The sequence below is a fragment of the Anabrus simplex genome, chromosome 5 (assembly GCF_040414725.1).
Source record: "Anabrus simplex isolate iqAnaSimp1 chromosome 5, ASM4041472v1, whole genome shotgun sequence".
NCBI classification, from domain to species: domain Eukaryota; kingdom Metazoa; phylum Arthropoda; class Insecta; order Orthoptera; family Tettigoniidae; genus Anabrus; species Anabrus simplex.
Window position 1 is genome coordinate 334,710,024 of NC_090269.1, and position 70,438 is coordinate 334,780,461.

General features: G+C 40.1%; 1 protein-coding gene across 1 annotated transcript; it reads left to right on the forward strand.

Annotated features, from left to right (window-relative positions):
• Positions 1-6,304: 6,304 nt before the first annotated feature.
• On the forward strand, positions 6,305-51,531 carry LOC137501001 (uncharacterized). Its single transcript, XM_068227825.1, has 4 exons — positions 6,305-6,437; positions 49,272-49,382; positions 51,087-51,134; positions 51,212-51,531. Exons 1-4 carry the CDS (start codon positions 6,305-6,307, stop codon positions 51,508-51,510), a joined length of 591 nt encoding a protein of 196 aa, XP_068083926.1. The 3' UTR covers positions 51,511-51,531.
• The last annotated feature ends 18,907 nt before the right edge of the window (positions 51,532-70,438 follow it).

Sequence of the window (70,438 nt, forward strand, 5' to 3'; positions counted from 1 at the left end):
ATGTTTACGAAACTAACACACCTGACTACACCCAGCTCTTACTGCTACCCTTTTTAACGGGCTTGGATAAATATGCGTAAACGATATGATATTAAGGGAAGGAAAGTAAAATCATTCCCATCTTTCATTGCTTTCCTGTTTTTATGAGAATGAGGTTGTTCTCTAATTTTTTCTTACGAGGATGAGTAGCTCAGACGGTTGAGGCGCTGACTTACTGAGCCCAACTTGGCAGATTAGATTCTTGCTCAGTCCGGTGGTATTTGAAGGTTTTTAATTAAGGTACAGCTTGATGTGAAAGTGAGAAGCAGCGGAAAACTATCTTCAGAGCTGTCGACTGTAGGGCTCGAACCCACTATCTCCCGAATGCAAGCCTCTGTTGGGTACAATCCCGGCGGCCTCACCTGCTATGTTGGATAGGGACCTTGTGGGGAGATTGGAAGATCGGAAGAGATAGAAAAGGAAGAGGGACGGAAGCAGTTGTGGCTTAAGGTTGAGTACCATCCCGGCATTTGCCTGGAGGGAAACCACGGAAAACCTGAGGTGAAAATCGAATGAGTAGTTCAGACGGTTGAGGCGTTGGCTTTCTGAGCCCAACTTGGCAGATTAAATCCTGGCTCAGTCCGGTGGTATTTGGAGGTGCTCATTTAAGGTGAATGTGGGAAACAGCAGAAAATTATCTTCAGGGCTGTCGACAGTAGGGCTCGAACCTACTACCTCCCTAATGCATGCCTCTCTTCTATGGGGCTGTTAGACATCCCATTGTCAACCATATCATCGTTCCTATATGGACTATACTTTACCAGCATGAGTACATTCCTGGTCACGAAAACGAGTTCAATTCGACTGAAGAGTATTTCCAATGTCTTTAGGCAACCTGGCTGGCCATTGGTCTTACTAGCAGGCTGACGATCCACTATTCACTGTATGGGTCTTCTTTTAAGTTTGCATGGCAGAGCTGTTACGTAAATGCTCGTTTTGTTGTAAATATTTCAACTATTACAATAGAAAACATGTCTGGATTTCCATGAACCACAGAAATGAAGATTAATGTCTTCAACCGTATAAGGTACACAAACCATAGTACATCTTCTTTGGACATTGGGGTTATGAAGCTTGGACAACATGAAAAGGAGACGTCGCAAAATCCGGCAGCAGAAATGAAATAAAATTTATGAGAACTCAGTTGACTACACGCGACTGCACCACAATACAAATGAACGAGTGAAAGCCGCAGTCTGACACTGAATAAATTCACGTTTGTGGATCCAAATGGAAAGAGAACCCTTGCACGGCCGGCGGCTTCTGCACAGGTTGTTCCTTACACTCCACAGCCACGAGGATAATCAGATTCCCGTGTGAGATGATTGCATCAACTGGTACAATTATTGTTATTATTATTATTATTATTATTATTATTATTATTATTATTATTGTTAAATTTCTTTCTTTCTTTCTTTCTTTCTTTCTCTTTCTTTCTTTCTTTCTTTCTTTCTTTCTTTCCTCTTAATCTTTTTACCCTCCAGGGTTGGTTTTCCCTCGGACTTAGTGAGGGATTCCACCTCTATCGCCTCAAGGGCAGTGTCCTGGAGCATGAGACTGACACGGTGGATAAAACTGGGGAAGAGTATCAGTACCTCCCCCAGACGGCCTCACCTGCTATGTTGAACAGGGACCTTGTGGGGAGATGGGAAGATAGTAAGGGATAGAAAAGGAAGAGGGAAGGAAGCGGCCGTAGTCTTAAGTTGGGTACCATCCCGGCCTTTACCTGGGGGAGAAATGGGAAACCACAGAAAACCACTTCGAGGATGGATGAGGTGGATATCGAACGAACCTCTACTCAGTTGACGACTCGAGGCTGAGTGGACCCCGTTTTAGTCCTGTATCAGGTTTCAAATTTCGTGGCAGGGCCGGGAATCAAACCCAGGGCTCCGGGGTTGGCAGGTAATCACACTGAGCACTACACCACAGAGGCGAACGATTATACTACCTAGGTATTTTTACCTGAACTTTTAACTTGTTTCTTTCAACCCCAAAACTTTGTGTTAATGTAATATTCACAAACTTTGGAACTGCGATTATTTATGACTCAACAAGTACTGTGTGTCTGTTTTATCAGCATGGTGGTAGTGATACAGCGAAATATATGTGGCTGAATGGGATGATAAATGCAACCATTGATGGTGTGTATGCGACCAAAATGGAACAAGTATGCATAATGTTCAAACTGAGAGGAATTGACTGCGCAGCTGTGAGCTTCATACCCCACCATCGGCACACCCCCGAAGACGATTTTCTATGGTTTACCATTTTATTTTCCGGGCAAATTCTGAGTCTGAATTCTCAATTAAGGTGATGGCTGCTTTATTTACAGTCGTAACCCTTTCCTGTCCTACTGCTACAAAGCTTCTCTCTGATTTAGTGCGACGTTTAGCTACTAGCAAAGAAGAAAGCTGTTTGAATTCCAGAACTTGTGATCGAGAGGGGTTAGCAGGTCAGTAGCATTGTTCTGCGTGGTTTATTCCGAGGTTGAGGTTTCAGTCGCTCATGTATAAGTTCAGAAATTTAGTAACGAAACTGTCTATTCTAATGAGGTACCGGTACATGGTTCTAGTGTTCATTCAGTCTGCAACATGCGGATATTAGGCTATCCCTGGGGAAAGTGTGGCTGTAATTTTCGTACGTAATGTTGAGACTACTTTATATTATACTCTACTGTGTATTTTACGACCTTCTACACTCGTTGGCGCTTCCCTGATGAGTAGGGATTTGAAAAGAAACCTGTTACAAATACCACTTCATTTTCTACACAGTTGCTACCAACACAGAAGTATCTGGTAAGTTAATTCATCTTGAAGGAAAACTCATAGTAGATAGCATCTCGTACTCCTTCGAAATGTTATTCCAGTTTGGGTAATTTTATGACCTAAATTCTGCTTTGTATTTCCTCGCTCTTCCTGGTGTCTGTTTACCTCATACGTCATAAACGCACTGTTAAGTCTCCTCCTTCCTATGAGCCACTTATCATACAATTTGCTGATGGGATGCGGGGACTCGGAAACATCAATGTTGCTATGGTGATCCACCAACGCTAAACCATCCCTCGTTCGCAGATTGTCACGGAGATCTCTAAGATTTTCTCTACACTCAAAATGTTAAAGTGTTCATTTTATTGTTTCTATTCTAGTAATATTTATGAGAGAGACATTTTATATCGCTTCCGATGCAATAAAAGCTATCTTTTCATTTGTAGGAAGTCATTCCTTGAATGAACTGTAGCCGTATCTTTAAGAATAGAAGTTTTTATAGCATTTATTACACGACTGAGACGATTGGGGGATGGAGCACTCCATTAGTAGATTGGTTGCTCCAGTAACGTTTTTGAAATACAATTGCCTGTTGATAAATTAAACTGCATATAAGGGAAGTATATATTACATACATCATTTAAAATTTCGTCTGTAATATGAACTTTTTCAATATAATTACCTTCGTAATAATATCTATCAACTAGGATACTTTAGTAACTTCAAGCTCTCCGATTTGTTGCAATATTCATGAACTGAGAGCCATGGGGGTTCCAATTACACTGTCATATCTCTCACATCAGCTTGCTGAAATTAATTTCCTTGATTATCCGTACTCGTGACTTCTCATTAATCTCAGTTGCTTTTCTATTTTCAACTTCGTTACTGGGAACAATAACAGGAGGGTGCTTAAGGTAAGGAGATAACGGATGAGCTACAAATAAACTCGATGGATGAAGATGTAGGCACAAACCGGCTTGGGTTTTGCGGTGATGCGAGGCGAATGGAGGAGCATAGGTCGCCTAGGAGAATGATGGACTTGGTCGTGGAGGGTAGGAGACGAAGGCGATGATGGTTCGTGTTTTTTATGATTTAATGGTAAGAGGAGTGCTGGCTTCGCGGTGTAGGGGTAGCGTGCCTACCTCTTACTCGGAGGTCACGGGTTTTATTCCCGGCCATATCAGGGACTTTTACCTGGAACTGAGGGCTGGTTCAAGGAGTACTCACCCTACGCGATTGCAATTGAGGAGCTATCTGACGGTGAGATGGCGGTCCTGGTCTAGACAGCCAAGAATGACGAACGAGAGAATTCGTCGTGCTGACCACACAACACCTCGTAACCTGAAGGCCTTCGGGCTGAGCAGCGGTCGCTTTGTACGGCTCACACGAACTCCGCAACATGCCCAAAATGCCCTTACCGTCAGTAGGCCTATACGAACCCTGCAATTAGCCACTTCGCCCAACACATCAGTAAGCCATATAATAACGAGCTTGAATTGCAAGTACTATTATTTGGAATAAGCTATATTTTTACGCTGATTATAATATTAGGATCACGAAAAAGTTTTTAAAAGAAAAACGAGCTTTAATCGCAAATACTTTTATTCAGAATATGTTTTTTAAACGAACGATGACATTTAAGATTTGTACGAAACTCGCAAACACTTTCATTCAAAATATATTTTTAAGCTAATGATAACATTTAAACTTTGTACGAAAGCTAGTTCAAAATGTGCCATCGGTCTATTTCACTATTTTCTTCTGGATGTCGTTCTCTGGTTTTATTGTCAGTTTTTGGTATGAAACCAGAGCCGAATGTCTGTTTGTATTTTTTCTCAAGATGGAACATGAGTCTCATTTCCCATGCACCTAGACAAAACATGATCACTCCCCAGTGTTAAAAAATTGGCATTGAAATTCTCCTTCTTTGATCATCACCCTGATCACTATTCGATTTCAATTTCCTATAAAGTGTGAACGTAACTTAAAAAAAGTAGGAGTATCTCATCCCTTTCACTACGAACTTCTTTTACACTGTTCTCATCTCTAGTATCACTATTCTAAACGTCTTACAGGACTGTAGTTTCTTTGAGCTAGGTCACCACAACTATGGTCTTCTGCGCCGCCGCCACCTGTTTCGGAATTCAGCTAGGGGGATTACCGGACACTTCCTCGACCTTTCCTGAATTGCGGAGTTCGTATTCGTCCCTTCGGGGCTGCTGCGCCGTGGTGATTGTTTAGTGCTAAGAGGAGTGAAATTAAACGATGCCAGAGAGCTAATTGCAAGTGGATTGTTGCCGAGACACTTAGTATATTCGCAGAGACTTTCAGACCGAAAGCTGTAAGGCATCATTGACTTTCCAACATGGAGTCTTGTACTCGAATTCAGAGAAAAACCTACGAAATAATGAAGTAAATATCACGTTCCTGTAGTTTAGAATCACATAAACGTGGAGATCCGACGGTTATGATCATGGTGTCAATAATCACATAAATATAAAAATCGTAGAACATTTCTTATTTTTACTTATTTTCGATGTTTGGACTATTCCACTATAATCTTCACTATTATCAAATTTCTACTCCATTGTAATGGCAGATAAAGTATACAGTAGGCTTTTTATATATATCATTAAAGTGAACCTGCACATGCATTTTTCTTTTAAGAATTTAATTTACGCACACCGGCACCTATAGGTCTTATGGCGACGATGGGATTGAGCAGGAAAGCAACATTCAAAACATTGAGAAAAACGAACGCAAAAACATAAACATTCTAGGCAGACAAGGAATCAAACAATACACAAGTATTCACAGTGACATTAGAAAATGCAGGCTAAGATTCTATGCACACATTAAAATAATGCTCCCAGACAGACTTACAAAACAGTGTAATTCTACGAAAACAGAAACTATGAAATGGATTGCTGAAAATCAAAACCGATTTGACACAGGTAGAAATTGCACCAGCAGATGTCAAGAACAGGGTAGTATTCAGATGGAAAGTGCACAAATGACTAGTTGACCAAGAGGAAAGACAAATGAGGAAGACTGGAACAACCTGGTCTGAAGACAGAAAGGAATCTCATAGTAAAAGTATGAAAGACGTATGGGCACGAAATAAGGCAAGTGAATGCCTCTAAATACTTTGTGAACTACTAATGGGATTATCGCATATACACGCATGTTCATAAATCCAGAACACTTGAAAGTAGAGATAGGAAGTGCATATTCACAGGACATATGCATTAGTAAGTTATGAAGAAATAATTACCATTTGAACTATGTCAGCCCTCGGGTTCAAGGTCTACATCGATATCTCGGCGCACAACTACCGACTGGTAAAATGTGCCTGCGGCTCCCGTTGTCGCTAGAAACCGAAGGTAATTGATCAGTGTGACTTGATCAGATGTGCAGGATGCCTCGCAGACGTATGTGAGACCCGTACCGTCAAATGAGTGAGTCTGAAAGAGGGCGCAGTATTGGCATGAGAGAACGTGATGCATGCATCCGGCAAATTGCTGTTCGTGTGGGACGTAGGTTGTCGGCAGTACAACGGGAGTGTACAGAATGGTTCACAGAAGGCCATAGAATACGACGAGATGGGTCTGGTCGCACCAACCAGACCACCTCGTGAGTAGATCGACACCTCATTCGAATGGCATTGCAGGACGGATCTGCGTCCTCCTCGGTTCTGGCGCAACAGTGGAACAGTGTAACACATCGTCGCCGTTTATTACGGTCTGGGTTACCGCCACGTCGTTCACTTCTCCTCCTACCTTTGACTAACGTGCATAAACATGTTAGACTGCAATGGTGTATGGAACGTCGTCACTGGGCGCAGGAATGGCAGCCAATAGTGTTCTCGGACGAATCCATGCTCTGTTTGTTTGAAAATGGTGGCCGCATTTTGGTTCGCTGCACACAGGGGCAGAGGCATCACATTGACTGCATTCACACAAGACATACAGCGCCAACTCAAGGCCTTATGGTGTACGGTGCTATTGGGTACAACCACAAATTACGGTTGGTGCGTGTCCAGGGTGCTGTGACCAGTTCGACCTACGTGAATGACATCCTGCGACCGGTAGCCATACCCTTTCTGCACGACACCCCAGACACCACATTTCAGCAGGACAATGCGCGACCACATGTTACTGCTCAAACACGTGCTTTCTCTTATCACAGGATGTCAGACTGTTGCCGTGGCCCGCCCGATCACCGGACCTGTCGCCAATCGAAAATGTGTGGGATATGGTGAAACGACGGGTGCGGTGCTGTGACCCAGTGCCAACCACTAAAGACGAACTGTGGAACCTGGTGAATGCAGCATGGATGGCTAAACCCCAGGACGATATTAGCGCCTTACACGCGTCGATGCCATCACGCATGGAACAAGTTATCAGTGCCCGTGGAGGACCCAGTGCCTACCAGGCAATAGAACACATGCTGAACCTAGGTGACTGAAATGCTAATCTTTTCTGCAGAACATACAAATGGACATGTCCTGAGAATATGAACTTCCTATCTCTAGTCTTTGATTATGTCCTGTATTTATGAACATGAGTGTATATAATGATAACGCCATGTAACTATAATGATGATGTTAATCGCTAATCGCAGTTGGCGTGTAGATGACTCAATAACCCGCGACCAACCTGTGATGTCTGTTTCTCATCTGGCGTCTGCCGCACAGCAAACAGGCCCCAACGCTTCACTAATTTTCTCTCAGTGATAGGACATTTTAACTTAATCACTCACAACAGCCAAATTCGTTACCCCTATTACTGTTCACTTTATCTGGAACATGTAGAGGACAAAGGCACTGCATTTTCTCCACTAGTTCGTACTAAAACTAGTATCCCTTAAGTGCCTGCACATGATTTTCATTAGCAATTATTATGAAATCAGTTTTGAATTTGTACATATGAGTGATTATCTTTTTCTATTGCTATTTCTTTTACGTGGCACTGACACAGATAGGTCTTATGGCGACGATGGGATAGGAAAGGCCTAGGAATGGGAAGGAAGCGGCCGTGGCCATATGAGTGATTTTCGAAACGAACAACTCTTGTAAATTGTTTATGTGAAAATGAGATTTAGTTGCCATTTTGTGAAGGGCGGGGGCTACTGATAATACTGTCGGAGTGAAAAATACCACTAGTCAGGCATGGATGGTTTCTAAGAAAGCACAAGTTCTGCAAGAACGAATTTTGTAATTTCACATTTTCTGCAAAAAATTGACCGAATGCAGAATGTGGCTAAATTTAGTATAAAGATGGTGTGTAAAACGAAGGAGTATAGAAAACAATACCAAAATTCCTTGCTTTTCAAGGATGTAAGACACCTGGGAAATACAATGTAACGTCTATAACACTAGTATTGTGTTAAAAAGATCATGATGGATTCATCAAGCACTTTTAAATAACTGTTAGCCTTGCTGTGTGGCTCAGAGGGTTGAGATGCTGGCCTTCTGACGCCAACTTGGCAGGTTCGATCCTGGCTCAGTTCGGTGGTATTTGAAGGTATTCAAATACGTCAGTTTCGTGTCGGTAGATTTACTGGCACATGAACGGACTCCTGCGGGACTAAATTCCCGCACTTCGGCGTCTCCAAAAACCGGAAAAACGCAGTTAGTGTGACGTAAAGCTAATAACATTATGTTAAGTATGTGTCGGCATACATTGTAAATTTGTAATATATTCTGATTCTCAAGATGGACTGTATCAAGCAGAAAAAGAAACAACAATCTGAGTCATGTTAAACCTGAATTATTTGATACTTTTGCTATATTTAAAGTATTTATCTTGTTTATGTTATGTTCTTCAGTCTTCCGGAACTAATTTTGAGTAACATTTATGAAATATCTGAGAAAGAAACATATGGAAAGAGAATTACACTGGTCAGCCAGAACATTATTACCACCTCCTTAATAGCAGGTATGTCCACATTTGGCTGGGTTAACTGCTGAGACGCGTCTTGGCTTGGAAGCAATCAGGCCTTGGTAGGTCGCTGGAGTGAGTTAGCACCACATCTGCACACACAAGTCAGCTAATTCCCGCAAATTCTCGGGAGGGGGCGATAAACTCTGACGCCACGTTCAAACACATCCCAGATGGGTTAAGATCTGGTGAGTTTGGGGGCCAGCACATCAATTTCAACTCGCCGCTGTGTTTAACGAACGACTCCATCACACTCCTGGCCATGTGTCATGGCGCATTATCTTGTTGAAAAATGCCACTGCCGTTGGGAAACATGATCGTCGCGAAAGGGGTGTTCGTGGTCTGCAATCAGTGTACGATACTTCCCGGCTATCATAGTGCCTTGGACGAGCTCTACTGGACCCATGGATGCCCTCGTGAACGTTCCCCAAAGCATAATTGAGCCGCCGCATTGGACGTAGAAAGATTATTTTGAAAAATAGAGTATTGTTGTAAAAGGATTGGGGAATAACATAGTGTATTGAATCCTCAATAAAACCAACTTGCTTTTAGAAAAAATGTGTTTCATTATACATTGAACTCCCTTCGTATATTTACGGTACTTCCGAAGAGCAGCCGAACCAAAATAATCCTTTTCTACGTTGTTCACATCAGCACACAGGTTCTGTCTTTCCACACCTCTCCCTCTACCTTGTCTGGACTGCTTTTTATTATCACTCCAAGTATAAATTCGAAAGAGTCTTCATTGAGGTTTTGCTGTCTGTTTCGCAGATCTATTCTAGATTATCCAGAGGCCAGACTGAGTAGCTCAAGTTGGTAGGTCTATCCTGGCTCAGTTCAGTGGTATTTGAAGGTACTCAAATACGTCATTCTCGTATCGCAGGATTTATCAGTACGTAGAAGAACTTCCGCGGGACCGAATTTCGGCATCACATTGTCTTCTAAAACCCGTAAATGTAGTCAGTGTGACATAAAGCCATTATTATTATTATTATTATTATTATTATTATTATTATTATTATTATTATTATTATTATTATTATTGTACCAGGGGTACACCTTCTCTGGCTATTTAAACTGCGCACCTTCTCTAAGGCTGTCTATGTCAACAGGCTTGAACTTGTGAACTCCCAGAAACTTCGGTCTTCTACAATTAGATGTCTCTACCATCCATTAGTTTGCGCACCCACTTGGAGTGGAAACTAGCTACTTGACAGAGTAATAATTATTTTTAGAGTTGGTAAATCTGTCTATGTGGTTTTTTTCAATGTAACAAAGTTGTTAACACCTCAGCTGGTTCCTCCTCGATTGTAACTAACCTATCAGATGCTGGTAAATATGTTCTCTAGCCAATTAAATCCACATGGGGTGTGTACAGGAATCCAACCAATCAGCACAGTGTTCTGGAAGCTTCCTTACGGCACTCTAAAAGTACGGCACTTTAGGGCCGTCTTGTCTGAATTGCTCCAGTGCTTGGGAGTGCGACTTGATATGAGCGCAGGAGGCAGGGGCGAGGCCTGCTTAAGGAAGATCCAGCTACCCATAGTAATGGCAGAATTTACCTAGACATGTGATAGCACCTACAGGTAGATTGAGGGGAAGGTTTTAGCCATTTTTCTTTTAATGTAACTTTATAAACTGGTTGTTTAAATGTAGGCTTTTCGGCGAAGTCTAAGGACTCATTTTCTATTCACTAATGGGATATATGTAATGTAAGGGGAAGAAGAGCGCTGACCCTTTTTCGTTTCCCATTCAACCTTGCGTTGGGTGACTAAAGCTGTCAACCTCCAAATTTCTTAAACCTTGTCTTGACATTAATTTTTCTCCTTTAGTCACCCCAGTGTAGTATAGGATTAGCCACTGTATCCTCGGACAGTAAGCCCACTTAGGGTTTTAGAGATTTATTTAAGGAGTACTGGCGTTTCGCCTCCTTGCCCTTTGTTTATGGCGGATTGTGCGCAACCTTTTCTTTTTACCATTAAGGCCACATAGTATGGCCGATTATGCCCCTGTTTATTCTTTCCAGAGTGTAAATATTTCCTTGTGTTAATCGCTTTTGGGAATAGTGACCAATATAACTGTTAGGCAATGGATAAGCCCACGTCGGGGCTACTGTGCATGAACACTTTAATGTGAGGTGGAATTTTTATTGCATCAAAGAAGCAGTTTGCCACTGCGAGGCTAGATCATGGCTTTTTAGAGTTCTGATACCTGTGTAATGTAACTGCTACGAGAAAACCTTGCTCATGTAAAATATTTGTAACTGCCCGGAGCAATAATGCTCCTCTATATGTAAATTAACAACTTGTTAACTATATCAAGTTTTGCACCTGATTCTGGACTTCTAAGTCCCAGACATTGTTAGATCTGACGAGCTCATTAATAACTTCTTATATTGTTTTTATTTTTTCACATTTTCTATCTCTCAATGTTAAACTAGGAAAAGGGAAATAAATAAAATCTCCCAATTAGTTATATTAATAGTTGCTCTCAGTAATTCCGTGTCCAGCCATTCAACCCAGGCGCTTTCTAATCTTCTGTTAGCCACGGAAACCCCATACCAATTATTATTATTATTAATTATCCACTTATACACGTACAAGTACAGACACACAGACACGGATGTTATCCAGTTCATTATGTCTGTAGCGAGATGATGAGTTAAAAGGTTGAGAACCGATAGACATTCATTTCTACTTAGTTTTTTATCCCACAGAAAACAGCTTTTATTGCATCTTTCCCTATATTTTAGTCATCCCCGTACAGGCTACGAAGGCCCTTGGAGGGGTGGAAAGTAATGGCTTCCACTATCAGTAACCTTGGCACTTGGTTTGGTAGAGTGGTTAGCTCTACGTCCGGTCGACTTTGCTCCTGGGAATTAGTCTGATATTCATTTTGGTGTAGTCTGGGTGGAACTCAGGGCCCTGAGCACCTCCGGAAGTGGATACCTCGTTTCTAAAACTTTTAGAATTTCTGACAGGAAATTGAACCCACGTTCTTCCGAGTGACCTGCGCACGCATTTACCGCCTTGACCAGGCAGTCCCTTCCACCTATGTTTTAGTCCTATTTTGTTTGCATTAATAATAGGTCTCAGATTTCTCTGCGTGCCATATTTTCATCTTCGTCTCGGTTTACAATCTTGAGTTAAATTAAACGACTTCCTGGATTCCGCGTGCATGATGCCAGGATTATTATTCGTCAATAAATATTGTAATTGAATGATTGAGCGATGGATGACAAATGAGCCTGCCGTGACGAGGACCCGCAATGCACACGTGTGCTGTTGTTTGCCTCTATGTACCGGCTACTTTGCTTATCTATCTCGCCTTGTTACTCCAGCCACCAGTCTCGGCATCCTCCGCTATGCATAATACATTTTATTTCCCTGTGTCGCTGTAATCGCCCATGTCTTTGCACTGTACAACATTGTCGGGTTAATAACTGCTGTATACTCGTATACCGGGTCTCTCATATAAACTAATGGGGCCGATGACCTCGATGTTAGGCCGCTTTAAACAACAAGCATCATCATGTAAACTAAGACCGAACGCACGGTGTTAGTACTCTGCGCTACGGCAGTTGCCTAAGCCGAACTCAGGCCGCGCGAGAGCGCCCTGCTTTAAGCGTGTACACAATCTTACATGAAATCTTACCTTATAAAAAGATGCTGGAACTGTCGTCGTTCCTGAGTTGTACAGGCATTGTATCTGATAACCAAATTCTGGCTGAAGCGAGTGAGTTCTGACACTGTAATGTTTCTGAGGCGCGCGGCTGTGAGCTTGCATCCGGGAGATAGTAGGTTCGAATCCCACTATCGGCAGCCCTGAAAATGGTTTTCCGTGGTTTCCCATTTTCACACCAGGCAAATGCTGGGGCTGTACCTTAATTAAGGCCACGGCCGCTTCCTTCCAACTCCTAGGCCTTTCCTATCCCATCGTCGCCATAAGACCTATCTGTGTCGGTGCGACGTAAAGCCCCTAGCAAAAAAAAATATATGTTTCTGATTTCATTCGTAATGTTTACTTTCAGTTCCTGTAATATGTGAGGATTTATTCTATACACTTTTTTCTTTCGGCTTAGTCCACAAGTAAAATCCACACACTGTTAGATTTGGAAAACGAGGGGGAAATAGACCAGCACTGATCACTCTGTCTACAAACACTTTGGAGATCGTAAGAAGGGAATCTTGTGCTGTATGAGCAGGGGCAGAATCTCACTGAAATCATCCACGCGATTTTTCTTTTTCTATTAAATGATGGAAGAATGGCGTCAAAATTCATCTTGGTACCTCTCTGCATTTACTGTCGTCTCGAGGAAAAAAGGCCCAATTATTCGTCTTGCACACCAAACACCAATATCTTTCTATAATAATGAGGTACTTCATAAACACCATTAGGATTTTCTGCACACCAATAGCTAGAGTTATGACTGTTCACTCGACCACTGAGATGAAACTAGAACTTTTACATACGAAAATACGGAGTTGCACTGATAACTGTCTCACCATGTTAACAGCTGAGATTCAAAATGGCGACTGATGCTTCCCAGGTCGAACACATGCATGCCTGGAGCTTACGTATCGGAGAGTAAAAGCGCCGCTTCGACGGTCGTAGTATGCATGAGAAACCCTGTATATTACTCTTCATTCTACATCTCACACTCTTGTCACATAAGTCTACCGTAATGGTACCGTTTATTTACTTTCAGAGGTTGCCATCGCAACTCTCAACCTCACCTATTACAGACGCACAGAATCATTCGAATTGCATAATAAGGGCATGCACCGACCTGCACGGAATGGTAAGGAGTGGTATAGTTCGCGCACCCTCAAGCCATATATTTAGCCATCAGTTTCCCTTACTGACGAGCCCGATAAGGTATTTCGCGCATTACAGTGTGATTCGTCTCTTTCTGTTTTTGTCATAAGCTAATTGCAAATAGAAGTGTTCTGAATTAACTATCCAACGTGTTTCATTTCATCCAACATGAGACTACCTTCGAGCGACGTACTCACGAGCTCTCAGCGGGACAGTCCTTCGCCTGTCTCCGCCGTATATCCAGAGTTCTTAGGTCATAGAAAACTTAGCCCTACTCATCAGAATAAATCACCATTTCGGAAAGCTTGCCTGGGGGCCATGATCATTACGAAGACAGTTCGTTGATGTTTGACACCGAGGTTAGTTGATTTGGAGTCCTTTAGTGAAAAAAAAAAGTTCTCCATCAGAATGTTGGCTGCCAGGTAGTGTGCCAAAAGCCTGGGTTCAATTACAAACTTCTCCGCAATTTTAATATGGAGTGAGGGCAGGGAGTGAGGGAGTGATTCGTCAGTCGGATGGAACGTTAAAGCCTTCAGCGGACTCTTTGGTATTATTCGACAGGAGTAAGCTATGTGCCGTCACCGAGTTTCACCCTTTCTCTAACATCACTATTATCAAACAAAGAGATGCGCAGGTCACCTAAATAAATCAATAAATAAATAAATAAATAAATAAATAAATAAATAAATAAATAAATAAATAAATAAATAAATAAATAAATAAATAAATAAATAAGGATTAAAACTAACCAAAACCCGAACAAAATCGCATGACGCAAGTTTTCCGAAGGGCTATGGCTTTCCAAGCAACCGCTGCTAAGCGCAAATGAGTGCAGATTACGAGGTGTCTTGTGGTCAGCGCGACGAAACCTCTCGGCCGTTTTTATAGGCTTTCTAGACCGGGTCCATCTTCTTACCGTCAGATAGCTCCTAAACTGCAATCACGCAGGCCGAGTGGACCTTGAACTAGCCCTCAGATCTAAGTAAACATTTCTGACCTGGCCGGGAATCGAACCCAGGCCTCCGGATAAGAGGCAGGTACGGTACCTCTTCACCGCGGAGTCAGAAAGGGATTAATACTACCGATATTATATTCTGATATTACATTCGTTGAGGAATGTCGTCAGGTCTTCTGCCATGTGAACTGTCGAGTGGTACATTAAACAAGAAACATGTAAGATGTAACTGAGATAGCTGCAGTCGCTTAAGTGCGGCCAGTATCCAGTATTCTGGAGATAGTAGGTTCGAATCCCACTGTCGGCAGCCCTGAAGATGATTTTCCGTAGTTTCCCATTTTCACACCAGGGAAATGCTGGGGCTGTACCTTAATTAAGGCCACGGCCGCTTCCTTCCCACCCCTAGCCCTTCCCTGTCCCATCGTCGCCATAAGACCTATCTGTGTCGGTGCGACGTAAAGCAACTGGCAAAAAAAAAAGAAGGTGTAACTGAAAGCCGGATGATATTAATTTTGAAACTAATATTATTTTCTTTATAAACATTACATTAAAATATAATATTTCTACCGTAAATGCACAAATTGATATTCGTTATATTTAAACTAATAATTTGACTAAGTTCCTCCGCTACACGGATAAGCATATAAGCAGTGATATGATCTTTTTCCTATCCTAGCTTACGCAGATAACGTACACTGACTGCCATGGTTACCGTGGTGTCGGAAACTTGTCGACGCTTATGTTAGAATGCGAAGACCTGCAACAGGTCTCACCGGAGGCCAGACGCAATCCATCAAGAATTTTTCTTTTTACAAGTTCCTTTACGTCGCACCGACACAAATAGGTCTTATGGCGACGATGGGATGGGAAAGTGCTAAGAGCGGGGAGAAAGCAGCGGCGGCCTTAAATAAGGTACAGCCCCAGCATTTGCCTGGTGTGAAAATGTGGAACTTTGGAAAACCATATTCAGGACTACCGACAGTGGGATTCGAACCCACTATCTCCCGAATACTGGATACTGGCCGCACTTAAGCGACTGCAGCTATCGGGCTCGGTGAAAATTATTTGAGAACACTGTGAAATACGAGGGATTTCAATAAAGTTGCGGCAATATTGGTAGAGTTAACAAGTATATTTCATTACAATCTTTCTGTGTAGTCACCCGCAAAGTCTTGCCTTTTTCTAAAAGTCGGGAAACCGTTGGGGACCGTTGGAAAGGCGTTCTTTGTTGACGACAGCAATAAAGCGCCCTATTGCGCGGAGTACAAATGCCACGTCTCAAAATCAGCGGCCTCGGAAACAGGTCTGGTGAGTACGGAGTGTGTTCCAAGACCTCTCAGTGTCAATCTGATCTTGAAGAATGGACGGCGGTGCAAATCTGGAGTCTCATTCCAACCCGCACGAAACGAACTCTTCACTTCAACACCACACTGCAGCAACACTCCCAACCGGATGCCCATCAAATACACTACACATCGACAACAGCGCCACCTGACTGTACTATTTTCATATGCCTGCTAGAGGTCGGCAACTCCAACTGAGACCCCGCAAGGAATGCGAACTTGGAATAACTGCCTCCTCCCCTTCTGTCCCTAGTCATGTACGACCAATAGTGTGTACAAGGGTGTGTCTCCTCACGAGCCAATAGAAGTGAACATCTCCCAATGTTGCCAATTAGCGACTGCAATTCAGTGCTCGCCTAGCTCTCAAGGGAGACGTTTCCGTTAAGTCAGCATTGAAGTGCTCTAGCTCTTTTGTCTATCACTGCGCACGGCTTGGCAACACCGAGCGTGAACCAGGCCTAAACCAGGCCTACCCGCCATTCTCCCTCTGTCACTCCTACTGACGAAACTAGCGCTTACATCGCTCACATTCCAGGGTCTTACTTCAACTTGTGCCTGGACTGCGTTCCAACCACTTTATTTTCAGCCCTCGTACATGGATAATTTGTTTGTGAATCATATTCTACTGTCGGTTAACCTTGGAGTGGATACAATTGCCTCCTAATTCATACCCATAATCTACACTGAAACGTTTCCTAATCTAGTATAGACATCACAACGAATACGTCATCAGGTAGGCTTTATCTGCATTAGGTACGCAGGTTTGCTTGCAAGAAATGAATCTGGAAAACCTTGAATTTGAAAACCTCCTTGTTTTGACTTCGATGACTCTAAACACAAAACGTCGAAACTTAAAGGTGACAGCTGAGTGAATTAATGTTGATTTCACTGTACTCTTTGATGTTAGTGTAATTTGTGGTTCTGCCTTCCGAATTCATGTCTCTAAGCACACTGTGGACTTGTGATATAGTACAGTAATTTCCTCTTTGACGTGGACTTAATTTGCGGGAACAGGAGAAGGAACAGGCTTGTTTTTGATGCTCACCCAAAATTATTTAATGTTTCGTGAAATGAGAACGGTCGTCCAGGACAGGATACTGACGAGTATGCGCCCCGAGGACGTGCGGGAGCGGGAATAAATATCAGACAAAGGAGCTGGGACACAAAGGCAAACCACAGCACATATGTGCGTTGCGGGTCCTCATCACTGTAGGCTCATTGATCATGCGTATCGACGTGATATCGCCTATAGCAGGGATGGCGAACCTTTCCCAAGTGTGCCATTTTAAGTCTGGTTTATTATTCTCAACTGTTGACTGTGCCACTTATTATTTTCCTTTAAGGAGTGGTTACAACCTACAACCCCCCCCCCCCAACCCGACTTCCTTTCCAGATTCCCAATTATGTTTCATAATATGTTATTTATTTTATTTACTGGCATATTTATTTGTTTGATATATATTTTGTAAATACATCTGATTGCATGTTCCGTGATCGTATTTTGCAAAAAACTGCAAAAGTACATTTTAAATATGTAAGTTTTGAGAATACCTATTATTATTATTTGTAAATAAATAATAAGCTCCCATTGTAACACACTTCGTCGTTAAATATTACTACCGGGTGAGTTGGCTGTGCGGTTATGGGTGCGGAGCTGTGAGCTTGCATCCGGGAGCTAATGTGTTCGGGCCCCACGTTCGGCAGCCCGGAAGATGGTTTTGCGTGCTTCCCATTTCCACACCAGGCAAATGCTGGGGTTGTATCTCAATTAAGGCCACGGCGGTTTCCTTCTCACTCGTAAGCCTTTCCTATCCCATCGTCGCCATGAGACCTATATCTGTGTCGGTGCGACGTAAAACAAATTATAAAAAGATATATTATTAGATACAAAAATTAAAAAATACTAATATTGCCAAATGACTTTACTTCCACCATTAGCTTCATTATTTTTCCATATTGTCGTAGTTCGTATGCTCAACAATTTAACTAATTTCTACCTCATCACATTTCTACAAGGAAATCAGACAAAACAGCTATCCTTGCTTGTAAGGTCACATCTATGCTTTCATCAAAACATACAGCATACATCTGGGAGTTATCCAAATTGGCTTTCAATTGCTCCGAAACTTCTTCACTCATTCTTATTACTCTATCCCTGACAGCAGTTCAGCTGGCTGGCTTTCCTTTCATTGTGTAAATTATTTGATGTTTGTTATGTTTGTTCAAATAATGTGTCGGACATCAATAAGGAAGTTTCTTTCAAGAACTCACCTTCAGAAAGCGGTTTCCCATGCATGCTGTAATATGCAGTCAGACAGATGGAAACAGCCGCACTGATATTATTCCTTGACCGGAAAGATGATACAAAAGAACTAGGTTGTTTTGTGTAATGTTCGATATTTTGTGACTCGAACTCTCTTCTTTCTTCATCTGGCACGGAACAAACATTTGAATGATTAGTCTCGAAATGGCGCTTTACATTAAATGTGAGGAATACAATTGTCATCGAACACAGGCAACACATCTTTCTATCAGTCCGAATTTCCTTGTCCACTGTTTTTGAAAAATCCGGTCACTACCTTTGTTAGTTTCTGTTCTTTTCGGCACCGAAATCATGTTTGCGAGGTCCGTATACAAAACCACCAGAAAACGACACTGTTATCTCACTTGACTTTCGGACCTATCAGTGTAGCAGTGTTGCCATACTGCACGTCCGGATGGAACTAGTATTTAAATTTTCGATACTTATTTCTTACACGCGAAACACTATACGATGTGTGTTGTCTGTGGTACAAGACTTAATATATGTCTTGTTCCACAAACTACACACATCTATTATTATGTTCATGTGGCGTGCCACAGAAATCGTGTTCGCGTGTCACCTAGTGACACGCGTGGCATAGGTTCGCCATCCCTGGCCTATAGCGTCATTTCGGAAACTGATGTGCTGATATTCCGAAAAGATACAAAAAATATGCTTGCATTTGTGTGTAGTGAAATACACAGGATTCTTAAAAAGAGATCGAATTCACTTCCTGCGATAGTGTTTATTTTACAAAGCATGGCAATCCTCTTTATATTCCGGTTAAATCATTACCAAGGATACTGTTTTGGATGCTCCTGACCGATTTCAATGAAATGTACTAGGATGATCAATTAAGAACCTAATCGGACGTCTGCCATCATTACAGTACATAGGCTGTCCACACCACGACACAACGAGCGATTCTGAAAAGCAATCTGGCAGTTTCCTGAATCATGCTAATCTTCTTCTTCTACACATGTTTCCCACATCAGTGGGGTCGTGGGTGCGAACTGTATCGCACATGTGGACATGGCCCTGTTTTATGGCCGAATGCTCTTTCTGACGCCAACCCTATATGGAGGTATGTAATCACTATGGCGTGTTCTTGTGGTGGTTAGTAGTGTAGTGTGTTGTCTGAAAATGAAGAGGAAAGTATTCGGACAATTATATTAATTCACAGGTGACCATGATTCATATTGCAAATTATTTTATCTCTCACAATACAAGATACAAAAGTATTAAAACACTAATATGTTGGTACACTATAGTTGTTAGTAGGATAGGTTTGTAACGTGAAATTACCGAGCAATCGGCTGCGCGGTTTGGGTCATGTACCTGTCAACTTGCATTCGGGTGATAGTAGGTTCGAACCCCATGGTCGGCAACGCTGAAGTTGGTGTTCCATGGTTTTCCATTTAAACACCAGGCAAATGCTGGGGCTGTACCTTAATTAAGGTCACGGTCCCTTCCTTCGTACTCCAAGGCCTTTCCTATCCCATCGTCGCCATGAGACCTACCTGTGTTAGTGTTACGTAGAGCAAAGTGTGAACAAAAAAAAGTCGTGAAATTCCTTTCGTGTTGTCATCTTCATTGTACATACTTCTTAATTATAGAATGTTGTGCCTTTCAGCGTTCAGTCTGCAAGCCTCTGTGAATTTACTAATCGCCGCAGCAAACCTCTATTGTTAGCTAGTTCTGTGGCCTGGTTTAGTTCTATGTCTCTTTAAATCGTTGGAAACTGAGTCTAACCATCTTCGACTTTGTCTACCCCTACCCCTCTTACCCACCATAATAGAGCCCATACTTTTCCTAGGTAAGGTAGTCTTCTCGATTCACATCACCTGAACCCACCACCGTAGTAGGTTTATGCGTAAACCTAGATCCATCGAGTTCATTCCCAACTTAGCCTTTATTTTCTCATTTAAAGTACTCTCCTGCCATTGTTCCCACCTGTTTGTACCAGCAATCATTCTCGCAACTTTCGTGTGTTGTTGAAATTATAGTGAGATTCAAGAATTAAAAAACAGAACTAGGTATACCGTATGTCTACAGTGAAGACACAAGTGCATTCTACGACATAAGCTAACTACTACGAACCACCCAGCTATTTTTCAGCAGTTATTTATAATATTCATTTTATGGCAAAACTGTTATTACCATTATATTTAGGGTATTTTATCTATCATTCGACCATGTTTCATTGAACTCTGTCTGGTCGTTGTAAGGATTGATAGTCAAAGAAAATGTGACAGAATCAGTATACTCGGAGAGTGCAAGAGGCAAAACTGCCCACCAAAGGAGATTGAAAGCCCGTTTTCATTACCGCACTTAATACTGGTCTGCCAAATTCACCAGTAAATAACAGTGACAATATACAGTGGCGGTCACAATAATAGAGCCACCTCTATTGACGGGATTAAGAACTAGAATATCTATTAGTTCGCAAAATCTCCACGAGTGCCGTGTTGTCAGTCCGTTTTAGACATCAGGGAAGACATCGCTGCTATTTGTAGTCGTGCGAAAGGAAGCGTTTGAGCTAGATGTGCGAAAAGAGGCATAAAGGTAAGAATCTTATGGGTAAAAATAATAGAGCTGTTTTACAGAAGTCCCGTTTAAATTGATGTTTTGCAGTTGTTTTGGGGGCTAGCGATATTATTTGTCAACAAACCTCCACTCAATATTATTTTGTATGCAAATTGACGTTTGGTTTTGTTTACATTCTTTCAGATGGGCAGAGCAAAGCATACGAGTGATGATGAGCGTATAGTAATGTTCCGGATGTTCAAAAGTGGGATGTCCATGAATCAAACAGCCAAAGATTTACACGTTTCGCGAAAACGAGTCCAGAACGCCATTAGACTGGCAAAACAAACAAAGCCGCAGGTGGAGAACAGGGAGTGACTCGTCGCGTAGACAGACTCATCAATAGGGAAGTAAAGAAAGACCCATTTTTGTCAACACCATGACTGAAAGCCATTTTGTTTAGCGATAAAAATGATGTTCAACCATCAACCTCAACGATTCAAAGACGACTGAGATCCGCAAAATTGAATGGGTGCATTGCGAGACAGAAGCCACATGTTTCAAAAGCTAATGTTCGGAAAAGGTTGGCCTTCGCCCGGAGAAATGAAATAAAACCTAATATTTGGTGGAGGAACATCATTTGGTCCGATGAATCCAAGTATAATAGGTTTGCCTCAGACGGAAAAGTCTATGTGCGCCGCCCACCAAACCAGGAATTTAATCCCAAGTACACTTTAAAAACTGTGAAATACGGTGGCGGAAGTCTTACGGTATGAGGTTGTTTTTTATGGTACGGCATTGGTCCAATACACCGTATCAACGGCATAATGAACGCAGAAATGTGCAAAGACATCTTGGCAAATGTGATGCTGCCTTATGCTGAAGAGGAAATGCCGCTGAAATGGAAATTTCAGCACGATAACGATCCAAAGCATACTGCGAGTATCTTAAGGTAGTTTTTTCAAGATTGCCATATCGAAGTATTAGAGTGGCCACCTCAATCCCTTGACGCATCAGCCATTGAGAACTTATGGGAGATCGTAGACAAGAGAATTGACCGCTCAAAAGCTACGTCTTTAGATAAACTTTGTGAAGAAATCCAGAGAGCCTGGTATGTGATCAGCAGCGACGAATGCAGGCGTTTAGTCGACTCTATGGGTAAGAGGTGCAGGGAAATCCTCAAAAATAAGGGTTACCCCACGAAGTACTAATGCACTCCTATGCAAAAACGACTGTTCCTGTAAATTTCATAAGACTGAGATCAAGCACAAAATATTTGTGTCGATTGGCTCTATTTTTTTTTTGACCCTGTGGTCTGGTATTCTTTTGAATATTATTGATTAGTTTGAGTTGTTTTATCTATATAACAGTGATTCTGTTGTAATGGTTCCTGTACAACGTAAAATTTTGTTTCCATCATAGTACAAACATGTCTAGTAATAAATTTGCACTTTATTCCAAACCTTTGCCAGGTGGCTCTATTATTGTGACCGCCACTGTACATACGAACTTAAAACTGTCGGCAAATGGCGGTATGAGTAGCTCAGTCGGTAGAGAACATGCCTTATGAGCTCAAGTTGGCCCAGTCCAGTGACATTCCAAGGTGCTCAAATATGTCGGCCTCGTTTCTGTAGATTTACTGGCACGTAAAAGAATTACTTCAGGACAAAACTTCGACATCTCGATATCTCCTAAACCATAGACCTAAAAATAGTTCGTGGGTCGTAAAATGATTAACATTATTATTGTTTTTATTATTTATCTAGTAAAACATGGGTGTGAAAAAACTGGAGGTAGGCTGTCACTATAGTAACGCTTGTTACGCTCTTTTCGTTTCATCTATTTTATTCCTTAGTCATTAACTTTTCTAGTTCAAACTCTTAATTTGCACATTTTTGCGGAATACTAATCAAATCTTTCTTTTCCAAGATTAAATTTATATTCTATACTACTGACGACGATGTATTCACAACGACAGCTAACCTCTAACTGAGCACGCGAGTCAACACTCCGCCATCTTCTAACAGAGTATGTGTTTGACGTCACAAATGCTGCCTTACTTTGAAGCACTATTTCATGAAGTCTACGTTTCAGGTTTTCTATTATTTTGCAGCATGTAACCTCCTGTTTTACCTGTCCATTGAGACATTAAATATAACCTTAAGTTAAATGCCGGCCACGTGGTGTAGGCGTAGCGTGCCTGCCTCTTACCCGGAGGACCCGGGTTCGATTCCCGGCCAGGTCAGGGATTTTTACCTGGACCTGGGGGCTGGTTCGAGGTCCACACAGCCTGCGTGATTAGAATTGAGGAGCTGTCTGACGGTGAGAAAGCGGCCCCGGTCTCGAAAGCCAAGAATAATGGCCAAGAGGATTCGTCGTGCTGACCACACGTCACCTCGTAATCTGCAGGCCTTCGGGCTGAGCAGCAGTATAGGCGTTCTACCCAAACACTAAGAGCGTCTTAAAATTTTTCTTTCCATATACTCGTTGTCGAGGAAAGTAAGTCTACGTTAAAATTTAGTGCTAGATTTCATATATATGTATAAGAAAGAAATGACGTCTGTCTGTCTTCCGAAAGGACATATATTCAAACCACCTGGTGGAATTTCATGCCATTTCACACAAAAATTCGCAGAGCTGTCTGTTACATCCTCAACTATGTTTTATTTGGAAATATAAACCTAAATGTAATTTTATTTTTGAATTTGATTTCAAAATATCGTCTAATCTTAACTTACTCCCAAATCAGGTACCATGGTTACGTGAGCATAACCATGCCTTAAGTTTATTGATATGAATGTGATATCCTGTACATTGATAGACTGTGGTTTGCATAACGCTACGTCGGCTTGTAGCTTTATAAAGTATTCCTACACCAATGGTGTTCATGAGCAAATTAATTTACCTATTTGACCTCATATTTCTAACTGGTCAAATTCAAGTGCGCTGAAACCTTCAATACTACGTAGACGTCAGGGAGAAATTAAACAAAAATTTACGATTTCCGTTGTATTTTTAGTTTATCATTGTAAAAATCGTTACGAATTTGAAATTAAAACCTTACTAGGAGTAAATTAAACTTGAGTGTATAAAATAAGACAATAGGAAATAAGAAAACAAGAAATAAGAAAATATGTCAAGTTCTTGGAATATTTTAAACCGGAGTTCTTTTAAATCCTGCAAATATGTACTTGGTACCATTATTTTCCAGACGTAACCAATTTCCTATTTAAAATAAGCATCTACTGGACTATCAGACGAAACTATCTTTTTTTTCAGACCAACGTCACTGTACAGAAGTGACAGCTGGGTTGACCCAGGGTATTTTATCCATAAGATAACGTAATGGGCATTACAGTGGCGAGAATGATTGCTGGTACAAACAGGTGGGAATAATGGCAAGAGGTTTCTGGAAATGAGGAGAGAAAGTCTAAGTTAGGAATAAACTCAGTGGATGAATCTGTACGTATTAAACGGCTACGGCAGTGAGATCTTGAGAGGCGAGTGGAGGAGGATAGGTTACCTATGAGAATAATGAGCTGGGAATTGGAGGGTAAAAGACGTAGAGGGAGACCAAAGTGACGATGGCTAGACTCAGTTTATAGTGATGCAGTTATTAAGAGTTGTGGAACTAAACGACGGGTGCATTTTGCTATGATTTGTTTCATGATTTAGACCTGAAACTACAATATTTATGATTTTTAAAATCGCATATTAGTTTAAAATGAGATGTTATCTCTTCATTTCTCGCTTAACCCCACCTACACTATTATTATCCACTAGAAACTAATAGGGAGGGCAAATAGCTAGTCCTGTCACCGAATAGAGCTAAGCGTGTAGAATTAAAATTCAGTTTTCTACAAGAAAGTCCATATAGAAATTCTTTGCGACCCTAATGGTTCTGCAGGAATTCGAATTTTAGGTCTTAAAGATGCTGCTCAGTTGGGTACTCGGATAGTTCCTGGTAGGGCTTACCAATTTAGACTGGACACCAGAGTGAGCAAAGTTTGACGCTTAAAAATTACACGTCAATAAAGTGTACTAGCAGAAGTCAGAGATGTCAACAACCATATATCAGGTAATTTGAGCTAGTATAGAGTACATCTTCGTTGGGTGTGCGAAAACCTCTATGTGAAAATATTTCTGCCTAGAACTTTGGCTGGTAAGAATCTATCATCGAGGTTCAATATTGCGCGACGATAGTCGAAGAATTCTCGTTCTCCATGAGACATGTGTTGCGGGTCAGTATTTCTCTAATACGTATCTGTCACACAGTGGTTTTCGCAGGCGCAACGACGAAATAGGTTGTGGGACAAAACAAACGACACAGAAATTATTCCACATCTGCTGTCCAAGTTTCCCTAACAACGATGTATTAATTTATTATATATAATAATTAATTGAAATATTTACAACAAAAACTAATGTCAGTAAAAGCAAAACGTCATAATTACAACACCGTCATAAAATCGAAGTGTGTGAATCCATCTGCACTGAAACATTTCGACTATACTCACTAATTTAAAATAATATCAAATAGAATTAAATGAAAAATCATATTAAAATATGAAATGAAATTAAATACTCAGTCGTCGGATCTTGTACTTACACATACCAATATTTGATGGGCGCCAGCTACAACTCAATGCAGCAATAAGAAAATGAGAATCTTGATTATCTCTAGGGTGTGAGGTCATAAGCTTACTTTTGACAGAATAACATATAGGTTCTAGGAAAAAGAGATTATCGTTTTGTTTCCCCATTAAATTTGACGTTTTCTAATTCTACAACTTAAATAATAAATTAATTTAATATTGAACAAAATATATTCTTTTAAATTATCAAAAAATAGTAAGACTTGCTGCGATAAAACAGATGAGAATATAAAAGTATGACATTACAACTGAAAGAAAATAGGCATTAAATCTGAATTCCTCTTGACCGGACACTTAAAAGTTGTACAAGAAATTTATCCCTCACTAGTTCATAAACAGTACCTTCAACACTTTGAGTGTTATTACGAAGTATTCCTTTGAACTGGTATCCTGTAGGTATCTCAAGCCTAATTTGGTGATGTGTCCTTTTTCTTTCACTGACGAGATATAGCATGGCTTGAAATTAGATTCACACTCCGAACATTTAATATATATGGTGACTGACGACTAAGTATCCATGTAACTGCTGCTTCTCCATCCAGATGACTGACTACTATCATCTCAGTAGTACTCCGTATGGCACGGCTCGTTATCCCACTGACTTCATGGCAAGTCTCTTCGTTCATCTCCTCACTCCAAATGACTCCTCACTACCATCTCATTACAACACTCCTTGGCAAGTGTTTCCATCCATATCATTGACCGACCAAGTGTGGCTTCACCCTCCCAATGACTCTCTCCAAAGGACTGACGCTATAAGACGCTGGTCCTAGTATTTATAGCCATTAGCTGACACACCTATGCAATCTCAAAAAATAACTATGATATTACTCCCACCCGGCTACAAGTGTTACATACTATGGTGAAATTGCCTGGGGCCGCTGTAGGTGTTCCCCAAACATGAGCTCATCGCTAAATGCACACAATGATAGAGCGATGACTCGACAGTTACGCTAGTAGTATTGCACAATGTTTCAATGTCAAAAGTTATTTCACACAATACATCAACATCTGATATCATACAGCAACTCTCACTGTACATGTCTTTGATGTTAACCTACACACACCCTTATATACATAACAAATCAACTACAATCACACAAGCGATAATCATTACAGAATTGAACTGAATAATAATAATAATAATAATAATAATAATAATAATAATAATAATAATAATAATAATCATAATAATAATAATACAGTTATCTTCTTGTAAAGGGATTTGAACCGTTACAGTATGTTTCATCGTTAGAAAAAAGTACGAATTGTTAAATTAGAAAAGAAAGAAATGAAAGTACTTAAAAATTCGTAGCCCAAAGCAAAGTGAAAATGGATAGGTGAAAAATGGAAAGCTTTCGCACAGTAGTAGGAAAAAGGGGATTTCCTTTTATGACAATTTATTCCGGATAAATCCATAGAGGCTAACTAAGAGATTATTTGATAATTTAGTTAAAATTACTGAAACACAAATAGTTCATCGTACAGTATTCAAACAGGAAAAGGATTAAGGAGTTTGGGGGTTAAATATTATCTCGTACCCAGAAGTAACAAAGTTACGTAATTTTATCGAAAGGAAACATTTTCTCCGTCAATCCGATTGCACCGTCATTCTTAATATAACACGAAGAGCATCCCTGATCTTTTGTCGGTATAGTTTTGATACACTCAGCAGACGTGATGGTTAGATTAGTTTTAAACAGCGCGAGTTTTATTTATTCCTGCGTGATTCACTTTAAGTGTTAGAATGCCAATAATAAAGCTTTAGATGACCATTGATGGGAAATTATTTCACAATGTGGCGAGTTCTACGGGTGGACATACACCTAGATATGTGAAATTAAATTTTTCAAGACATAAAAGTTCCACCATTCAGCAACATGTGGATCACGAAAACCACGTGGTATCCAGAATATCAATGAATTGCATAGTATCCTAATCACGACGACATAATATGTGTATGTATAATATTATAATGAAGGTGATCAGTTATTTTTCTTGAAAGAACTGCCTTTAAAAAAGTAGTGAATGTTTATTCTCTCAGTGTTTTGTTATAAGGAGCACGTATATTCAAGTAGAGTGTTTATCGGGAGGTCAAAACGATTTTTCTTAAATAGATCCGTTAATATTAAGTGTATGGGACGATTTTACGTAATACTTATAAGTTACAGGATTGCAATTTTCAATCATTTATGTTTTACACATATTTATTGTACGACGAATAATAACGGAGAACATTGAATTTGTTAGTTGAAATCCCGTAAGGCACTCGGTGCTGATCACTTCAGAGCCACTTGAAGGTAGGTTTACAGGAAGAAGAAAACGACCAATTTACATTTTTGATACAGCTGATAAGAAAGATACAATCAACAACGGATTTCGTGACTGTTAAATCGCTGTGCCACGCCAGTGGTTAGACAAACTAGTTAATGTTGCTTCGAAGCCGGGGCTAAATCTCACTAATTTTAACAAGGATCCGTGCAGTATTATACATTGAGAAATCGTCCTCATTCTGTCTCGGCTTGGTAGTGAACTTACTGATTCAAGATTCCGGAGAAAAATATCACTGCAATTAAAGCGTGAAAAGGAACGTCGCACAAACTCCGGGGGAAAACATATATTTCATGGCAAAATGCCGTTCAAACGATGGGTACAGTACGAGTATTAATAATAACCTTTTTGCCAATGAATAGTGCAAGTTACCATAATCCATATTACTTTTGATTCTGGTCTTGAAGATATGAAATACATTCACACTTTACAGGTAATTTTAAACAATTTTTGCAAGAATAATAAGTTGAAGTAAAATACAAAGTTTCAAAGTAATAATAATAATAATAATAATAATAATAATAATAATAATAATAATAATAATAATAATAATAATAATAATAATAATAATAATAATAATAACCTATGTAAATAAAATCGTAACGACCGTGCGCTTGTACATTGGCGAGATTTTTGTACATTTATCCGCTTCAGGTGTAATAATAACCTGCTGTGTATTTTTTAGCTTAAGTGTCTCAGTGTTCTTATAACTTGAAAACTACTCGATATATTTCTACAAAATTTGACATTTAGAATCGACCTTCCCTTGGGTAAGTTTTCGGCCTAAATTTATTTCCGAATACCTAAACTGACTGATTTTTTTTTACGAAACCGGAACTGTGATATTGCACTCCAAAAAATATACACATCCAAATTTAATGGAAATGTACCTTCCGGAAATCAATTTCTAAAACGTTTTTCACTGGGCGAGTTGACCGTGCGGTAAGGGGCACGCGGCTGAAAGCTTGCATCCGGGTTCGAATCCCACTGTCGGCAGCCCTGAAGATGGTTTTCCGTGGTTTCCCATTTTCACAACAGGCAAATGCTGGGGCTGTACCTTAATTAAGGCCACGGCCGCTTCCTTCCAACTCCTAGTTCTTTCCTGTCCCATCGTCGCCATAAGACCTATCTGTGTCGGGGCGACGTAAAGCAACTAGCAAAATAAAAGCAAGAAAATCTTTTTTCTCATATGCATCACTTCAATAGGAGGATTAATGAGCGAGATATCATTAACGGACGGTTTTTCAGTACAAGTCCAGCGGACTAAACTCAAAAGCTGGTGCGTGGAAAGCGTATTTATTATTTGAAAACTAGTGGAGATATCTCAACCGAACTTCATCTTTAGCATCCACCTATCCAAAGATAGGGTTTAAGGTCCATAAAAAACAAATTCTCGAAACTGTCGAGCGGTTTATAGGGAAAAAAGAGTGAATTTACTCTCCCACAAAATACAAAACACCAGCATACATTAAATTTTACCAACCTTATTGGAAATCAATTTCTAAAACTCCTTCCTCACATGCACCTATTCGATAGGACTATTAAGGCAGGTGTCATTAATGAAAGTTTCTACCGGGTAAGTCGAAGTGGACATTGACCCAAAGGTGTTGCACGTAGAGCAAATTTCTTATCTATATAAAAGAGGTCGTCACGACCGTGTGTTTGTATGTACCGGGTGTACACCCTCTCTGTTCGGTTGAACTGCACGCCTTGTAGAAGGCCATCTGTGTAGTGAATCCGGAACTAATGTAAATCAAGATACTTGTACATTTAGCCTTTAGATGCCTATACTATCAGCCTATGTGCCACATCTGTCGGGATTACGGACACTGAATTTTTAAGGAAATTTTCAATTTTCAATATTCGTAACCTTAAGTTTTGTAAATTGTTTGTTTCATGTACTACAGTTGTCAACACTCCTACGGATTTCTTCTTGCTTAAGTTAATAAGCACTCAGGAATTTGGTGTATATTTCTGTAGGCAATCAAAATTGGGGATGTGTACAAGTATCCTGCCGATCTCAAGAGAGTTCTGGAACTTTTCCCTCTGAGACACTATAACACTGGGTGCTTTAGGGCCGTATTGTCATCTTCATCGCTCGGATCTAGTGTGTGTACGGCGTAATACGGAGGCAGTGGCTGAAGGCCCGTATTTGGAAGGCCCAGAAACTCAAGGTAATGGCAGACTTCTCTTAACATATGATTGCTCCAAGCAGATAACTTGAGAGGAAGGTTTCAAACTTTCCGATTAATGTAAAGTTAAAAAATCACCGTTTAAATATAAACTTTCGGCAAGTCTGAGTACTTTGTTCAAATGCCTGCTGGGAAATATGTAATTTATGGAGTAAAGAGTGTTATCCCACTGTTAATTCCCATTCAACATGGTATTGTAACTGTTCAATACCATGCTAATAGACACGTCATGATGCCCTACAAGACATATATTCCGTTTTCCGCGTTATTTTACGACATGTTTGGTTGTATCAAGCATTTTATGCCCGGTCCGCGATACGAGCTAAGCTGCGCGTACCGAGAGAGAGAGAGAGCTCTTAGTACAGCGAAACCTTAGAATTACGCTGTCTATTGTTCAAGCGAGAAGGAAGAAGGACGCCGTAGTAAACGACTGCCTATGTCAGGAGGCGGAGTTAACTTTACAGGGTTCTAACTTGAGAACTGGGTATTCACACCTATTTCCCTGCATATTCTTGGATACCAAACCACAAATTTCGTGCGTCAAGTAATAACAAAAATTCGTTACAAGCCTTAGAAATTTACAAGAAAGGAAAGAACTCAGCATAATTCACAATATTTGATAATGTAAGAAGATGTATTACTTAACGAGCACATTAATGATGACGCACATTAGACAGATGCGCGCGGGATAGAAACCTTCTGTTTCTAGCGCTTATCTTGACAGAGATATGGGAGTCTGGATCTCTCACACCTTCGCACGCTGAAATCCAAGAGAATGCTTGAGAGATTATCAGAGAATCTGCGATGTGACTTAAACGAAAGTAGATCAGAGAATAAATGACTTCAACGTCTAGAAAATGAACATTTATACGACTCTGAGGGACCTGTATTAGCGGAGCGATCTTTCCCATGTGGGTGGAGGGTAAGGACACCATGACAACTCTCACCAGCCAGTATTAACCCAGTATTACTCATTCATTCATTGTGATTCAGTGCTACTCAGTACTATTTAGTGTCACTCACTGTTCTCGATATTATGTTAGACAGAGGTCTACTCCACGTCAGTTCGATACACATTCATAATACAGTCACATTTTTCGTGTGTGAAGTAATAGTTGTGGTGTGTGGATATAAGAAGTACTTATATATTAACTGAATGCAGACAAGCAGTATTAGTGTCAGCGAAAATTAATATGCTTAAAAAGAACTGGTAATATTCCGAAAATTGTCACGACGTAGTGAGATATTGACTATAGAGTACCAGTAATTATTGTGCTGTGATTAGAGTATGTGGCAGTGTAGGAGACAATCAGACTAACCAGTAAATGTTGTTAGATTAGCCAGGAAGGGCTCCATAAATGAACAGTGACGCTCACGTAGGAACAAATAAAACCAATGAATACTTCGCTGTATAACGAAAGGGAATCGAGTAGCGATCATCAGGGTCAATAACCGTTACATGGGTAGTCCATTCGAGTGTACGAGTGGATGTATCAATGTCATGTTATTCGAAGACAAATAAACAGTACTTCAAATAACCAATTCACAATTTGTTCGCATGTACGTGAGTGGTCGTCGATCCCAGGATTCAACGCTAAAGGAATGCCCCTGTGTGCCTGAGAAAGTACTGTCGAAGACAACGCAGAACTTCCAACACTAGGAGATTGCAAATCAAGACACCATGGATTCAACCCCGAAGGAGATGAACCGAGGACTTCTTGCTAATGAGACGCCAGTTATGGGCAACTAAGTCCACATAGATGCCCTCAAATGACACCAGGTTACACACACACACCAAATGACAATTACATTCCATGATATTTCTACGCATGAAAATCAGACGTGTTGGATTAATATGTAAAACTTATCTTTGTAAATATAATTTTTCAACATGCATTTTGATGTCTGTTATAACGTGTAGGTGACGCAATATGCGTGTTTTAATGGGTAATGTTTCTTTATTAATTTGATTTTTGTCTTCGGTGATTATTGGCTAATCACAAAGTTATTCCGTGGATCTTTGCATGCAGTAGTACATAAGGCCCTATAGTGTATTATGTCTGAGTGAAGCATTCGTAAGGGTGGATTTAGATAATTCAGCGGACTTCATAATCCATTTAAATTTCAATCGCTCATATGGATCTTCTCAATTGTTCAAATGCATATCATTTAGATGCTTCACAACGTTAATGCATGTATACAATCATTTTACCTTTTAGTCAAACTCAAATAGGAGAGTTGACTCTATGTGCGAACTGACCTTAGAAATCTACGCGAGTGAGTGATATGTTAAGTCAATCATCTGTCGATTACGATCTTCTCAATGTGTATTAATGTAGATTCGAGGTACACGTGTGTAAAAATGATGGGTGAAACCCTATATGTTAAAATGTTTAAGATGACAGATTTAAAAATAATAATAATAATAATAATAATAATAATAATAATAACGATGATGATGAAGTTAATCAGTACTGAATATGCTTGAGGCCTTGAAATTAAATGATATTTGAAGGTATCCATAAATGATCAATATGCCCGCAGAATACGAGATAATTGAACTAATAATTACGTATTTGCATCTGGGTGAAGGTGAAGATGTTCGCTCAGATCGCGGAAAGCCCGTGCTGTTCTCAGAGAGAGAGAGAGAGAGAGAGAGAGATATTTATGGCCTTCAGAATGAATGACAAGGGAGGAAGCGCCAGGCTCAGATGTTGGTCCCATTAAGTCTGTCAACCGCTCACAAATATCACATAGGATGTTCTTCCCGTTTCACACCGCATTGAATATTCATGTGTTAATAAAGTGTTACCATCAATGTTGTACGTTTTATGATCTGATAGGAGACATAATACTCCAATTTTTACATTTAAATAAGACCATAGTAGGGATTTTCAAATAGCACCTCGAAGTCAAGCTAGCGTGGTGCGGTACCCGATTGGTATCGACGTCCTTGGATCGACACAGGAGATATGAAAGCGGTCACAATTTCAGAAAGCATTACACTGTGTGGGTTATATATTGTGTTTATGTATTTACAGGTTAATGCTTCATTTTATATGTGTTTATATTTTATGTTTTATATCAATGTACGATGATTTCTGGTGATTTACAGGATACCAACGTCGTGTGTCCACTTTGTAAAATATTAGAATAAGTTATTACCCCGGAGAAATGTGTATATGCGATAGTGTGATGTATAATTAATGTGAAAATGTAGACTTTATTAACGACAAGCGATGACATGATTTTCATGATGGGATAAAATATGCGGAATTGTATTGCATAAAATGTCATAACAAAATCACACTATATAGTATTCTTGTTTCTCTCACGAGAATGCAGTTCTTTTCATATAATCTTTGTGTTGTCATGTAATAATGTAGTGATACACACGGGTATCAATATTTATATAAAGGGATAATTGAAATGTATATGTGCAGTGTTAATGAGCCTCTCTCGGAATGCCAGAATTAAATTAGGAAGTGACAGAGACTGATAAAATACATTTTACGGCACTATCCATATGATAATATTCAGTGTTTAAAATTGCCACGTAGGCAATAATATGGCACTTCTCGTGTGTGTAAATACTTTCATGTGGCACTCTCAGTTATTAAAATTTCGTTTTTGGATTGGGAACAATCCATTCTGATCATTTAGTAGATTAGTGTATTCCTATTATTATGCCACTGTACTTCAATATAGTTAGATTAAGTGCCCAGTTTACTGACGAACAGAACCATTGACCCGTATGCTCTTGGGTGTAGCTGTTGTGCCAGTTGAAAGTAGGGAGGATAGGATTTCGATGCCCGGGTTTGATTTCCGAAGTTCTTCATCCAGGAGATTTCCATCCAAATATTTATTTGTGATATTAAATTGTATATTCAGCACTCTTTAGAGGCCAGGACAGGTGCAGTATGGGGTGAGTAAGATTTTCTAAGCCTTTAAATTCTTCACACTGCTTTGGTACTTAATATTTCGCATCTTGTCAGCCCTCTGTAGTATAGGGTTAGCCTCTGAACCTTCCGGCCATAAGCCCATTTAGCATTTTAAGTATTTTTTAAAAGGAGTGTAAGAGTTTCGCCTCCTAGCCTTTTGTTCATGGCCGATCGTCTGAAACCTTTTGATTTTGCATTAAGGCCATTTAGAAAGGGCACTCATTGCACCCGTTTAAAGTGTAATTACTGATAGAGAAAATGTGTAAATTACTGTTGATTGAACGGAAGTGACTGTCAATTAATTATTTGAAGTTTATCTGGCATCTGAGAGGCTGGACTCTAGTAAATGTTGGATCTCGGTCTCCTAGAATGTAAGTGAGCGGAGCAAATATGCTCTTATAAAAAGTGTGCTTTCAGAGCTACAGTGCTCATCCCTTATATATTATCTTGTTGAAAATTCTATCCATTCCTTGTATCTGATTTTTGACTTCGCGTCATTGTGGTTATCCGAGCTGACGAGATCATCGTTAATTGTTATTTGTTGTTGTTTGTTCAGATTTTCTAATTACCAAATTTTAAAATCAGAAAAAGGAAGAACAGAAACAAATTTCAAAATGTAGTGATTTAACTTATTCTATGATCATTTTCCTGTCCACCCATTCACCCCAGCACCTACTTACACCTCTGTGAACCATGGAATTTCCGTATCACAGTACATTGACTATTTTGGCGAAATTTTCGTAGAGTTATCCGTTTCAGGTGTAATAAGGACTATCTGCATATTGTTTCTTTAGCTCTACTTCCTGAAAATCCTAATTTTTACCCTCTCGCTCCAAATCAAGATGGCGACACAATCTGCCAGACGAGCAAGAAAGTTGAAATTTGAAAAAATTATAGCCTGCAAATGACGGAAAAGTTCCAAAATGTAGACGTTTTTCAATTTTTAGGCTCAAAAAATATCGAAATATTGAGGCAATATTATTGACGGGGCAGACCTTCGTTTCGAGGTATTTCGTGGCTAAACGGTTAAGTCGTGTCCCAAAACGGATGGCACAATCTCAGTTCAGTTTGGAGTGATCTAAAACTTTGGTCTTGTGACTTTTTGTCGTATCTCTATCCCTTATACGCTAGATTTGATTTCTCTATTGTGCGTACATTTTACACTTTTTACACGTGTAGTTCATAGTTTGACACACTTATAGGAAAGATAGAATCATCTAATTCGGCACGAACATTGGCCCATCCAGTAGCCACATATAATCCAAATTCCATGTTTGTAGGTGTCACATAAGTATTCAAAAGTAATGCTTAGTGAGAAAACCTTACATAAATTTCACCCTATTCAACGTTTCTAACTCAATCCTATCCGTAAATAGATGAGATACGAGAAAATATCATTTAGACCACTGAAGAGGGCGTCTAATGTTGCAATCCCTTTGTCGATTTGACGTACCGTTTAGCAGCAGTTAATCTGTAAACCTTCTGCAATATTGTAGGCGCGCATATATTTTTGTATGTCGATTTATATATATTCATTTAAATCGATTTTTATCCAACTAAAAAGGCGAGTATGACATTATAATTAATACATTACAAATCGATAGTGAGTGTCAGCAGGAAGGCGTCTGCTATTGTAATCAGTACTTCCCACATCGACTTTAACTGGCTGTAGGAATAGGGTCTTTCTCCATCTACTGTGTAACTGGTATTAGTAAGGGGTTCCTACCGTTGTAATGAATAATTTATCTCTCGATTTGACTGGCAGAAGGCAAGGGAGCATGAAATTTTGTTCAAATCTCCCCTACCCGATTGTGTTTGGCGGTAGGCAAGGGTGTCCGCCATTATAAACGAATTTACCCATCTAATATATGACTGGCATTTGGCATAGTGACCCGCTATTATAATGGAACTCACCAACTCAATTTCGACTGGCATTAAGAATGGTGCCTGCCATTATAATAAAAACTCCTCAACTTTAATGTGTCCGGAAGCAGGAAAGAGGGCCTGCCATTGTAACGAAAACTGCCCACGTCGATTGTGATGAAGCAGTAGGCAAGGAGGCCTGCCGTGATCATCACAACTCCGCAACTCGCCTTTTACACTGGAAACAAAGCATGGCGACCTCTCCATGTTCTTTCTCGGATAACGCCAAGAGACATGGAATCGAAAAAAATGCTTAGGGGAGAGAGGGGCAATGGGACGCGTCGGGTAATGGGACGCACCCCTCTAAATCCCCTCTCATGGTAGCAAGCATTCTGTAAACTGCTTCAATCTAATGGGGGATTCCAGCATAATTTCAGCCTGAGTTGCGTATGTTTCTTGTGCTGTGCAGAAATATTTGTTTTGTTACATCATCTTACATCAGAAGAGTTGAATTTATATTAAGGTACGTACTAAACTGTCCATTTTTTCGTCGAAAGTCTTCAATATTCTTAATGTGAAATGCGATATCTTGTAATACACACGTGATTTCCATTTTTCCTTCATCGGTTATTAAATGGCAGGACAGAAGGTGTGAAGGTGTCTTGAGGGGTAATCATACGCGCTCTGCGTCACATTGCCCCTTCAGTGCGTACAATTTTGTTCTCACCTTCTTCAATTGGCTAGGCTATTTTACGGCATGGCGATGATTAAACTACGTCGTGTTGCCTATGAATTTGCGGTCAGGAACTATCTTTCTAACAATTTTAACAACACTACTAAATTAGCTGGATGCAAGGACTGGCCGCAAGGTTTCTTGACAAGAAACCCAGAACTCAGTCTACAGATGCACGAAGCAACTAGCGTAAGCAGAATTTTATCATTTAATGAAGCAGAAGTTGACAGACCTTATCATAATCTCTTGACTGTCCGTGAAAAACGTATGTTTCCTCCTTCATGTATGTATAACGTTGATGAACCCAGCATTTCGACCGTCCAGAAGCCACCTTCAATAATTGCCCTCAAAGGTCAAAAGCAAGTAAGGACACTAGACAGCGACCAGCTTAGAACAAGGACGAAATATTACTGTATGTTTCGCCATGAATCCTACGGGTAATTATATTGTTGTATCAATTCCTCTCCTATCCCTATCAGAGCATTAACATTTTGTGCGAAAACACAAAGGTCTAGGCCTAAGCAGCACTCTGAAATTTTGACAGCCACACCCAGGAAGTTAGTATTAGAGGAGTTGGAAAAGAAAGAAACGATTATACATATTGTAAAGAAGGCTCGAGTTGCAAATTCACGAATATGAAGAAGACAAAGTATGTACTTTTCCAAGACAACAACAGTTCGTCAGATAAAATATGTGATGAGTGATGATAAACTTTGTCAAGATCATGATAATGATGATTACACGGAGAAGTGGTGTCTGGGTTGCCACGGAGGAATACCGCCAACGATGTTTGTCTCTCCTGTCGCGAAAGAAGTACATGCGTGCCATTGCCCCTCATGGGTGGGTAATGGTACGCAAAACCAATTTCTATATTTCGATAGAAGACTCGGGAACTTTACTACTTGTGTACTTGAATTCCACACTCCGTATTCTTAACTATATTTCCTATCATACCGAAGTACTGTAAAAATGTTGGATGCACTATAGTACCTTATACAGGTGTTTTTGCCTTAGGTGCGTGCAATTGCCCCTCTCTCCCCTATTTACTCAATGTACAGTAATTTACTTCGATATCGGTGTACAATGTAGAATGCCGTAGCGAAGCAGGGGTACATTTGCTAGTAATAATAATAATAGTAATAATAATAATAATAATAATAATAATAATAATGTTATTGCTCTTACGTCCCACTAACATTTTTGACGGTTTTCGGAGGCATAGAGATGCCGGAATTTCTCCCACAGGAATTCTTTTTAGTGCCAGTAAATTTACCGACACAAAGATGGCGTGTTTCAGCACCTTCAAACACGAAGTTTCAGCGCATAGTCAGGATCATGTGCTAAGTGACGTGATTCACTAAGCTCCCAGAAAGATAGGAATCTTTCAGTAACCTTCATCCACTTTGGGTATAGGTCCGTATGCCATTAGTATTAAGTTTAGCTTTCTTCTCCACTGATTTTTACACTGACTGACAGAGCAAATGCAACACCAAGAAGGAGTGGTCAGAACTTTATGCCAATTGCAGGGTAGACTGACGTCACTGAGGTATGCGCATGATGTGAAATGCGCCGCTGTGCTGCGCACGTAGCGAACGATAAATGGGACACGGCGTTGGCGAATGGCCTACTTCGTACCGTGATTTCTCAGCCGACAGTCATTGTAGAACGTGTTGTCGTGTGCCACAGGACACGTGTATAGCTAAGAATGCCAGGCCGCCGTCAACGGAGGCATTTCCAGCAGACAGACGACTTTACGAGGGGTATGGTGATCGGGCTGAGAAGGGCAGATTGGTCGCTTCGTCAAATCGCAGCCGATACCCATAGGGATGTGTCCACGGTGCAGCGCCTGTGGTGAAGATGGTTGACGCAGGGACATGTGGCACGTGCGAGGGGTCCAGGCGCAGCCCGAGTGACGTCAGCACGCGAGGATCGGCGCATCCGCCGCCAAGCGGTGGCAGCCCCGCACGCCACGTCAACCGCCATTCTTCAGCATGTGCAAGACACCCTGGCTGTTCCAATATCGACCAGAACAATTCCCCGTCGATTGGTAGAAGGAGGCCTGCACTCCCGGCGTCCGCTCAGAAGACTACCATTGACTCTACAGCATAGACGTGCACGCCTGGCATGGTGCCGGGCTAGAGCGACCTGGATGAGGGAATGGCGGAACGTCGTGTTCTCCGATGAGTCACGCTTCTGTTTTGTCAGTGATAGTCACCGCAGACGAGTGTGGCGTCGGCGTGGAGAAAGGTCAAATCCGGCAGTAACTGTGGAGCGCCCTACCGCTAGACAACGCGGCATCATGGTTTGGGGCGCTAATGCGTATGTTTCCACGTCACCTCTAGTGCGTATTCAAGGCACGTTAAATGCCCACCGCTACGTGCAGCATGTGCTGCGGCCGGTGGCACTCCCGTACCTTCAGGGGCTGCCCAATGCTCTGTTTCAGCAGGATAATGCTCGCCCACACACTGCTCGCATCTCCCAACAGGCTCTACGAGGTGTACAGATGCTTCCGTGGCCAGCGTACTCTCCGGATCTCTCACCAATCGAACACGTGTGGGATCTCATTGGACGCCGTTTGAAAACTCTGCCCCAGCCTCGTACGGACGACCAACTGTGGCAAATGGTTGACAGAGAATGGGGAACTATCTCTCAGGACACCATCCGCACTCTTATTGACTCTGTACCTCGACGTGTTTCTGCGTGCATCGCCGCTCGCGGTGGTCCTACATCCTACTGAGTCGATGCCGTGCGCATTGTGTAACCTGCATATCGGTTTGAAATAAACATCAATTATTCGTCCGTGCCGTCTCTGTTTTTTCCCCAACTTTCATCCCTTTGGAACCACTCCTTCTTGGTGTTGCATTTGCTCTGTCAGTCAGTGTATATAGTGAGGATAACGGCAGCTTCAAATGTGGCGTGAATTTCCGTAGAATTGTTTGTGTAAGGGGATACGTTATAGGGAACCCGTCATCTCGCTACTAAAGTATCTTTTCTGCTCATTTGTTCCTGGCATCGCTCTGGACTCTTCTGAAGCGAAAAGGGAATTACCACTAAGCGTAATGACATCCTGTTTTCGTCTTAACCGAGACCTTGTGTGATCCACATTAATTTAATGTTACTCTTACATCTAATTGGCAGGATTAAGAACAAAGTATAGGAAAGTATTCAAATCTCTTAAGGTTTAAAAAGTAGAGACTCCTCTTACTGTCTTTCTTTTCAATTACTTAGAGTCGGCGGTGAATATGGGGATTACGTCTGGTTTTGCGGCCAAATGCCTTTCTTAACGCAAAAGCTATTCACTATTGCATGTTTCTATGGTGGTTAGTAGTGTGATGTGTTCCATATATGCAAAGAGAAGTGCATTAAGGCGGACTCAAAGCACCCACTCCCCGAGGCGGAAGGAATAATGACACACAGTTAAAATATCCGGTCCCGCCGGTAATCGAATCTGGGCCCTCTGACTTTTACGATGACCAGTCTGCAAAGGATCTGAGCATTTATTATTATTTGGATTTATTTTCCTTAAATTGTACATGTACAATCTAGGGGTGGTAAATGGAGAAATTGCAAGCCCCACATAAAAGGAAGATCCTCCATCCCCACATGCATGTTTACATAAACTCTACTGAATATTTACAGACGTATAGACAATTTTAAATTTACATATTTATACTCCAAATACTGTACTCTTAGAATAACAATTATCTTAATAGAATAGAATAGAATAGATTTATTTATCATCAACAGGTTATTTTCCCAGTTAAAGATGATTCAATGAAACATAATATACAACAAATACACCTTAGGTAAATAACACTAATTTCCTAAAATAATAACCATGTTCGAACTAAATCTAGAGACCTTTTTACATGAATATTTACAAAACCTTAAATAGATTAAATAAAAAAATAAAGAAATAAATCTAAATCTCCTTAAATAATTGACATAATTAAACTACATCTAGTAACATTTACATATTTACACATCTCACAGATAGGGCCTTACATTCATGAGGCCATTAGGGCATGTCTGATTTTAGACGGGGGTGAGTGAAAAAGGTCCACTGATTCACCCACCTCATTGTGATGTTAGTGCCCTCACAAGCCATGAGTTAGCCCGAGCCACAGTTCTCACTTTAGGCAGATGGAAAACATACCTTTGCCTAGTATTGCGACGAGGAACATGTAATGGAATCAGCTCCAGTAATGTTGAGCAATCCACTCTATTCGTCAGACACTTATAAAGAAAGAGAGCATTGGCACATCTGCGGCGTGAGTGCAATGTCCTCATACTCATAGTCTCACAAAAAGACTCGTAATCGGACAAAGAGAGAGAAATACCCAAACCCATCCTGATCCATTTCATGAACCTTATTTGGACTCTTTCCAAGTTTTGTATTAAATACTGCTGAGAAGGCAGCCACACCTCGCAACAGTATTCTAGCGATGGCCTAATTAGAGTGCAAAACAAAGTTATTAGAGTTCTAGGAGAAACAATTTCGGCACAATATCTTTTCAGAAAGCCAAGTAATTTAAGCCCTTTCCTAGAAATCTTGTCTAAATGTTTCTCGAAGGAAAGACCGTAGCAGTTTGAAAGTGTAACACCAAGATCATTTACTTCATTCACACGAGCTATTTGGAAATTGCATAAATGGTAAGGGTAATTTACTAGTTCCAACTTGCGTGAAAATGTAATTGCGTTACATTTTTAAGTATTCAAACCAAGCAGCCACTTTTTACACCAGTTACTTAGTAGGTTTAAGTCAGACTGTAGCAACTTACAGTCCAACTCACTACTGATTACCTTAATGATCTTTAGATCGTCAGCGTAGAGAAGGCAATTACTGTGTTGTATAACTGATGTTATATCATTTATGAATATGACAAAGAAAAGAGGGCCTTGTAAAGAGCCTTGGGGGACACCTGAAGTAGGGTGGTACGGCTTTGACATAATACCATCAGCTTTTACTACGCAAACGTTCTTAGTAAGATAGCTTCTAATCCACTCCAAAGCACTTCCTCCTATCCCATATGCTGACAATTTGGTGAGTAGAGCATCATGTTGAACTGAATCAAAGGCTTTGGAGAAGTCCGTATAAACAACATCCACTTGTTGCCTCCTATCAAGAGATTCTGAAATGAAATTGATATACACCGCCATATTGGACACGGTAGAGCGTTTCTGTACAAAACCATGCTGCGCTATATTAATATACTGTGAAACTGAACTGTACAATCTCTTATACACGATCTTCTCTGCCACATTTGAAATTAGGGACAATAACACAACAATAACACAACAAGCCTATAGTTATCAAACACCATTTTGTCTCCTTTCTTGAACACTGGTATGACGTAACCTTTCTTCCACTCACACGGAAAATACTCTGATGAGAATGACGTATTTATTATGATACTAAGTGGTCTACCTAGCTCAGATGCACATTCTTTCAATACCATTACGGCTACGTCATCTGGACCACATGATTTGGAGGTATCCAAAGAAGCAAGAATTGAAGATACCTCTAATAGAGAGGTCACTATTGAAGTTAGGCCTATATCACACACGGACGAAGTGGATAGATTACAGTGTGCGGCAGGTGAGTGATACTTTTCAAAGGTATCTTCAAAACTGTCCAAGATGCTCCTCTTGTCCTGTAATTCTTCCCCGTCCTGAAGCATAGTAGATGGCAGGCGAGATGACCTCCGTTTGTTGCTTACAAAATTCCAGAAACACTTCGGGTTGGCAGCTAATTTCGATTCCATCGAAGTTATATAGTTTCTGTATTTTTTGAGCTGAAGACGCTTAAATTCACCGCGTATGATCGAAAAATGCACATAATCACTATTATGGCCCGTTTTTTAAAACTTTCTTCTTGCCCTCTCCTTTTCTCTCAATTTGTCTATTACCTCAGAGTCGTACCAGCGTGGGTACTTCCGCGTGGCAACTATCCGGGACAGTACAGTGTCTTTTATTACAGCACGAAAGAAGTCGTAGAAAAGGGTTACCGCCTCGTCGACGGAGGGGGAGTCCTCGATTAAATTCCAGGGAGACAACGAAAGGAGATCTTTCATATGAGGAAAATCGGCCTTAGTCCATGCAAACATTAACTTCCTCTGCGGTACGGGGCGCATAACTCGCGGTAAAGGTAGAGTGAATTCTACAGCTCGATGGTCGGATGTAATTACTTTTTCCGTCTCAAACAGTCCAAGTGTCCACAGTATTGATCCGAGATCAGAACAAGGTCCAGGAAGTTCTCGTTTCTTGTTGGGAAGTGACAGATTTGCTTGAGTCCGAATTCACTGACGATTTCAAGAAGTAAGAAGACTTCCGCACATCTTAGTTTTATAACGGGACCAGGATTCCAAGCCAAATGCCTGATCTTAAAGTCTCCGCAAACTACAAGGATATCCTGCGGGTTTAAAACAGCTGTGACGTTGGCCAGTGTTGCTCGAAGATTATTCATCCTAGCAGTCACTTCGTCTGGTGGAAGGTAGCAGCGAACTACAAACACAGACCTCCCTGATGTTGGGGTGGCCTTGACCACGAAACACTCCCAGTCTCCCGCCAGCTCTGGCCGGGAAACTGGCCTTAGAGCAGATTTCACAGCAATCATAATCCCTCCCCCCTTTCACTTTGCTACTATGAACCTGATGTCTGTCTTGACGAAACACACACTAATCAATAGACAAAAGTTCATTATCACTAACAGAACAATTTAACCAACTTTCCACTATACCAATACAATCTTTGCTGGCGTCACTGAAAGCGAGGTTAAAGTCCGTCAAAAAATTACACATGCCCCTACAATTTGGTGGAAGAAATTCATACCGCTGTCATGCTGGGGTCCTGGGTTCAGATGTATGTCGCCGGACAAAGACAATAGAAGCACACAAATCACTGAACCAGATATCTTTGGGCTAGAGTTCGTCTGTTGTTTTCTCGCCTGGTTGTGACGTCACCCGATACATAGTTCCATTTAAAGCCAGCACGTGGGCCGAAATACGAAGCTCCGAACAATTCACAAAACCGTTTTCCCAACGGTTTACATATTTCATGTCGAAGTCTAGCACATTCTCATCCCGGAGGCAAACTCGAACGGACGTGATACTACATTTGAACACTACTAATAGACAAAAGAGTCCAACGTACCAATATTGATAAAAATCCTAAAGCATCGGATGCTGTTCTCACGAAATTAGCATGGCCTTTAGGACCGGGTATAATTAACACATAGTCACATATCGATGTTTTTCCAGCTTTCACATGAGGTTTGGACGACCATCAATGACCATTCTGACCTTTCATTTAGCATGCGCTATGTCACCGCTCTCAATCACAATGTCGTCCTCTTCGTCATCGGAAGTGACACTCTTCCCTTGGTCTGACTTCATCAGTTCGTCTCGAATTCAATCGTCATGTTTCCCAGCCAGTCATATTATTAACAATGGATTAGATGCGTCCTAAAATCAGCATCAGAGCACAAGTCCTTTCTGAGAGAGACGCAAATTCAGTCCATCTTTACGACCCGTACATAAATTGTGGAAGATAGAAACCAACATAAAATACACTTTAATGTTTATTTACAACATATCCATTGAAATATTGAGAAAGGATTAAACAATTAAACTAATTACCTAATTGTTCTTTTGTTCTTTTCACAGTCTTTAGGAGTCTGAGATCGCAATGTTACTGATTATTCAAACAACTCACTGAACACAATACAGTTTTACAAATCACCTTCATTTTCATTTTAATTTTAATTTCAAGGATCTCGCGCTTTAAGCACTAGCACAAACAATAATGAGCTAATTCACCGAAAATGAAACGCATTAGAGATAAACACGAGTACATTACAAATTTACTCGCGTCGTATCTGTGAGATAAAGCTGGTAGCAGTTCATGCCATTTGCATTGCATGAACACCACATCCGAGACAGGAAGATAGGAGGTGAGATGGGTTTCTGGCCTCAAGCAAGCTAATGTTACAGCAAATAAACACCACCGTATATCTCTTAGGTAACAAATAAGTATTGAAGGAAACGTAGAAAACAAATATATTATGTTTCTTTACGGAGAGCCGGGCTGAGTGGCTCAGACGGTTAAGGCGCTGGCCTTCTAACCCCAACTTGGCAGGTTCGATCCTGGCTCAGTCCGGTGGTATTTGAAGGTGCTCAAATACGACAGCCCCGTGTCGGTAGATTTACTGGCACGTTAAAGAACTCCTGCGGGACTAAATTCCGGCACCTCGGCGTCTCCGAAGACCTTAAAAAGTAGTTAGTGGGACGTAAAGCGAATAACATTATATCTTTACGGAGAATAAATAACAGTTCTACAAACAATAAAATACTTCGAAGAGAAACAAACTCACGTATACTGAAATGTGGGACACTGAGTGCCCCGAAGCTACCACAGAGAACAGAAGCAAAGCTCTGCACATTAACAAACCGTTATTCAAATGCTGGCTTCCTCCAAAGAAAAGTCACGTCATATGGCGTTCTCAGATAGTACCAGCATAAATTGATAGCGAGAAGAAATTTCTCTGGGGCTCCCAATGCCCCATGTTTCCATTCCAGGGTTAATCGCTTCTCATGTATTCTCTGAAATACACTGCCTAACAAAAATGTTAAGCACCCAGAAGGTGTGGTCCAATATTATCCCCCTTTTGTATACATGCATACAATTGATGTGTGAATGTGTTTAGAAGGATATGTAATGTGTAGAACGCCCATCAGAATGCATCCTGATGTTGATACATTGTTACCAGTCAATTGCTGTGAGTCAGTTAAGCAAGACGTGCAGAGAGGACTACGTACAGGTACAAAGCACCCGCGCATTAGACAGCTCATCCACTAGTTGACAGCATTTGGCAGAGGCCGCATTGTGGGGCTGCGTGAGGCTGGTTGGTCGCATCGTGCAATTGCCAGGAATGTGGGTCATTCAGATGTCACAGTGACCCAATGTTGGACTCAATGGTGTCCATTCACGTTATGCAGGTTCGGGTCGACCAAGAAACACAACCCCGAGGGTGGACCGTCGTATGGTGCGCCAAGCATTGCGGGACCTCATAACTTCGGCACCCGCCATCCGCGAACATGTACTGAAGACTCTACAACATCCTGTGAGCTACCGCACAGTGTCTTGACGACTCGCATCCGTCCTACCCTTTCATGCGACGGTTGCTATTGACACCAGAACACCAACGCCTACGTTTGGAGTGGTGCCTTTCCCGGAAGATTTGGGCAGAGGACGAGAGTGGCGTCACATCATGCAGTGATGAGCGTGCGGGTTTGGCGGAGTCGAAGACAGAGGGCAGATCTTGCTCGTATTGTGGAAAAGACACGCAGGTATAATCCCTGGCATCATAGTGTGGGGAACCATAGGATATGCGTTCAGGTCACCTCTAATATTGCTTCGGCAGACTTTGATGGCAAAGTGATACGCCACAGACATTCTGCGTCCGCACGTCCTATCCCTTATGGCACAGTGCCCTGGGGCAGTCTTCCAACAAGATAATGCACGTCCACACACAACACGTGTGTCTATGGACTACCTATAAAGCATGCTGAGGTCCCCGCGTGGCCAACAGGATCCCCGGATCTGTCCATCATTGAACACGTGTGGGATGACATTGGAAGGGGACTCTGTCCCAGTACCAACCTGCGGGATCTGGAGGGACAGCTGCAACAACTGTGGACGAACCTGCCTCAGGAGAGGATCCAAAGGCTGTTTGACACAATTCCAAACCGCATAAGGGCATGCATTGCGGCAAGGTGGGGGTGCGACACCCTAGTGACCGCCTGTAACCGCCAACGGTCTTATCTCTTTCATCCCATATTGTAATCACTTCAATAAAGGCACGTGGTCTTTCAGCACGTGTAGTTTCATTCACTTTCAACCACTCATTCTGGGTGATTAACTGTTTTTGACAGGCAGTGTATTATTAGTCAGTTTATTTTAAGAATTTAAGTTCGTCATTTTAATTTCCTGCAGCGACTAGGGAATCTTAGGGCACATGCCATTACATTTTCAATGGTAAATAATTTTGTGATCAATTCCCGTTTTCTTATACTACTTCTTCTTATTCTTCTTCTGGTGTTGTTTCCTCACAGAACAGTGTTGCCCATTTAGGAGTAATTTCTTATTTTATGTTTCCCGTGTAAGATTTGCCATATCCTGGATGTCAAATAACAATCGATGTTTCCATGTCTAGGAAAATATTCTCTGTTAACACCATCGTGTCCTTTCTATCTTTTGTATCTTGCCTCATATGATGAGTTGTACCAGACTGTACTTATCATTTTGGAAGGTGTGGCCAAAATAGGCTGCCTTCCTGCATTTTGTGAGGGTTAAACCTGAAGGACTGGTAAAGACATTCGCTTGGAGTGTCGTTCTGTACGGGAGTGAGACATGTACCCTTGATGTGGACGAACTAAACGAGAAGAACTGAGGCATTCTAATTATGGTGTTATCGAAGCTGAAGATAACACGGATCGACAGGACTCAAGCAGAAGGGATTCTGGAGTTGTGGAATACATTAAAGACCAGAACCGAGCGAGTTAGCCGTGCGGTTAGGGGCACACAGCTGTAAGCTTGCATTCGGAACATAGTGGGCTCGAACTCTGCTGTCGGTAACTCTGAAGAAGGTTTTCCGTGGTTTCTCAGATTTACACCAGCCAAAATCTGGAGCTGTACGTTATTTAAGGCTATGGCCAATTCCTTCACATTCCTAGCGCTTTTCTCTGTAATCGTCGCCATAAAACATATATTTTTCGGTGCGACATAAAGCAAATTCTAAAAAAACATAAAAGTAACTAATGGACCTGTCCTGTTCCGCAGCATTAGTTATAAATAGGTCAGATAACTCGTCTTGATATGCCTGTCGTAGTCACGTGGTTGTGCCAATCTGTTTTTAATACTTTTATGAACGTTTTATACCGGTATACAATAAGTGATTCATTCGTTATGTAGTTTATAACACTTCTTTCCATAGAATATTCAGTGTGCTTCGATCATTCGGGTGTGAGGATCTTAATATTTTCAAACGATCTTGCCCGAGATAGTGCAACATACAATGATTGGCCGTGAATGAATACTGGTTCGGGTAAGTAGATCAAGTATATTACCTTTACAACCCATTTGAATAGATATTCACTTTTTCAAGGCTTTGTCCCTGCGCTTTAGTCATTCAGAAGGCTAGTCGACTTGATACCATCCCGTCCATGCTTATATCGACTATTTTCTCTTAGGAGCATGTAAGATATTAGGAATGTTCTGCCATCTGTTGAGTATATTTAGAAGTTGGGTTGGTGAAGGTCAGAGAATCAAAGTTTATCTAGGAGAGAATAGTATTCTTCCTAGGGATGGGCATGAGCGCAGCTCGAGCGGCTCGAGCTGATGACGTCACTGCTCGATCTAGGTCGAGCAGTACTCGAGCAGGAGTATGGCCTGCCATCTATGAGTGATTACCTTGTACTAAATCAGATGAGTGGCAATCTTCTTTGCTCTTTTAATACTAATGAAATGAAACCAGTGTGTGTACAGGAACACAACTGAACAAACTATATCCTCACCCGGCAATTTCAGAAATAGCTTGTTACATTTCGTACCATGAAAATAATATTTATAATGATAACGCCTTAACATTATTAACGGAATACATTGAATCCCTTACACAACATAGGAGTATATGGATTATATGGTTGTTATCCTAGAGTAATATTATCGCCTGAGAAATGATACGGCGTAATATGTAAGTAAGGGCCAGTTGTACGAACAAGGAATAAATCTCCGTATAGCTATTCCCGGTATAAGCAATTCCTGGTATATCCTCGAGAGTCTGTTGTACCATTCCACATTATTCCGTGGTTAGCTATACCGGGTATAACGCCAGTGACGATGAAGGTTGGCAATGCTTACGTCATAAAATCGACCCGCACTGCGATCTTCTACTGTTACTTTTCGACAACAACAACAACACCACGTGTGCATTAGTAACTGTGATTCATTTTTTTGCTTGTGTTTGAAGTAGTTATTGAACATCATGTCGCAGCAGCAGAAGAAAAGGGTAAATTTCTTCTATGTACTGGTACATCTGTTATAGGCCTTACCTAACCCTCTGAAAACAAGTAAACGGGTGGGAACTGCATCTAGGTTGTGCAATAACTTCTCCATGTTAATTTAAAATAAATTTTCTATATTCTGACATATACATAATATGAGGAGGAACATTTCATCGACACATGTAACAAATGATACTGACAAAAGATTGGATTTTCCATATACATATACAGTACAACAAAAACTGGATCTGTAATAGAAGTACTTGAGAAATACAGCAGGCCCTATATTTTCAAACACACATTCCATTGAAAAAGTAGTACATGCTGTCCATAGGCAACGCATTGTCTACCCATGTAAGAACGCTGTAAAAACTTCTACGTGTAACACATATTGTCTCAGAAATGAAGCTGTACATTGAAAAGACCATGTATAACACACCCCTATATGGGCATCCAACTTTTCTTTCCAAATTGTCATGACATACATAGTATGAGGGAGTGTTGTCAGTCTGGAGAGGCAGATCTCCTCCACTTACAAATGAGTCATCTTAAGAATTGTATCAACCAAATTTCACGTGATTTTCTGCCTTCTGTTAAAAGCTCTAATTTTCTTAAGTACTCTAGACTTCTGATATGGAGACCTTCCAGCTTTCGTATGTTAATAATTTATTTTTTGAATAAATATAATAATAATAATAATAATAATAATAATAAATGTAATGCAGGGGTGTAATATGTATTATCACATTGTATATAATTAATATTTTAGTGACTTACACATTTTCACACATTTTTTATTTTCAGAAATCACTTGGAACAAATATTCACCAGGAATGCTGAGGACTCCAAAGCATCCTGCTTTAAAAGCTGGCAGCTACTCGATCGACTCGGTACCGATCCCTGATGTTCTCAAAGGTGAGAATCGTGACTAACACACACACACACACACTCTCTCTCAAACTACCAACAATACAGACATTTAACTATTAATCAAAAAATTCTACTAACAGACAAACTGTGACATACTCAAAATAGACCATAGAAACATAAGAATCCAATCATTTGGAGACAATACAGCTGCAATATACTGCATTCAGAAGGGATACTTTTTTATTAATGTTCAAGTGATTAGTGATCCTAACCTTCAAATCAGGGATGTATTTGCTAGATGGCCAGGTTCTGAACATGATCGTACAATATTTAACTCCCATGTCGGAGCACGGTTTGAAGTGGGGACAATTAATGAAGTGGTCTTGTTATGAAATCATGGATGCCCTTTAATAAAAAGTGTTTAACTCTGTGCTACTTACATCCTAAAATGAGACCTCGAAACCGTTATAAACAACAACATAACACACACACAGAACTCTGTGAGGAGGATTATAAAGGTCTGGAAGAGGCAATTTCTCGTTCTTAGCTTGGGACTGTGAATCAAATGTTGGTCAACGTCTTTATGTTGACTTCATGCACCATGTTCTACAGCTGTATTAAAGATTTGCATTGTTTGTAACTCTCGCGAAAGTTAACATCATGCTAGCTGACATTTTCTGGGGGAAAGATTGAGGAAACGCAAGAATCGTAACACTGTGTTAAACAACTCATGGTAGTTAGCCTTCTTTTAGCAACTGTTCATGAATGTGGGCTTTAATTTAATTATTTCATCATTATCCGTTTATCTTCCAGGGTTGGTTCCCCCCCTCGGACTCTCAGTGAGGGATGCCGCCTCTGGGGCACTGTCCTGGAGCGTGAAATTTTGTGTTGAGGTTACAACTGGGGATGAGGTCCTGTACCTAACCCGTGATGCTGAACAGGGGCCTTGTGGGGGAATGGAAAGATTGGAAGGGGTAGACAAGGAAGGAAGAGGAAAGGAAGTGGCCGTAAGTTAGGTACCATCCCGGCAATAGCCTGAAAGAGAAGTGGGGAGACCACGGAAGACCACTTCGATGATGACTGAGGAGACAGTCGAACCACCTTCTACTTAGGTGACTTCCTGAGGCTGAATCCTCATACCAGTTTTCAAATATAATGGCAAAGCCGGGAATCGAACCCGGGCTTCCGGAGATGGCAGCTAATCACACTAACCACTACACCACAGAGGCGGACTCTTAATTTAATTATGATCAAAATTAAATTTCCCTCCCCTTTAAATACAAACTTTGTGAGTACCCACAACAAACATTATTATTATTATTATTATTATTATTATTATTATTATTATTATGATTATTATTATTATTACAACTTCCCCATGCGGAGGCTGCCACAAGGACAAAGTATGTCGACTACACAGTATTTTGTCTTCTACGTTACTGTTGACTTTGCTATTGTGCCAGGTAGAGAAATCACCACAAGGCTCAATACCGTGCACTTGTTCATGTTTTGAGCGTGTGTGCATTCAGTGAACTGTCTCACACTAAACAAACTATATACCTTACATTTAAAAAATACCTTTTTTAGTGATAGATTATGCAAACAGCCCAGCTACAAATATTAATTAAATCATTAACTGTAGATAATCTTGTCAATTTGTGTCCCACTGCAATTACATTCTGCTGGCATGTAAGTGAAAATAAGAAGTGATACAATATTATAATAGGCTTCATTTCTCTTATTCAACAGACCAATCAAGTAGTCCTACTCTGCCGTTGCAGATGGAAAATCATGATGGTATGTACCTATTATGACAAAAAAAAATCCTTTTCTATACTAACAATTAGTATGAAAATATAAGATTGCTTTTATAGTTGCAGGTACTTCGGGTACCAACACAAGAGAGGCGGAGGTGGAACGTCCTCTACTTAGTCGGCGTAAGCCAATATTTAGAAAGAAGAGCTTACCACTGTCTGCAACGGGGAAGAAAATTGAACCATGGGTCACAGCGAGGACTGAAGTAGCTCAGCTGCAGAAGAGGCTACTGGAGGAACAATTGCGAGAAGTGCAGAAAAGAGATGAAAGAGAAGCAGCTCTCTTTCTTATAAAGAAAAGGAGCTTAGAACTAGATATAAAAATTAAGGAGGAGACCCTTAAAAATCTGACAAAATAAAAGATTTAAATATGAAGAAAAGTTGTTTCATACAGTTCTGATTGAAAACCTGAAGCCTAGATCCAAAGTAATCCACAAAGTTATCCCTAACAGCACCATATCCCACTGCTCCTCTCTCATCTTCAATTGCAGCATTGATAGCTTCCTGAAGCTGGGGGTCTATTTCAGGTAAGTCCTCGTTCATTTCGACTGCTAAATTGTGAAGCACAGCACTTGCCACAATTACTGCTTCCACCCTTTCAGTCTTCAATCTAATTCCATTTACCAGTACTGGAAAACGCCTCTTCCACACCCCATATGTCCTCTCAACTACATTCCTTGTTCTTATCTGTGACTCATTGTACAGATTTTCTGCGGGTGTCCTTGGATGTGTAATGGGAGTTAAAAGGTAGGGTGTTGCGGCATACCCTGAATCACCTAGAAGGACACGATTCCCCATTAGACCACGTTCAAATCGAGCTCTGAGTGCAGAATTATTAAAAATTGTTTGATCATGTACAGCACCTGGCCACCTTACAACTATGTCAATAATTTTTAAGTCTGCACTGCTCACAGTCTGCACTTTATAGGAAAAGAAACCTTTCCTTCCCCTATATTCCTCTGCATTTTCTCCTCCTGGAGATCTGATTTTTATGTGTGTGCAATCTATTGCTCCTCTCACTCGAGGAAAAGCAGCTATTTAAAAAAAGTCTTGTTGTACGCAAGCAATTTCCATCCGTGTGTCTGGAAATTTGATGAATCTTGGAGCTTGACGAGCAATTGACTCTGCAACTTTGTGGATGATTCTGCTTGCAGTTCCTTTGTCAATGCTGCAGAAGTCTGCTGCACATATAACAAAATCTCCGCAAGCAAAATATCTCAGTGTTAGCAGCAGCTGGTTCATAGGGGAGATGGAATGATTCCTGAAAAGGAGAAGCTATTATTATTCCTTTATTCTTCTTTTTTTACTTTTAAAACTATGACACTTTGTCCATTATTAGTGTAGCTATTCAACTGTTGTTCTAACCTAACTGAGCCCAAGTTGATATTACATACCAGTTAGCCAAGCCCACTGAAATGCATGCACCAACTGACCCTATGAGAGACATTTTCCCACCATTCATAACAGGGACTGGCTGCACAAGGAATGGCATTACTAGCATCGCTCATATCTCGGCCACTTTAATATGGACAAATCTAAGGACGAGGCAGGCCAATAATAGTAACAAATTTGATCTAGCCCATACCCACAGATATACTTCACACTAAACATTAGGTCACGCCAGCATAATGATCACTTTTCTAAGCTGAGTTACGAAGAATATTTAGATGTTCCATTATGTACAGTAGGCTAGGTACTAACATATAGACATGAAATTTTTTCGAAATATTTTCAAGAGTAGAACAATGAAATAGAACTATAGCCTGATGCCTTCTATCTGCAGTGCTCTTTCTTTCATATAGGCCTATAGTGATTAATAATTACATTTTTCGAATGAAGTAATCATGTGGAAGCAAATTCCTTTTTAAACAATATACCGGTTATTGTACGGTACTACATTGTTTGTACTGTGATATTAAGAATTGATTTTTCAAATCCCAGCAATTTCATATAGGCTACAGTTATTTTGTTTTTCTTCAAGAGATGCTAATGCGATAGGCCTACTATGGAACATTAATTAGAAACAACTTTTTATACTCTGTAATGTTCATACATTTTCGTAGAACTGGCCTAACCGCATTCTATTTTAACCCCACTTTTGTTAAACTTCTGTAGAATTTAAGGCATTACCGTACATTCCAAAATGCGGTAATAAAAATATGGGAAAACTATAAGTAAACTCAAACATAGCAGAAGAACACACAAATACACGGTGCGAATTTTAACAGTTTACTAAACATTACGAAAACCTCTTAAATCCTCACAAATGTTTTCCTGTTCCATACAACATTAAAAACTATAGAACAATTATAGGCTCACAAATCAAGAAATCCTGTGGAACTACTGTAGGGAAGCACGACTAGTTTTCCATATGAGCACATGTGTAACAAATTCCTAGTGACATACAATTCCAGAAAGTAACTTAAATTAAACTTAAAATAGGCCTACTTCCAACAACGGTAATAAACCTAGCTCTATATTTGATGATAAGCGTTGCTACACTAAAATTTAGACACAGCAGATTAATTTAAATCAATTAAAAATAATATTAGGCTAACCTACCTGTCAGTCATATGCTCCAAGCGATCGTTGATCATATCAAGAAGACGCAAAACAGTCTCTTTCGTCAAGCGAAATCTGATGAAAAACTCATTATCGTCAAATTTATTAAATAAATCTGGACGAGGTCGCACATTCCGCTTCTTCCTTGTTCTTAAAAATAAATCACGAAGGATTTCATCTTCACTATCAGACTCTATTACCATATCCGCCATGTTTATTCTCGGAATAACGCACTATCCCTCCGTCTCACGCCCGTATAACGTATTCCGAGGTTATACTCGGAATACAACTTATCCAGTCGTCGTACAACTGGTTTCTGGCGCTAACGCCGGAATAAGAGTTATCCCAGCTTTATTCCTTGTTCGTCCAACTGGCCCTAAGTCCGCCTCTGTGGTGTAGTGGTTAGCGTGATTAGCCGCCACCGCCGGAGGTCCGGGTTCGATTTCCGGCTCTGCCACGCAATTTGAAAAGTGGTAAGAGGGCTGGAACGGGGTGCACTCAGCCTCTGGAGGTCAACTGAGTAGAGGTGGGTTCGATTCCCACCTCAGCCATCCTCGAAGTGGTTTTCCGTGGTTTCCCATTTTCACACCAGGCAAATGCTGGGGCTGTAGCTTAATTAAGGCTACGGCCGCTTCCTTCCCACTCCTAACACCTTTCCTATCCCATCGTCGCCATAACACCTATCTGTATCGGTGCGGCGTAAAACCAATAGCAAAAATCCCAGGTTATATTATATCGGACGCAGGACTTCAGGTCTGTTCACATTTTTTTATTATGTAGGAGAAATAGTAAATATAGCATTATAATAAAACTGAACAGAATATATTATTAAAATGATACATACAATGTTCAGAAGAACCAAAAATGGAAGTAGCGACCAAGTAACGAAAGGAAAACCACACAAATACCATCACTATGCAGAGCTCATCGCCATGTCGAGCAGTCACTTCCATTTGATAAAAAAAAAGTAATTCTGGGCATATATGGATTTAATAAACTGATGCGTCCACTATGACTTACGGTACGTATGTATTTCTGTAGAATGGACGCTATCGCTAATGAATCTACTTCTACTCTAGGTGTAGTGCCGGAAGGTGAATATCAACGAGAATGAGTGCAGACGGAATTGTGGCTCGAGCCCTAACACACACTCCTGCTTAGCGCACATGCAAGCCTACGTCATGAGGGAATTCCGTGTTGCTCGATCTGGCTCGACCACGCTCGACACACCAGTTCGTGACGTCAGCACTCGAGCCTGCTTGAGCAGGCGATCGAGTGTCCCATCCCTAATTCTTCCATTATCAGCGGAAGTGTGTACTCTCTGACTTGTCAGATAGTAATCAAACATAACTGCATGCAATCGCATTACTAAGGATGAAAATCACACATCAGAATATAAAGTGTTAGTCGCTTAGCAACCTGCTAAGTATAGAATGTATTGCGGGCTAGGGTAAGCCTTCGTCTGCAATTATTGGAGTGTCATTTAATGATTTGATTTTAGGATTACTACAAATTGACTGAACTCAGAGACCTGTCAATGTCTGATGATTCACCGGCAGGTTATTCCAGAGATAATAAAAAATACAATGTAGAAAATCGGTTCAATAGAACGGCCGGAGAGCCTGGAAAACGCTGTTTTATTAAACGTTTTTAACTGTATAGATTAAAAAGCAGAAGAGACATTTCGATGGGACATGTTTGTCGTCCTTGTTGCTCGGGGAGTGATAAGTAAACGGTAGGCAGGCACCGCGTGCCCGCCGCCCGCCCGATGACCGAAACTCATTGTATTATATGACATGAGAGACTGTTACACACGATATTGGAAGGCGAAGTGAAGGAACTACCGCTAGAGGATGGACTGCATCTATCTGATTGTAGTAGACGTAGGCTGCCAGATGTTCACAGAGCTGGTCTTATGACTGTAAACAAGAGAGAAAGCTTCACAGGACTTCCCGGTTCGACGGTGTACCCCCGCGTTTGACGACGTGGTCTACCCCTTGCGATCTTGAATATTCTGCATTTCAAAGGCAAACATTTGGTTATTTTCCCGAAGCTTTAGGACCCAATGTAGAAGCTGTTACACTGAATATTTCAAGACACGCCAACAACTTTAGAATCAAAGGTTACAATTGCACAAAATATTTTTTACTTCAGAAACACCCGTATTTCAGTGCCAATTCTGCTTCTGATTTCCGCATCTGGATCTCATTCTTGCGATAGTCAGCGTCCTACGTAATTGGCTTGTGACACCCTGTCAATCTATTTATGAATGAAGATAGAACTGTGTTTGTTCTCATTGTCGAATTTCTTTCACTAATCTGAGTGGCTCAAACAGACGAGCACTGACATTCTGAGCCCATGTTTTGGGTTCGATCCCAACTCAGCCCCTTGGTATTCGGAGGTGATAAAATACGCCAGCCCAGTGTTTTACGTAGATGTAATTGCAAGTTAAAGAACTTCTGCGGGACAAAATTGTAGCACCTCAGCGTCTTCGAAAACAACTTTCATCAATTTGTAACTGAAGTGAAATTCATGTTGCGTTACTATTGAGGATGTAATAGCTGAGTGGCTACGGTTCAAATATAGGCCAATACATGTGTAATTTTTGGAACGATGTTTTACGTTCCATTAGTTCGGAAATCACATACAACTGAAGGTTCTATGTGAGCGAACTCGATATCAAGAAGCATGCCTGCTTTATTATCATAGACATAAACTAAAAAATATTAATTTTAAAATGACAAGACTTTTTAGACAAAAATGAAATTAAGAATGGTACTTTAGACCTGAAAGGAAATACGTGACGTTTTTTCACTTCTTAGGAAAAGCAGAGATGTGATTAATTAACACATAAAATTGTACAAACACGATAAAATATCCCCTAATTGAGATAGAAGCTACAAAATTGTTTGTTCATTAAACACGCAAGCATGCTCTACTATTATAATTTTGCAATATGGCATTATGCAGTCATTACTTTTATATGCTGTCTGTTAATAACCCCAGCTAGTTGGATAACATCGTAAACGTAATTTCGTTAAATATTTTAATGTGGTTGGAATGAGATAGGAGAACAGCATAACACATTTAATGAATTAACAGGCGTATTTTATGGTTAATGTTTAATAGCGGATCATGTTATGTTTGGGTAATAGCCATATTAAATATTATGCGATTTACGGCATTAATATTATTAGTCCCGCGTACACAAGGAAAGATAAATGTCATGGCCACACGTGGATATATACACTAGTCCCTTCGCACTCCATTCTGATGATTTTTATTTTTCGCCATCAGCACACGGACTGGTCTAATGCAGTTCTCCATTCCATCTCACCTTACTCTATCTTCCATTACTCTTCCAATCAGTCTGAGCACTAGTATTCTCATTATAAACCGCGGAGTCCTTCAGGTACAATCTGCCAGTCTCCGCTAGCTAATCAGGCCAACTCTTCGTACTCACCCCACCTCGACTTATTTAAACTCCCATGTAGGCTATATAGCTCACCGCCTTCTGAGTAAATTCCATGAACGTTAATATATTGTTCGGTTGACGTGGTTGGATGTAGTTCTCCACCCGACTCTGTTCTGGTCCAATCTCTTCATCACTACATAACTAGTACTCCTACATATATCCGACGTTTATAATCCATACACTTGCCTCCAAAGCTAAATGAACAAGTCACGGATATCTAGGAACGTGATAAACCTATCCCTCATTCGATCTAAATATCGCCAAATCGTTCTTTTAACATCTGCTCGCTTCAATACCTCTTCGTTTGCGGTACTATCGACTCCTATCACCTTTCGAATTCTTATATAACAACACATTTCTCTTTATTTCTACAGAAGTTATCGTCCGTATTTCACTCCCATATAGTCTAGTTCCGTGTCCCAGATAAATATTTTCGTACTGAATGATGAGAGACCATATTATTGTTTGTGATAAACTGGTGTCTTTTGAGTTTTTTTAGGCCACTGTCCATGATGAGTCAAGGGACTAAAATGCATTCGCGGAATCTGTGAAATGGCAGTGAGTGCAGGCGGGTTCATAGCCGACTGGTCCAATAAGCAGTCAGCGGGAAAGGAATAGAGACGAACAGGGAGCATCGCGTTGACGCTGATTGGCTGGGAGAGAGTAAAAGGACCATGCGTATTCAGGCTCCGTCTTCTCCTGAAAGACGTCATGCACAATCTTACTTTACTGAATCGTTGAGCAGAGTGGAGGTCATTATCACTATAGTAAGTATACATTCAAATTCTTACCGAGCGAGTTGGCCGTGCGGTTAGGGGCACGCATCTGTGAGCTTGCATTCGGGAGATAATGGGTTCTAACCTCACGATCGGCAGCTCTGGAGATGGTCTTCCATGGTTCCCTATTTTTCACACCACGCAAATTGTGGAGTTGTACCTTCATTAAGGCCACGGTCGCTTCTTTCCTACTCCTAGTCCTTTCCTATCCCATCGACGCATTAAGACCTATATGTGACGGTGCGGCTCCATTATAAATGTTCGCTCCTCTGTAGTAAGCATCTTAAATCTCACACGCTACTGACTACCTCCCCTGACCTTCACATTAACAGCACTGCATCCCACTCGGCTTCGTTGGAGCGTCGCCATTTTATACAGTATCACCGCCCGCCAAGGTCACTGCGGAGACTCTTTTCTAACGCACTGTACTACTACGCGTCTGTGTAGAGGCCTTCTAATTTCACGCCATTTGGACTGCATAAATCAGAAATTTACTGAACAACATATTGCACAGCTTTAATGAATATGTCAGAGTATCACCAGAAATATTTTAAATACCAACAACTTACGACATGGACTGGTATACTTTCCACCTTTCAAAAATTTAACAACTTCTGCCAGTTCGAAACCACCACCTTGAGATCCGGAGGCCAACATCCTATCACTGATCCACAAACACTAGTGAACCAGAATTTTTTTCGTACCGGTAACTGTATAAAATTAGTGTCAGTTTGTGGTAACAGACCACGAGAATTGTACTTTTATACATGTCATTACATGGTATTCGTGGATTTTCCGCTTATTCATTCTCCCTGTGGACGGGGAAGGTATTATTATTATTATTATTATTATTATTATTATTATTATTATTATTATTATTATTATTATTATTATTATTATTATTATTATTATATTCTCCTTTATTCGCTGTGACTAAGTTAGGACTCATGGTCCCCTCTTACACTTAACCATAATTCTTTAACAGTGTACATTTAAGAAAAATCTTCATCTTATCTCGGAAAATACGATTGCAAAGTAGAAGTAACATGACAAGAATAACATGAGCACAGTGAACGTTAATTCACAAACACATACGTTCACTCTTAAGAAATCATTCACCGGGTGAGTTGACCGTGCGGTTAGGGGCGCGCAGTTGTGAGCTCGTATCCGAGAGATAGTAGGTTTGAACCCCACTGTCGGCAGCCCTGAAGATGGTTTTCCGTGGTTTCCGATTTTAACACCAGTCTGTACCTTAATCAAGGCCACGACCGCTTCCTTCCCATTCCTAGGCCTTTCCTTTCCCATCGTCGCCATAAGACCTATCTGCGTCGGTGCGACGTAAAGAAAATAGCATTAAAACAACGTCATTCGTCTTGGCGGCCCACATGAGGAGATGCTCACGGCAAGACGACTTAAAGGAATTTAAAGTATTTATGGCTCTAATGTTATGGGGGACAGAGTTCCATATTTTAGTTTCATTCGCGACCAGGAATATCTATATGCTGCTGACCTGCTTAGAGGGGTAGAAAGGGTGCTACCTGAGCGTGTGTTACGTTGGTGAAAAGAGGATAGTAAATTAATTTGCAAAGATAAGTAGTAGGGTATGTTTATTTATTTATTTATTTATTTATTTATTTATTTATTTATTTATTTATTTATTTATTTATTTATTTATTTATTTATTTATTTATTTATTTATTTATTCACGAAGCACAAGATACTGCTACACTGAACAAATTTCACTTGTACTGTCAACAGACTAATTAACAAGTGTAAACTTGCATACTTTTATATATGTACTGATAACAACATGAGCACACGAGCACAACCTACTAATAACAACTGTTCAGATAGAAAACCATGAGAATGTTCATGTGCATAGCCAAGTCTTCGTGGGTCAAGATGGCGGTATAATCACTTCACATCAACTTATCCTGAAGAGACTGATTACACACCTAACGAATATATTTACTTAATATTCGCAAGATTAATACTGGCACATAGATGTTCCTATATTGTTCAAAAAGGGAATGTTGAGGATAATAAGGGTTAATATTACCATCATAGGGTAAAGAGAATATAAGTCTAATACAAGAGCTCATACCTCACTGTAAGTGGTTTACTTGTTCTCTCATGACATCAATTAGTACTACGTCATAGTAGGAAAATATAGTTAGTATACGAGTATTTATATGTACAATTCTCATGATTTGTGCGACATAATTTGATGATATTTTAGTGGGTGGAGGGAGGAGTGCACTTTTCTAAACACACTGTAATGTGCTCTTCCCAGTTAAGACACATTTATAACTACACCAATGTTTCTAACCGAGTTTTCATACGAAATAATGTTACCAGATAGAGTGGAGGAATGTTTTATTCTTCTCGGCACTAATTTGTTTCATTTGCCCAATAATAATAGATTTAGATTTTGATAGAGTAATTAAATATAGTTTTCATAGGCGAATGCGCAGATATTATGTAAGTCAGAGTTCATATAACCTATTGCTTGATTGATGTGAGAAATTTTGGAGTGATAGTAGATTTGTAGACCGTAAGCATAGAAGTGGAATTTACAGTGCCTTAGCCGTGTCGATATGTCGTTAATGAAGATAAAAAAGGGAAGTGGTCCAAGTACTAAACCTTGTGGCACTCCTAAACATGTCGTTACCCACTCAAATGACCTATTCTAAAGAATTAGGCCTACGCATTTTGCGTTCAGTAAGATATGAGAGAAGTAATCCTAGAGGTGTCTATCCAAGATGCAGTGATTTCAATTTAGCAAATCGTATTTTTATATTAACGGTGTCAAAGGCGCAGTTAAAATCAAAAAGTGCAAGTAACATAATCTGTTTTTCGTCCATAATACGTCTCATGTCATCTGTAACCTTCAATATGGCAGTGGCTATACTGTGCCCCTTTTCTTAAACCCGACTGCATTAGGTCAAAGAATGCGTATTTATTTAAATAGTTAATTGCACGTGTACTATGGGTTCAAGAGAGTTAAAGAGAGACGAAAGTATGCAATCAGGTGGATAGTCCGTTGTAAGTAGGTAAAGGTGAGGAAGTTTTGGGAACGGGTTTGATAATTACATTTTTACATATTATTGGAAAGAGGACACTTTTGTTTGACTATTTGCTTTTACGTGCACCGACACAGATAGGTCTTATGAGGACGTTGGGATAGGAAAGGCCTAGGAGTGGGAAGGAAGCGGTAGTGGCATTCATTGAATCGGCATATTCAAAAAGATGGCATGTGACAAAAGTGAAATTTTACACGAAACACGAGAAACTGAATATCTATTTTAAAGTTTCAAATAAAGATTGGACACAACGTTATTTATTTCTCATGTGCATTCCTTATAATGCCACTGACTTGGATTTCATTTCATCAGTAATTATAGCTCAAAAATACATTTTAGTTTGTCTTAGAGATCACCATCATGTACATTGTCATTTTCCTAAACAGAACGTTATGAATTTCCTTTAAAATAGCGTGATCACGTTTGAAAAGCCAAATGTAAATTCAATACACCGACAGTATTAAAATAGACAACAATAGTGACATTATTAGTATTACATCACAATAAAACACTAATGAAACACATGTTTAACATAATATTTCCAATTTATTTGCAACCATTTAAGAAAAGGCTAGGAAAACAACAGTTAGGGAATGTGCCACCTGGGCGACTGCCCTAAATGCTGATCAGTAATGATTGTCATTGTCAATTATTATTTGTGTACAACACAGTTTGATTGAAAATATCTTTGATCATGTGCATTACTCATTTACATCTATTTAAACCTCCTGATCATTGTCCTCTTTTGATGTTCTAGGCCACTGTAATAGTTCCTTATATATGTGAATTTCTGGGCAGTATTTCATTACCTTTGTAATGTCTGTCGATTCTTTCTTTTCAGTTGAAATTCTCTGACTGTAAGATTCTTCTGTTCATAGAGTGATGGATATAGCACGATATTTCAATGTAAATGTATGTGATATCAAGCCATCTATGAACAACCGTGAAAAACCCTTTCCCTTCATACCGGTATCATAAAATAGATGGTTGAATTTGCTTATTTGGCATGGCATTTTTTTACGTCTTGGGATATGTGCGCCATTATATTCATTTGACAGACAATTTCGCTTATAGTATTTGGGCCACCATAATGCAATAATGTTGGTAACTAATCCACATAAATACACTAAATCAATGTAAACATGTAACGACTTCACGGCAGGACCACTTACCATTCATGAATAACAGCTGTATACACAGTTCCGCCATCTTGACCATGTGAAACACACGGCAGCCAACTTAAACTGTGCACGAACGAGATATGTGCTGTTCATTACACCTTTTTTCATCTTTCATACTAAGTACACCGCCTATTCAACACATAATGAACCGCGTTTGACCTGTTTTTAAACAGGTTATGTATGTCCCCTGTTGAAGTTTATGGCAGCAATAATATCAGTTTTGAAAAAAATATCACATGTCACATTTTTGCATATGCCGATAAAATTAAGGTACAGACCCAGCATTTGCCTGGTTACAAAATAGGAAAACATGCAAAATCATCTTCAGGACTGCTGACAGTGGGGTTCGAACCCACTATTTCCTGAATGCAAACTCACAGCTCCGCAACCCTATTAACTCGCCCTGTGAGGTCACTTGTGAGGCAGGTGTTGTATAATTATATGAGTAAAAACAGAAAGAATTGTGTCAATGATATGTGTTACTATGAATATGGGTATTTCATCAGGTCCAATAGTAGATGTAATTGATAGTAGTTCGCGTTTCACGTCAATCTCCGCGACTTCGCAAAATTCAAGGAGTGGTCTATCTGGTGTTGATGGTTGGTTCGGAAGAGAATTTATAGCCTGAGATATTGCTTGCAGTTCAGGTTTAATTTTCATTTCATAAAAACGAGCATTGAATCTCTCCAGAGAGATGTCTGGATTACAAGGCTGGAGCAAAGCTTTCCCAGTACCAATGAAACCTAGTTGTTTCCAAGCGCTTGTCCACATGTAAATTTCCAGCAAGGTGTTGGCAAAAAAATATACCAGGTGGCTCACGGACGCCGTACTTTCTACTTATAAATGTCCCGCATGCATAAGTGATGTGTGGGGTGTCTACCAACTGATTTTAACAGAGGAACTACTGCCAGCGGGCAGGTTACGTCAGAATGTGAAGAGATAAGAAACAGAGTCACACTCGCAGCATGTTACTCAGCGCTGCCGGTCGAATGCACCCCTTGCATTCGTAAACATCGTTTTCGACCGCATAATTCTAGGCTGGTGTATGGTACAGCCGCACTATATTTGCTGTCTGCATATCGGCAGTAGCTGGTGTGATCAGCAGCGGTGAATACATAGACATTATTTTAATCTGGACAACCTGGTCGGAATGCAACAGAAGCTCCAAACAGACGTACACCTTCTACACACATATTTCGCCCAACAGTATTCGTTTTAGTTCCATGCAATCATCTCTTTTATCGAGTTGAATGTCTACACGTGTCTAAATTAATAAGTTATTAGATTTCATTTACTTAATCTTTGGCGTGTCTACAAACAGTAGTGGCGGTTAGGGGGCGGGGTGAGGAGGGATACTTTGTAGAGTAAATATGACATTTATTCCATTTTAGCCAGCTGGAACTAGGAATTATTTTAAAAAAGCTATTTGTACAAGCCTTGTTGTCTTATATGCTAAATCTTTCCTTTATTGTATAGCGCTACGGCAAGTACTGGAGACGTTGCATGTGCTGTGAGGAAGGTTAGTAGGGGTACAAATTTTTGCCGAGGTCGTGGTCACGGAGTTATAATTCATCCGCTTGCCGCGCGCATTCGTCAGTCTGGCAGTCTCTTTATTGTCTGTTAGTTTCTTAGTGTGTATTCAAATACTAAATGATTATTAATTGCATAATCATGCCGTACATCTATGTAATTGTACAGGGCGATCTGGCCGTGGGGTTACGGGCTCGCAGTTGTGAGCTTGCACTCTGGAGATAGTGGTTTCGAATCCCATTGTCGACACCACTGAAGATGGTTTTCCGTCGTATCCCATTTTCATACCAGGCAAACGCTGAGGCTGTACCTTAATTAAGGCCACGGTTGCTTCCTTCCCATAAGTTCTATCTGTGTCGGTGCGACATAAAGTCAATTGTAAAAACAGATATATTTAATTGTAATTGTAATTTCAACGCGAGAGAATACCAACTTTACATTCACCGGACTAAATTATTTCGTTTGTATTATGCTTTTCTATAAGTAAATATAATTAATCAGCCCCGTGGATTAGGCCTATTCGTAATAATAGTTTTTTTGAGATTTTGATTCAATGCTGTATAATAAAATTTTCACCAGGTCTCATAAACATACTACGGGGCATTTACTTAAAAAATAACATAACACAAAGAAATAACTTAGGAACGTTGGTATTAGCTCCTGTTGAAATACGATTACAACTGAATATCTCTTTTTTTTTACAATTGGCTTTACGTCGTACCGACATAGATAGGATTTATGGTGACGATGAGACAGAAAAGGGCTACGCGTGGAAAGGAAGCGACCGTGGTCTTAAATAAGGTACAGCCCCAGCACTTGCCTGGTGTGAAAATGGGAAACCACGGACAACCATCTTCAGGGCTGCTGACAGTGGGATTCGAAACTACTACCTCCCGAGTGCAAACTCAGAGCTGCACGCCCTTAACCCCACCGCCACCTCGCCCGGTAAAATTACATAGAAGTACGGCATGATTATGCAATTAAAAATAATTTAGTATTTGAATACTCACTAAGAAACTAACAGACACTAAAGAGAGTGCCAGACTGATGAATGCGCGCGACAAGTGGGTGAATTATAACTCAGTGGTCACGATCTCGGCAAACAATATATACCCCTACTACCCTTCCTCACAGCACAGGCAAAGTCTCCATTACGTGCCGTAGTGCTACACAAATTGGTTAGCGGCGACGAACAGCATTTTGTGCGTATTTCCGTCAATAATTATGTTAATAATTAAAGAAAATAAACGAAGGAATTAGCAGATAAGATAACAAGGTTTGTACAAACAGCTTTTTAAAATAATTCCTAGTTCCAGCTGGCTAAAGTGGAATGAAAATATAATGTGTACTCCACAAAGTGGAGGGGGGGCGACTGTCCCTCCTCGCCGCACCCCCTAATCGCCGCTACTGTTTGTGCACACGCCAAAGGTGTAGAAAAGGAAATCTAATAACTTATTTATTTATACACGTGTAGACATTCCACTCGATGGAAGAGTTGCATGTATGAAACAAAAACTAATACTGTTCGGTGAAGTACGTGTGTAGAAGGGATACGTCTGTTAGGAGCTTCTGTTGCATTCCGACCAGATTATCCAGATTAAAATAATATCTGTGTATTCACCGCTGCTGATCACACTAGCTACTGCCGATATGCAGACAGCAAATATAGCGCGGCTGTAGAATACACCAGCCTAGAACTATGCGGTCTAAAACGATGTTTACTAATGCAAGGGGTGCATTCGACCGGCAGCGCTGAGTAACATGCTGCGAGTGTGACTCTATTTCTTATCTCTTCATATTCTGATGTAACCTGCCCGCTGACAGTAGTTCCCCTGTTAAAATCAGTTGGTAGATACCCCACACATCACTTATGCATGCGGGACATTTATAAGTAGAAAGTACGGCGTCCGTGAGACACCTGGTGTATGTTATTTTGGATTATTACTTTAATTCTATTCCGAAGTGTCATGATAGTGTTCAAGCACGTTGGGAGATAAGAGTACGTTTGTAGAGCTGATGTAACGCGTTGCGAGGTAGCCGAGACGAGTAAAAGTTGGATTAGCGGCCACGGGACCATTAAATGAGTATACATTTTATTCCACTTATGTTTGGCTCCTCAGTTTCACCTTTACTATCCTACCTCCCTTTTTCAACTTTTGTTCATTTTCGACCTTCGTGGCCGTTCTCTGCCTTTTGTCTAGGCCTATGCCTTTCTTGTTTGAAGTGTCAGAAGCATTTATTCTTCTGATTAGTTGTTAAGACAAGACGGTGGGGTCTAGTCGTTCTTCCTCTTAAAATAATAATCACCACCACTAATCGTTCATTCTTATGGTAGAACGTTATTTCTATTTTTGTTTGTTATTTAGTCCAAGTTGAATTAAATTGAAATTTTGAAAGAAAATGCAGTATTAAGAGAACTAATTTTACAAAATTGGCGAGGAAATGGGTGCGTAAATGTGGGCGCGACATAAGCAATTACTTTGCTGTGTTGCAAGTTTGTAGCCATCGATCATGGGTGTCTCATCAGATCAATTAGACACTCGGTAATCTGTGGAGTATCAGAGTGTTGACTCGGAAAGTGTCGACCGTCTGATGATCACCGTATGTCTCTAAAGTGAGCTCTGCGTCTCCTGTGTTCAAGGTTTGACGGATTGATCCTTTACAATCGGCTGTCACATAATTACGTATTTACAAGACTGTTTCTTATACACATCGCTATACGTTATTCTCTAACAATATTAACGCTTATAAAGAGATCCATAGAATTCCTTTTACATACTTCATATACATGACCCTTTTATTCTTTTTATTTCTCCTTTTCTTCTTCTAATACCAAAAAGTATTATACCAACTTCAACAGAGGTCTAATCAGGATATTAGTAATAAAACCTAACGTGAGAACGTGTGTACAGTACACCAGAATTTTAATAATTATGAGAAATGTCTGTTTAAAAGTGATGTCTGAAGAACAAGAACAGTGTGATGGATTTGATAACAAGAGTATGATGGGGTATCGAATAAAATAAAATTGATGTTTTCATTTTGTTATTCCTTGAATAACAGTTTTATTACTCATAATAAATTTATTAAGGCGCTTCATATTTATTTTGAGACTGACGGAAAAAAACAAGGTAGAGTATAAAAATTGCGCTTGTTTATCTGTATGTGTAATGTACACCGCTTATTCATCTTCATATTGAAAATTTGTACTTAACCTTCCCATTTTTCTGTCTTTTGTAAATATATTTGATTATTTTTAAGACATACAAGTGATTTAAATTAAATATATATTGTTTCCGCATAAAATTGGCCACTTGGGTGGTATATTATCCGTGACGTTAGGTTCTGAACAACAAATATTTTGTTGATACATTTTCCTACTTAATTTGATAATGTGAGTTTCCGTATCACGTTTTTCTCAATAAATTATCCTAAATACTAATATTACGTTCCTTATATATTTCGTACTAGTTACAATTTTATTTACTGTTGATGTTGAGTAGAGGCAAATTTTAAATTCATTCCTTTCACCTGCTATTTTTTAAAACATAATTTTGTCATGTTACCGTTGTCATACATTTAATTATTTTTTAAACAAGCTAAAACTGTACTTAATATGCGTAAATGGTAAAGACCAGTGACAGAACATTTTACTAAGAACACTCTACATACGTGCATACACACAAACATACATAAATGTTGGCTCTCTAAGTAACGCTTGCCTACTCGGTCTATGTACAGTCATTAGTTCTGTATTTCATAGTCCGTCAGTTGTCGTGTTTGCAATATACGCTAAATAATGATTAGGCATATTGAACCCATGACATTTGTGCCCCAAGAATTTTGAGTTTTAAAGTTACCACATGAAGTCCCATGTCAATCGTAATGAGAAGCTCGAATATATATTTATATCGCAGAGGCGACACGTGGCAAGAAGATGGCTGCTTTATTTCCCACGCTATGAGATGTGACGTCATCCGCACGTGTCGAAGGTGGATGGGTACAGAAGAAAGTTTTGGTTAAATAAGTATATTTAAATAAAAGAATTAGCAATGAACGTAGTATAACGAATGTCCCGTAATTATCTGTAAGACAATTGGCCTTTAGTAAGACAGATTTGAGATTACTAAGCCATTTCCGTGGATATTTCATGAAGGACGCACGTGTCTATTTTACCCACGCCGAATAGTCAGAACATAGTGCCTATCAAATGAGGTCAATTAACCAGTTCATTTGGTATGAGATGATTTTAAATGATCATGAACATTGTCACTAGCAGGTTAGCAAGTACTTGGTTACAGCAAAAACTGTTTTAAATACATTTCCACAAAGTCGGGAAAGTATGCAAATTTTCTTGCCGGCAAGAAAAATGCCTCAGAGGGGGGACAGAGACTATAAATAAAAGATGACGCCATCTTGAAATCACCCTACATTGTATCATTGAAGCTCGCGAGAGAGGGTAATCGATCGATCGTCGAGAAACAGACTAATCCAGCAAACATAGATTTTGGCCGATGTGGCCGGGGTCTTGACACCAAGTGAGGTGGTTGTCATCACAGAATTAATCTCATGTAAAGACGGTCAAGATACCGAAGTAGCATTTATGAAATTATAATATATTGTGTTGTCAAGAAAAGTATTTCGAGTGCGGGCAACAAATCTAGTCATTCGAGTGTGATCTGCGAAAACACCGAGTGAAGGGCATTTCTTTTTTTATGCTTTACTTTTCAGGAAAGAAACATGGGTAAAACCAAATGTGAAGCCAGAAGTATTAAACTGGCTAAATAAATATCAGAAAGTTGCTGGGGAGCCAAAAAGCTGACGTGCAGGTAAGGGAGGTGTAATGCCATTTCACCGCCTTTTGTATCTGGTTTTACGATGTCACAGTTATTTGTATTTGTAATGGGTATTTATGACGCAGTTTGGTCACCCATTTGTTTCGTGAATGTCAGAAATATGACGAAAGGTCATTTATTTTCTTTTTCTGCTTGGATAAAATTTTATAAATCATTACGAGTACCGTGTAACGTATTTTAAATAGTCAATAATGAGGGTTACGAAGTGATATGACGTCCAAAGTGGATCGTCATATCCGTGATTTTATTGCCTGTATTTTGTGGTGTCAAGTTAAGATGTTTTTATCTGACGTAACATTTTTTGTTTGAATTGATGGAGGTAGTGCAAGATATCCGTGGTTACCCAGTTTCAATCGATGTAAGCGCACTGTCGTGTTGAGTAACGCAGATCGGTGAATATATGTCACGAAGGGTAATGGTATTCTATGCCCGTTTAAACTGTGTCTGATTGACAATAAATAACAGTAAAGTTTGTCAGTAATTTTTTGTGAAAATCCAGTTTTTAAAATACGATGTCATGTTATGCGAAGTTGTTCATTATTAAAGTATTGTGCGTAAATATGCGTCGTTGATTCTAAGGATTACTATTCCATTCTTTTTGTCAGTGAGATTTGTCGAGTTTGAGGCAATAGGTTAGATTTGTCGTATGAATTGAGGTAGGATTTGTGAATCAGGTGATTGGAAGCCTGTAATGATGCCGGGATTTCTGCGTGAGCGCGAGGAAGATATTTTTATAATGTTTGAGATGGAAAAGTGTGATATAATCCAAGTAAGTGTTAATTTTCGACGTGTGTAATAATTAGTGAATGACATCTTAAATGTAAATCTATGTGCATATCTGTTTGGGTAAGGAATGTTGTATTTATAATTATATTTGCGAAATCGAAGATTTCATTCTTGGGAGACCAGTTAAGCGTGAATACATAGCACAGGTATTTTATTTCAAAGCTGACAGCGAGGGTCGCTTGTTTCAAATACCGCCAGCTGATCGGGAGTTCGCCGTTCGGAAATAACGGGAGTTGTGCTGCCTGTTACGTGTTGAAAATGAGATTGTATTCTTTAGAACGGAGATCGTAAATGTGCCGGAACTAGTTGAAATTGTCATGCGGGAGTAACGTGTAGATTATTAGAAAATATTAATTTGTTTAACCGAGATCTGAATGTATATTTGAAACCACGAAGTTAGATTATAAATTAACCAATTCTAGGGTGTCCAAAATAAGGTGATGGTAGTAGTGATTGATTTATTTTTGTTGAGTGCAAAGCTTTATGGAAATGTCATGATGGGATATGACATAGTAATTGGCTTACATTTTACGACGAGTTACTTATGCAGATTTTGTTTGTATTTAATAATTAGGGTCATTCAAGTATTAATAATTGCTAGCATTAGATTAAACTGATAGTGTGATGTCATGGAATAAGATATGATACTGGAAATAATTGATGTAATTCCAGCTGTACGATAACAAACGACGATAAACATAATAAAGGAATTAAAATTAATTACGTCAGAATTTGAGTAGGGACTTGTTAAAGAAACCATTCGTCCACGGAGATAGAATTTGTTGTTAATTAAGATTCATAAAATAATTTAAATTTATTAAATTATTAAACTCAGTGGAAACCGTATTTGTGAAATAACTTAAACCCAAGTGAATAACTTGAAGATGCATTCTGGAAATCTTAGTTTATTTTTCTGGGAAAGTTCAAATATTAACGTAACGCTTAAAGGGACATGTCCGAAGGAAATGGATTTTACTGCCACAAAGTATTGTGAGCGTTGTTGTTGTTATATTAGTTGACTTTGGGCATAAAATGTGC

What these genes read in the sequence shown, in the direction of transcription:
- LOC137501001 (XM_068227825.1), top strand. Translation starts at nt 6,305, where the DNA reads ATGCATGCATCCGGCAAATTGCTGTTCGTGTGGGACGTAGGTTGTCGG. An exon ending in CGCACCAACCAGACCACCTC is followed by an intron (nt 6,438 to 49,271) that starts GTGAGTAGATCG and finishes TTTTATTTTCAG; the next exon opens with AAATCACTTGGAACAAATAT. An exon ending in GCAGATGGAAAATCATGATG is followed by an intron (nt 51,135 to 51,211) that starts GTATGTACCTAT and finishes TTGCTTTTATAG; the next exon opens with TTGCAGGTACTTCGGGTACC.